This window comes from Lytechinus variegatus, chromosome 6, assembly GCF_018143015.1.
Source record: "Lytechinus variegatus isolate NC3 chromosome 6, Lvar_3.0, whole genome shotgun sequence".
Classification (NCBI taxonomy): Eukaryota; Metazoa; Echinodermata; class Echinoidea; order Temnopleuroida; family Toxopneustidae; genus Lytechinus; species Lytechinus variegatus.
This window is the reverse complement of record NC_054745.1, coordinates 2,819,859-2,876,794: the sequence shown is the minus strand read 5'-3', so window position 1 is coordinate 2,876,794 and position 56,936 is coordinate 2,819,859. Positions and strand designations below refer to the sequence as shown.

At 35.3% G+C, this 56,936-nt stretch overlaps 1 protein-coding gene across 1 annotated transcript; it reads left to right on the top strand.

Annotated features, from left to right (window-relative positions):
- Nucleotides 1-2,439: 2,439 nt before the first annotated feature.
- Nucleotides 2,440-7,988, top strand: LOC121416446. Its single transcript, XM_041609941.1, has 4 exons — nucleotides 2,440-2,497; nucleotides 4,389-4,459; nucleotides 4,849-4,915; nucleotides 5,730-7,988. The coding sequence occupies exons 1-4, from the start codon at nucleotides 2,477-2,479 to the stop codon at nucleotides 6,654-6,656; spliced, it is 1,086 nt and encodes a 361-aa protein (XP_041465875.1). The 5' UTR covers nucleotides 2,440-2,476; the 3' UTR covers nucleotides 6,657-7,988.
- The last annotated feature ends 48,948 nt before the right edge of the window (nucleotides 7,989-56,936 follow it).

Below are 56,936 nucleotides of genomic sequence, written 5' to 3'. Positions count from 1 at the left end.
TCCTGAAATATCAGATCGGAATATCAAATATTTTAAGCTCGCGCTTCGCTCGCTTTTATTTTCATGATAAAAGATTGTTTAGAATGCCTAGATTCTAGGTCTAAATCTGAAACACACGCGCGCATTTTCATTCAGTTATCCACATTCAGATCACAATATCAAAAAACTCTGCTCGCCCTTTGTGCTCTTATTATTAATGTAGGATGATCCTCTTTCTCATCCCGTTCATGATTTACAAAACATGAATAGAGTTTCCCATTCAAGGTCGAAATCTGGATTTTTTACGCTCGCGCTTCGCGCTCGCATAATTTGATTGTGAAATAAGTAATGTCTTCATGGCTAAATGCAAGCAGTCCTTAAAAGGCACTTTTCGATCAGTTCAACACGTACATGTATATAAACATTTTTTGCCCGCGCATTGCGCTCTCATTATTAATGTAGGAAGATCCCCTCTTAATCATCTTTTTCATGATTTAGTAAACATGAATAGAATGTCCCGTTCTAGGTCTAAAACTAGAATTTTTCCGCTCGCACTTCGCGCTCGCATCAATTGTTTAGTTATATAGCTATCCTGTTCATGATTATAAAAACTGATTAAAGTTTTCCATTCTTTATGTGGAAATGTCAAAAATTTTCAGCTCGCGCTTCGCGCTCGTATTTATTTGATTGTGAAATATGTAATGTCTTTATGGCTAAATGCAAGAAGTCCTTAAAAGGCACTTTTCGATTAGTTCAAAACGTGTACAAATATTTTCTGCTCGCGCTTTGCGCTCGCATTATTAATGTAGGAAGATCCCCTCTATGATTTAGGAAACATGAATAGAGTGTCCCGTTCTAGGTCTCAATCTATAATTTTTCTAGATGAAGGTAGATGGGAGCATGTTATTTACGTACTTAAACATAAGTAGTAAACTTTGCAGTGTATTTATGTCAAATACTGTTACAGTCTTTAGTTTATGGAATAATGGATTTTTTGTGAAATTGTATTAAAGTTTTCCATTCTTTATGTAGAAATGTCAAAAATTTTCAGCTCGCGCTTCGCGCTCGCATTATTTAATTGATGAAATATGTAATGTCTTCATGGCTAAATGCAAGCAGTCCTTAAAAGGCACTTTTCATTCAGTTCAAAACGTATACAAACATTTTCTGCTCGCGCTTTGCGCTCGCATTATTAATGTAGGAAGATCCCCTCTTACTCATCTTTTTCATGATTTAGGAAACGTGAATAGAGTGTCCCGTTCTAGGTCTAGAACTAGAAATGTCGACAATTTTCAGCTCGCGCTTCGCGCTCGCATTATTTGATTGATGAAATATGTAATGTCTTCATGGTTAAATGCAAGCAGTCCTTAAAAGGCACTTTTCGATCAGTTCAAAACGTATACAAACATTTTTTGCTCGCGCTTTGCGCTCGCATTATTAATGTAGGAAGATCCCCTCTTACTCATCTTTTTCATGATTTAGGAAACATGAATAGAGTGTCCCGTTCTAGATCTAAATCTAGAATTTTTCCGCTCGCACTTCGCGCTCGCATCAATTGTTTAGTTATACTGTATAGCTATCCTGTTCATGATTACAGAAACTGATTAAAGTTTTCCATTCTTTATGTAGAAATGTCAAAAATTTTCAGCTCGCGCTTCGCGCTCGCATTATTTGATTGTCTGAATATATAACGTCTTCATGGCTAACTGTATGCAGTCTTTAACAGGACTGGTAGGCCTACCTTTCCGATCAGTTCAAAACGTTTAGCAAAAAAGTCTACTCGCGTTCGTAGTATTGCAGGCACATCTTTTTTTCAGAATGTTCAAATTTTAGAAAAATACATACAATTTAAAAAAAAATGCTCGCGCTTCGCGCAGGCATTATAAAATAAGGATTGTGAAATTACACATTTATTTTGATTTAAAGAATAAAGCTATAAGAAGTGACTTATAGGACTATACCTCCTTCAAAGAAACAAACGAAAAAAAAAACATCTTCGAGCGGCCGATCGGGGAAAATATGGCAGAAAAAATATTTCCGGGCCCCTTTATTGGCGAAGACTGGATCCACCCCTGATTCATGTGTCTATGAAATAAGATAATTTAACATGCATTTAAGGCACTTATGATTGCCTGGGGGAGGTAGGGGCCGTTTTTTTACGAAAAGTACACAGGGGCGCCAAAATCAGGTCGAATTTGGGCCCCCCTCCCTACGAAATCCTGGATCCGCGCCTGGTAGTGGTCCACCTGTATTCCCCCTATCACTTATATCGGGAGGAGAGACCTGCGGGTCATAGTGATTCAGTTCGCTTTTCGTCTCAAAGGCACAGGAGACACCAAAACAAATGATGATGATAATAATGATAATAATAGAATGGTATACACTGAAATATTCCATTTTTTTATATTGGAAAGCTTGATTTACTTTTTTTAACATCTGAATTTATTATTGGATAGATGGCGTTTTGCAGCTGTTCGTTCGAAACGCAAAAAGGTCAATGGAGTGTTATGAGACCAAGGTAATGCAAATGAAACAATTATTCTTGATAAAATACTATTTTTATTTTCCACTTTTTCATCACATTTTTAATTTCACTTTAATATATATATATATATATATATATATGTACATACATACACTGTTAAAAATGAAATGCTAATTTAGCACTAACAGTGCTTGTATAGTGACTGCACTACGAGTGCTGATTTTTTAGTTGAAATTTGAACTAGAAAATCAGCACTCGTAGTGCAGTCACTATACAAGCACTTTAAGTGCTATAACAACACTCCATATTTTACAGTGTATATATATATATATATATATATATATATATATATATATATATATATATATATATATATATATATATACATGTATATAAAACAGTTGAAGCCAAACGTTTGCATGCACCCATGGAATTCAGTGAAATTTGTTCGCTTACCAAACATCGTAAAATTTACTATATCTTCATAAATATAAATACTACCATGATGAATTTGGTAAATGAGTGAGCATATTCAGCTCTTTGACATGATTAGAATGCCGTTGGTATTGAATTATATTTTTGGTGGAATTTTCTTTGAAAAAAAAGTAATATTCGTGGCAAATTTATTCATTGTTTGTAATTATAATTCAAACATCGTTTCATAGATGTACATGTATAAATAAATTTCAAATCTACAATTTATATTAAGTGTTCTATCATGATACTGTATGTCACCACTAAACAAAAAAATGTAATCTGAAATGCTTGTGCAGAGAAGTAATCTGCATAAATATTAAATGTTTGTGTCCTCTTTCTATTATTAATGTGTATAAAACATGAAGATATGGGGGGGGGGTGGCATATAAATATTGTTCAGCTCCTAATGGCAAAATAATGTGATGAAGAGACATGACATACTCATTTGTTTGATATCAAATTTGTCATGATAGCACAAATATGTACAAGATACAGTAAATGTTATGATGTTTGTCAAGTGTCAACATTTTTTTTATTTCCTCAGTGTATGTAAACTTCTGGCCTCAACTGTAGCTATCATGGGCATTGACGAATAGGATGATTGTGCCTTACATTGTTTGGGAGCTATACGCTCCATTTAAATACCTACAATTTTTTTTCTACGGCATTTAATAAAGCCTTATATATATATGCATAATATATATATATATATTTATATATGCATATCATATATTGTATGTGTATATGAGAACGTTGGCCCACAAAGGATTATTAGATTTATTTTTTAACTTGCAAATGTTTATGAATGAAAATTGCTGCTCTATACCTTCCACTTTCAAAAAAAAATGAAATTGCTTTTCTCCAAAATTTTAAAGGTCAAGTCCGCTCCAAAAAAATGTTGATTTGAATCAATAGAGAAAAATCAAAGAGGCATAACGCTGAAAATTTAAGCAAAATCGGATGTAAAAATAAGAAAGTTATGAAATTTTAAATTTTGCCGATTTTTCGAAAAACAGTTATCTGCCGAACTCAATGATATGGAGATGAGAGAGTCGATGATGTCCCTCACTATTTTTTTTTTTCAATTTTACAATATATCAATTTCTACCGATGTGACTTTAACTTTTACATGTTGAGAGGAATAAAAGTCAGTTTCACATGACAGCAAAAAGAAAATTACACTATTTCATATTTCATACAGAGATATACAGAATGAATATGAGTGAGTGATGTAATCAGTCCCCTCATTTGCATACCGACCAGGATGTGCATATAACTGCTTTGTGAAACGAACTTTGGAATATCATAACTTTCTTATTTTACATCCGATTTTGATGAGATTTTCAATGTTATACTTGTTGGATCGTTCCCCTTTATTCAATTTAACCCTTTCTTGGGTGAACTTGTCCTTTAAGTATTTACCAATGTTAATCTATTTGAATTACAGATAATGAACCCTACCACCAACTCTTCGGTATTAGTAGGTGAATCAAGCTCATCAGATACCAAAGAATATAGGTAAACCCAAATGGCATGTATTTGAATTGTTTGGTTGATCTTCCTCACATGAACTCAATGCTTATCTGAATGATGAGGAAAGTTTTAATTGCAGAAAATACCAAGGGCTCATATAGAATATTATATTACATGGATAACATACAAATTACAAGTATACGAAATGGGAAATGATTTCATATGATAAGGGAGAATTATACCATGATGTTGAGTTAATAAAGTGAAAAATATTACTATGAGCCGCTTCCATAATTAGAAATACTAAGAACAAAGTCAGTCAAAGACTATCGACAATGTGCAAATGACAATATTATTACGTTATTTTCACCTTTTATTTAAAAAAAATGTAACAATAATAGGACTGCAGTAAATGTTTAACCTTTTCTCATTAGACCTCCCATCACCGCGGCTAAAGAACAATCTGAGCAGATTTCTGATACACCATTTACACCGAGAATGGTAAGATTGCTAAACTTTACGTGTTCACTAGCAGGCTTACATGTACCTAATTTCCATATCCATGTTATACTTTAAAATAAAATAGTTACAAGCAATTATGAAAAAAATAGCAAAAGACTTTTCGATCTAGCATATTAAAAATGATATGTTCCGTAAACCTCCATTATTATAAAAGAAAGCTTTATATTATTGTTAAAAAATTATATTCGACATACTAAGAATCTTGCTATAGGACTGGTCAGAAGTCGGTTTCCCCAGTAATGGACCTCTTGTTTTAGTGATATTTTAGTTCATAGGTTCATAACGCGTTATATATTAGTTTGAGTAAAAACAAAATGAACAGCTCATTACCACTCGATTGTTTGGCCTTTTTTCTCCATCAACTGACAATCGCGCAAGATATAGATGGGCGCTAGCGGTAAAAAAAAATGTGTGATCAAACTGCATTGCCCCTCCTTTGTTATGCTTTGTTGTGACGGTAATTTGTTTTTGAGGTCACACTAGTTTACAAACTTGCACTCGCTAGCATGAAACAATCATTATCCTCCCGATATATTTCTTCCAAGGATTCTTATTTTTTTTTATATAAAGACGTAATGATATCATTTACTTTGTTCATAGTGGTTCTCGATGCGGAATAAAAATATTTCAGGTGACGAGGCACACCTTCACTTCCTCGGCAATCTAGATGTACTCGCTATCTTTCCTCATCTCCGCTTCGAAAAGATAGCTACATTCATTTTCCTTCGCAAGTGATAGTTTGTCCATCACCTCCCCAACGGTAATTATTTGCTTACGATGTTCTTTTCTTCAGACTTTCCTGGTTTCATGGGTATCGTTATTGGCATGGATATTTCCACTACTCATTTTGGGAGTCATGATTGCACCTGCGACTGCATCAACCCAGTTCCTTGCTACAAACTCGACCCAAACTCTTAACCTGATCGAAGGTACCAATGCAACAATCAACTTCGACCACCTCAAGTGTCCTCCACCAGCTGTTCCATATTACACGTTCAGGTATCTAACCGAGGAGCAGCCATTCTGTTGTAAGTCCCAAGTTTCCCATTCCTTAATGAGTGGAGGTCTCAAGGAACAAGATCAAGAAGCCAGGTTTTCTGTAGAAGGTTTTCACCTGGATGATACTTTCTCTGCTATCCTGAACATACGTAATGTTTCTGTCCAAGATGGGGGATGGATTGAATTGGTTTACTTTTTACTGAACCACAATGACCATGTCTTCTTAAGAAGAACAGCAGAAATCAATGTGCTTAGTCAACCTAAAAAAGTAAAATGCCATTTTCTCAGGGAAGAGGCGAGCAAGCACCATGTTGTGCGATGTCATGCTCCTGCTGAAAATGGCAAGGTGACAATCAGTTGTTACCAAAATTTTTCAAGGACTCCACCGATAGTTGTCTACACGGACAGTGACGATTTGATTAGGGCAACATTTTTGCCTCCACTTGCCGACCAAGTTCATTGTTGTTCCCATCTTACCACAAAAAATGTAACACAGGAGACATGCGACCATTCAATCTTTCGCTATCCTGAACAAATCCTCTCACCTATCTCTAGCACTGTTCTTCCCCCAGTGATCGATGATTCATTGAACATTGATCATGATCTGTCAACTGAAGGTTTTATGCCTTCTAGCTCAGCAGATCAAGCTAAATTGTCAGGTCTGACGACACTGTGTCTACAAATATTGATTGCAGTGTGCAGCAGCCTTTTCTTGACATAGATTTTAACATTCGAATAGGTGATAGATAGAAACGAGGATCAGAATAATCATTGATAGCAGTGTAACGTATGTTCTTCTGCAAGACTAAAACAAATACATTAGTGATTATTAGTGTCTTCAACTTAATTTGAGTGCTGAGTTAACATAAAAAACGTTACGATAAATAATACGATCAGGGCTAGCAACGCAACACATTGACCTGCCTTTTTGCGCCGTTTTGCTTTAATCCCCACCAAATGAATCATTATCTACGTAAATTGTATATTATCAATAACCGAGGATTAATGGTTAAATCATGCCTCTTGTCAGCTGATGAGCCTACATAATTCTAATGACATTTGTAAAGGAAAATTATGTAATCTCGAATATTCACAAAAAAGAAATAACACTAATACTGTTTTCGTTCCTTTCTCAAAAGTAGATAGTGTCCACCAATGGTAGGAGTGGTGAACTAAAATCCAGAACACGTGTGTATTAGAAATGAAATTGAAGGGATCACTTTTTGGACGATTGCTTTTTAATGAAAATTTCCATATGCACGTCACAACTAGTTCTGCACAAGATCTTTCTTTCGGATGTTGTTATTATTCAGATTCTATGAATTTGTTCTTCTTCTTTTCTTTTGGAAAGGGGGGGGGTATAAACATAAAATCATTCAAGTGGGGATCATAGATATTACTGTCGTATAAAGCTATTACACTCTCTCGGTTTTCATTATTTCAATGAAAAGGTCAATTGTCATTATTTAGGAATATAGTGATAACGTACAGAAAGCTATAACCAAAGAATATTACGTCAAAATCTATTTTCAAAATGTGTTTTGTATTAATAAAGTCACAAATTTTCCTCGATACGCCAATCTGGCCTTGAAAATCTTTGACTCATTACGCCAGTGACATGTACGTACTTAATGAAATTTTCTCTGTTTCTAACTGCAGCTACTTACTTCATTGTGTTACCTTATGTTTTTGCACTAGTTGGAACTTTTCTCCATATTTTAATGTAACATTACTAAAATGGAATATGGTATATTCCATATCAAGAGAAGTAAAGGAGGATCGACTATCAGAAATTGATCGTAAGTAGTTTTATTTTGATTTTGTTTGTAATTACAGGTTTCCTCATATAAATAACTAAATATACGTATATAGGTTTCGTTTTCCTATCATATTGCTCTATATTTTAGCGTGTAGTAGGCAAAAATGTATCTCATTTTTGTGTTGCATATTTTAGTGTATATAAAATACTTGTTTGAGGAAGTTGGAAGCGGTACGTATGAGTTATATTTTACTTGTCAGCTAACTAGATAAAGTGTATTGTATAGTGATTATTTGCAAAATAAATACCGCCATCATGAAAAAAATAATGTGCTTTATAAAAATGAAAAATGAATACCACATAATGATGAATGTCATGTTGCACAAAACAAAATTAAATGCATTTTTCCATCAATTATGAATCTGAGAGATTTTTTAAGCATTTTCATGATTTGGGTTTGCTACTTTTGAAGAACCTTTTCTTTTGCCCATCTAAGCAGTGTGAAATATGCATAGGTTACAAAAATGAACAATAGGTTTACACGTATGTTTGAAATGTTGAATGATAGTTGTTTTATTTCATTAGACATGTGTATATTTAGAAATCCATTCGAATGAATTGAAATATTCATGTGATTTGTATTTGCATATATTTTATTTTATTTACAACTGTTATATTTGCACGTATACCTGAAAGATAGATCTAGGGTTACCACTCCACAGGGTAAGAGAGTGTTAAAAAAAAGATATACTCGTTTATAAGTCTATAATCATGACAACATTTTGGAAAGTTATTTGAATTTGTTCGATGTTTATAGTTCAATGTGCTTCCTTTTACTGTTGTATTGTTTATTCATTTTTGTCTATTGCTCATGAGCATTCTACAGAGATAATTGTCGTCCATGCGTCATCCGATATTTTAGTTTAGGTTAGCAATTTCTAGTTTTATGTTTGTTTCATCAACACTAAGGAAATGTACTCCCCCTCTTGAGTTCATAGATTTTCAATTTATTTTCCACTGATTTATTCACAATGCCGTGATTAACAAAATCATTCCATTTAAATCAATTTTAACGTTATCAAACATGTAGAAAGATTTAGTAAATTAATGTTAAATAAATCCATGTATCAGTGAATATGATAATCTTACACAAAAAACGACAATATTGACTTTACCATTCTTTATTTGTAAATATTTAATGTTGCTTTTGTACATAGCTATTACACTCTCTCGGTTAAAACTCTTTCAATGCAAAGGTCGATTTTCATTATTTAGGAATATAGTGGTACATGTGCCATCTCAAAAAGTTATAAACAAATAATATTACGTCAATATCTATCACAAAATATGTTGTTTGTATTATCAAGGTCTTAATTTCTGCTTGATATGTCATTTTGGAAGATCTTTGAAATATTACCCCCACTGATATATACAAACTTAATGAGATTTTGTGTTTCTTAATTCATCTTCCTACTTTATTGAGTTAAGTAATGTAAATAAAAATGTACTAATTTTTTCACTAGTTGACATTTTATTCATAATTCAATTTTGCACAAGTAAGGATTTTTTTTACATCTTACAGTAACATTACTTATCTGTAAATATATTTCGCATCAAGACCAGTCGAGGAACGACTACTAGAAAATGATAGTAAATGATTTTTTGTTTTAAATACAGGTTTGCTCATATAGATTTATATATATATTTTTTTCTTTTACTTATCATTTTGTTCTATTTTTTAACGTGTTGTAAACAAAAATATGTATCTAATTTTTGCGTTGCATATTTTAGTGTAAAATATTTGTTTGAGGAAGTTTGAAGCGGTAAGTATGAATTACAGTTTATTTGTCAGTTAACTAGAAAAAGTGTATTGTATAATGATTAATTGCAAAATAAATGCCGCCATCATGAGAAAATAATTTGCTTTATAGAAATGAAAAGTGAATACCACATAATGGTGAATGTCATGTTGTACAAAACAAAATTCAATGCAATTCTTTCCATCAATATCTGAGAGAGTTTTTCAAGATTTTCATGATTTCGGTTTGTTACTTTTGCAGAACATTTGTTTTGCCCATCTAAGCAATGTGAAATATGCATAGGTTACAAAAAAGAAAACAGAAAGGTTTACTCGTATGTTTCAAATGCTAAATGATGGTTGTTTTATTTCATTGCACATGTGTATATTTAGAAATCCATTCGAATGAATTGAAAGTATCCGGGCAAAATATTCATGTGATTTGTATTTGCATATATTTCATTTTATTTACAACGGTTATATTGCACGTATACCTGAAAGATAGATCTAGGGTTACCACTCCACTGGGAAAGGGAGTGTTAACATAAGATACTCGTTAATAAGTCTATAATCATGACAATATTTTGGAAAGTTATTTGAATTTGTTCGATGTTTATAGTTCAATGTGCTTCTTTTTACTGTTGTATTGTTTATTCATTTTTGTCTATTGCTCATGAGCATTCTACAGAGATAATTATCGTCCATGCGTCATCCGATATTTTAGTTTAGGTTAGCAATTTCTAGTTTTATGTTTGTTTCATCAACACTAAGGAAATGTACTCCCCCTCTTGAGTTCATAGATTTTCAATTTATTTTCACTGATGTATCCACATTGCCGTGATTAAGGAAATCATTCCATTTAATTCAATTTCAATGTGAATTTAATTGATGTATCAGTGAATATGATAATCTTACAACAAAACAAAAATATTTTGCATACCATTCTTTATTTGTAAACATTGATGTTGCTTTTGTATATAGCTATCGCACTCTTTTGGTTATCATTCTGTCAACGCAAAAGACAATTGAAATTCCTAAGAATTGCCATAACATAGTGTGAATTACAATGATGCATTAGTACACGTGCAAATCTTACAAAAACAATGTTTTCCATATCCTTCTTTATTTGTAGATAATTCGATGTTGCTTTTGTATATAGCCATCACACCTCGGTTTTGATTTTTTTAACGCAAAAGTCAATTCATATTCCTTAAAAAATTAAGAATTACCATATAAGAAAGTTATACACAAAGAATATTATATTTATAATCGTACCGCAAAAAATATGTTCTTGTTTTAATAAGGTCTAACAATTTTGCTAGATACGCCATTTTGGAAAATCTTTGACCCATTACAGAACATAGTTTAACATATTTAGTGATGTTTTTTTTTCTGTTTCTGACTTCAACTTCGACTTCATTGAGTTCAATAAGGTGACAAAAAATATTAACTCCTTTCCTAGCAATATTTAGGAATTATTTTTGCGCAGTGCACTCTAGTTGGCATATGTGTATTCCGTATCAAGACTAGTCGAGAATCGAAGTCGAAGTGATCTCACTATGATTTTGTTTGTAAATACAGATTTACTCGTAAAGAACTTTGAAAGACCACGAATTTTGGTTGATCTTTTAGAGGTCTCTCAATGAACCTACAATGGTCTATGAGGTCTTACACGAGTCTTGACCAATCTTTCAGTGGTCTTCATGGGCTCCAGATTTTTTTTAAATAATTTAAAACAGTCTTATAACAGTCTTACAGGAACATGGTCTGTCAGCGGTCTTTCGATGAACTTTCAAAAGTCTTAAAAGTCTTTCAATGATCTTCAGGCAGTCTCTCAATTTTTTTTTGCGGAGATCACTGTAAGACTCATGAGAGGCAAAGTCCATGGAAAGAATTTTGTAAGATCACTTGTTGCATAAAAGATCTCTGAAAGACCATTGAAAGATCTCTATAGGACTAGTCTAAGACCAGTAAAACAAGAAATATCCATCAGTCTCTCAGAGTTCTTTGAGGGGTCTTTCTGAGCCATTCCACAGAGATGACAAATTTCAGTGATCTTGAAGACCGCTGTAAGACCTCACCAATTTTATAAATCATGGATGATCTTTGGAATGGACTGTAACACTTTCAATGGCCTTTAAATGGTCTCCGTTCTGTGGAATTTGGGCCTAAGCTTCTCAAATATTTCAGCTTAGAGTGAACATAAGAATATATATTTTCGTTTAATCTTAGTCTTAGATTATTATTTTTTTAGGAAGTTTGAAGCTGTAAGCCTATAAAGTTTAGTATATTTGTCTTCGGTTACCTAGGAAAGGCTTATTATGTACTGTATGATTGCAAAAAAATATTGTCATTACGATCAAATAGTATGCATGACGAAATGATATAAGTTCATGTTGTAGATACGGAATTCTATACAAATCATTCCATCATTTATGAATCTGAGACCATTTCGACTGCTTAGTTTGGAAGATGTCTTGTTTCATCAGTCTTTCTATACGGCATAAGTATTTTTTACATGTAAACAACCATTAAGAGTGTAAAACAAATTACAACTGTTATATATTTGAAAAAAGGGTGTTTGGTTTAATAAAAATCATTTTTCTTTTTTCTGTATTGCACATGTATGTGAAAAGAATTAGGCACAGGTTATAAGGTTTACGTGTGCGTCTAAAATGTTGAATGGTATTATTTTCTTTTAGTTGACACGTGCACATTTTCGAGCACAATCTTATGAACTAAAAGTCCATGTATCTCGGATAAATATGTGATTTGTATTTGCCAATACTCTATTTTATTCAAGATTATCACATTTAAATGTATACTACCTAAAGGAAAGGTTTATTCTTTAAATGTATACTTAGGTGTAATTCCCAAGTTCCGGTTTCCAACTTAGCGTTACCACTTTTCTGGGTAAGGGATTGCGAAAGAAATATATACTCATATTAACTATATAATAAAGACAATATATCGGTGAGTTATATGCATATTTTGTATGTTGTTTAAAGTTCCATATGCTTCCTATTATTGTTTGCCCTCCATTGTTTTCCTTTTTGATTGTTGATTATAATTGTTCATGAGCATTTTACCGAGATGTTAAACTTCAACCATGGTAACAATGGTCAACAATTTCAAGGATTTTGTTTTGTTTGTTTCATCAGCACTTACAAAATGTGCCTCAAGTGGTTCCCTTATGTGCATAGATTTTCAATCTTAAACCCACTGATCGGCCAACATTGCCGTGAATAATTTAATCCTTACATTCAATTCAATCTAAAGCTCATCTAACATGTCAAGGGTTTCCACAAAGTGAATTACATCGATGTATCAGTGAATTGCTCATTTTATTGTAATTTTTTTTCTTTTGTATATAGCTATCGCACTCCCTAGGTTATCATTCTTTTTTAAATGCAAAACTCATTTTATATTCTTAGGAATTCAGTGGTACAATATAAGAGAGCTACAGAGAAATATTATATATCGATATCAGGTTAGTTACAGGTCAGGTTAATTCCACGCTTGAAGAACCTTTTTATATCAGCACGACGAAAAAAATACGAATAAAAAAGGTGCATGACCAAAACATTCCATAGCAAAATACATCTACTGGATCATGCCTTTAGTACATACCATCCACACCATAAGAAAAAAAATGACTTGATAAAAAATAACGAAATACATACTCTGTTTTGGGACGTAGTGTCGTAATATATCATAATTATCCGGTTTACTCATTATAAATGAAGCGGTGTTTAGGTATTCAAATATACTGTGTGTTCTTTCTTGTCAATTTGTATCATTTTTAAATAGTGTACACAGCATGAGAATCTAATGTTAAAAACAAATTTACATTCGGCAATCAAAATCAAATCAATCTGAGTATTCATAATCCCCTTTGAACATATTCTATCGGTATATTAATATGTTCATAAAAGATTCGCGATTTTGAACAGACAAGCTAACAAGAGTGTATGTTTTTGCCCATACATGTCATATTGTCGTTTATCCATTTATCCTACATAATGACGTTCATTCAATCGATATTATATTGATGATAAGGCTATTAATCGACCATATCAAAACTAGCCATGTATAAATTAATAACAAATCAAGTCCTTAGAATTGTGTCGACAAGTACGTTTTAAGTTATTTGGGGAACCGTATCTAAATAAATCATTTTTTTTTAGTTTTGGGGTTACCTTTTCATATCTCTTTTTTAACCTAACAAATCGTTTCACTTGCTTAGTATAAGACTTGTTTGCAGCAGCTTGTAGTTGTATATTTTACTAAGTATGCTCATGGCACTGAGATTAAAGGGGCACTCGGGGTTGAAAATAATAGAATCTAAATAAATAGAGTAAACTTCTCATAGCGAAATGCAGAAAGCCTCATTGAATCTGATAACAAATAACAAATCTATTAAATAACATCATTAAGCACTAACTTGTGAGAACAATTGTATGCACATCTCCATGTTGAAATGTCCTAAATTCCTTATTTCTATTGTTATTACAAGATATTACAATTTTTACAAATTTGTATACATACATTTTATATGCACGTTATGATATGTTTCCTTTGTAATAAGATGGGTTGCAGCAACGACGATTAAATACATTAAAAGGAGAAGTTCACGCTGATGAAAAGTTGATAGTGAAAATGGCGCGAATAGTGATAATATAATGCCCAACGTTTGAGAAAAATCCATCAAATAACATTTGTGACCTCATATGCGAGAAAATCTCCAACATACAGTACGGTCAAAACATTAATGAAATGACATTTCCTCAGAAAATTGAAAGTGTTTGTTATGGGAAATGAGTATAATTATCACTGATAAGCAAATTATTTTACGCCCGTTCCTGAAAAGGAAATATAACATAGTCATCACGAACAATTTATAACTTGAAATTATGCATTCTATAACGCGTGGGGCGGCTGCTCGTTTATGACGTCACAAATCCAACGCTTCAAACTGCAATAACTAGATCGTTAACGGATTTTTTAGTGCTGTTTTTACAACATTTTTACAGCACGAACTTCCCCTTTAAATCTGCTGTCCATCTTTTAGTTTATATCATTGGAGGACAAATTTCAATTAATATTATTTCATAATAATGTCATACAATACAAAAAACAGAGACGATATGACAATATCATTTTGTTCATTGAATATTCATGAAGACGTGCATGGAATTGTTTTACTGAAATGCAAATTTTCAAAATTTAATAAATTTGTTATTTCTTGTACTTTCAATTGATTGATGGCGCATTTTTTTAAGAAGTAGATATGTGTTGCTTGATAATAAACTGCCTATATTCATATAATAAAATCAAGTATGTACAATTTAAGACTCCCGCTTTTATTGCATGTTGTTCTTAACCATGTTTTGTGAATAAGTGACAAGAGGAGAAAAATAGCAGTATGTCAAGCAATGAAATGAGAGCGGTGTGTTTCTTGAAACACAGAAGCATCTGAAAATTCTATTTCAATATGTTCAAGATTACTTACCTCCGCAGCGATCCAGCTGTCACCTTGATTGCCTGACTTATACCTTGATCACATTTGTTCTACGGCGGCCGTACGGCGAGTCGAAAACAGCCGTTTTAACATTATTTGTATCAGCTACATATAGGTGGTTTGAATAAAAATGAATACAACGGCTGTTTTCGACTCACCGTACGACCGCCGTAAAACAAATGTGACCAAGGTATTAGCAAACACTATGGTCTTGTTTTTAGAAACATAATCACGGATGTTCAGAACACTATCCCCATTTATGCAGAATCGAAGACAAGTGGAGTTGGTATGCTCCTGTCTTGAATTGGTTGACTCTAGTCGTTTCGTTGATTGACGATTTGGATGCCATAATGACGTAAACGTCATCTGAAGCATACGGTACACAAATTATATGTACAGCATATTGCTTTGTCGAGTAATGATAAAATGATAAACTATAATGCAGATTGAAATCGAAAAAAGATAGCTAGTGTAGTGTTGACTTTGCATGACAAACTGCTTTCTTAACGTGTATTTTTTACGGAAGGGCAATATTCCAAATAAAAAATAAACATGTTTAATTATTGAAGCCTATTTTTTTTTTTTGGGGGGGGGGACTACCACCGACAAGTAGAAGCGATTAAATAGGGCTTATCTATCAGATCGTGTTCATGAGTCTTTTTGAAGTCGTGTGATCATGTGCGGGAGAGGTGGAGTCATGTAAAGACACATGTGATCCCTGGTGTAGCCAATCAGAATCGTCATCCAAGGAATGTTGCCAGCCATAACGATCGATACCGGGCATAGTAGCTGAGTGGTAGAGCGTGAATAAAATGGAATGGGAGATTGTGGGTTCTATCCTCATCCAAGTCATACCAAAGACTTTCTGCCTTCTTGCTAGACGTTCAGCATTCACAATGGAGAAGGGTAATTGTTACATGGTACGCATATAATTCACAATAAGGACAACAAACACATGGCATTCACGATCTCCATAAATCAAAGTCAATAATTTAATTTCTATTATCCAAATTCACCACTTACATAACGGTGATACGGTCTTTTAAGCTGTTTAGTATCCATTTAACTACTGGCCTGATATATGTGCGCACATTTACAAAAGTCACCGATACAAGTATCAATGTACAATGTGTGATTCAGGGTATAAACAATAGACCGGTTTACTCATGTAGTCAAATTTATGGACGTTTCTTCCTTCGGTGCCTAGTAACGAGTTATCCCATTAACCTGTAACTTACAATGGTATTTCAATAATTGGAATCCACTCTGCATATATTAGTTGTTGCTATGTCGGGCAAACCTCTGGCAAGCTTTCCGGTTGTTAGATACAACTTTTGTTAAACTGGTATGCATAAGATTTGAATATGTTAGTAAACCGGTCTGTTTCCTCAGATTAAGATGAACACATGAGAAGTTACATTTAGTTTCTCACTATTATCCAATTTGTAAATAATAATTATCTTCGGTGGGGGGGGGACGTCGAAGATATTGCTGTATACACGCTTGACCAAAAAAAACGCGTTTAAAGGGAAATGTTTTTTTTTTCAGTTTTGAACGCGCTCCGTGCGTGCACTTGTTAAGAGTATCACAAACACTGATTTTCAAAAAGGGAGTAGTTTTGAAAGACTGGTCAAAAGTCAATCGCATAGTCAAAGGTATTTAGGGTATTTTTTTTCTTTCAAAGGTTTTTTTTAAGACACCAAACGTCAAGCGTGTTTCCTCCAAGTTGTTTTGAATAAAACAAAGAAAAACATCCAACTAGCATAACATTGGAAACTTTATCAAAAATCGGACGTTAAATAGTTGTGTAAAATAAGAAGGGTATGCCATTTTCAAGTTTTGCTGTATTTTTCACAAAATAGTTATATTTGCCATCACTCACTCACTATTTCTTTGTAATTTATTGTTTGAAGTATGAATAATTATATTTTTCTCCTCATTTTTATGTAACCCTATGTTTTTTCCCCTTAAACATGTAGAATTGTCACTGTTTAACAAAGTATGGTTCAGTCAAGGTGGTTCTTGTTGTAAAATCTGTAAAAATTGAAATAATGTTTAATTCAAACTATAAAAAAAAGAAATATTGAATGAGTGACCTCATCGGCCCTCTCATTTATGTTAATTGTACATGACTGAGTTCTGCAGACTGTTTTCTGATAAACAAGCGAAACTTTCAAATGTCATAACTTTCTTATCTTTCATCTAATTTGAACAAACTTTTCAGCATTATAATTGTTTGATCTTTCTTTATTTACTGAAATCTTTATTTTTCTTGGCTGGACTCGACCTTTAACACCTCAATTGTACATACTGTATAGGAAACGCGTATCCATGTTGCTCTAATACTTTTTTTATAGATCGTTATTGTCTAAGGTCTGTCGTGTTCATGTAGGAATATGTCATTAAAAAAAATCCAATCAAATTCACTTCTACAAAAAGCAACTGTGTACAGATTAAAAAGGCTAGGTTTTTTTTATTGTAAATTCAATCGCTCGTTAGCTTAGCTTCTTCGAAAATCGTTTCTATAGAGGACTTCATAAATATATTTATCTCGTCAATTTGTCTGATCTAGCGACTTTTCTTGATTTTGATTTGCTGAGAAGCGTTGTTGCTGTGGTAAATGTAGGACGAAGAATCCTGTCTTTTTTTCATTTGCTCGATATTTTGTTGTTTCCTCTTATACAGCCGATTTCCGTTTACTTCATAAACTTAGAAACAACAAACTTACATAGTGCACATTTCAATTGTAATTTAATGTGAGGATTTATAATGATATCATGATCTATTATATTGTAACATAGGTTGAAATAATGCGGTTTGTTTTACACTAGGAAATATTCCAGCACGAGGGCAATTAGGTGTCCAACCAATTTAGGGCAGTATGTTGCCTTAGCGGAATGTCTATTTTCCATTAAAAAGAGCACCAATTACTTTAGAAGGGCAAGATTTTCATCCCACTGGATAAATAAAATGTCCAAAATAAGTGCCCAATTTTGGTTAAACCATGGTCACATTTGATCTACGGCGGCCGTACGGCGAATCGAAAACAGCCGTTTCAACATTTTTTGTACCAACTACATATAGGTGGTTTAAATTGAAATTAATAAAACGGCTGTTGTCGACTCGCCGTACGGCCGCCGTAGATCAAATATGACCAAGGTATTAGACATATACATTAATTACCCTCATTGACTATTTTAACCCAATATTTCTTAGAGTGTATTGTCCTTTGTTGTGAATTAAAAATACTTGCGGTTGAATAGAACAAAGCCAATGTTTGTGGATGTATAGACATTAATCAAAATGAAATAATTGTAACCTATGTATGACAGCAGAAAGAATGAAAATGAATGTACTTGTGCTTTTCGACAATCCGCTTTTATGAAAAGACATTATTTATTTAAACACCACCTATCAACCATCTGAATAAATGTTTAATATTTTGAATTGATCGGAATCTTTGCAGGGTGTATTTTAAGATCATCATCATGGTGATGAGGAGGGTGTGTTTAATGCACAAATAATTATTTTATTTTGTAATCAAGTAATTTTGTCAGCGTAAATGAATTTAATCTTAAAATTGTAAATAAAAAAGCTTCATATGCAGTTCATTTTTTGATTTGGGAAGGACATGCAGGAATGGTTGAAAGTAATAGAAAGATTCTAAAGATGTTCGTCATCGCGGAGAATTCAATAGAGTTGGTCGATCAGTCTCGCAAAGCGGTTGAAATTGTAAAAGAGTTTACTTTTACTTGGCTGCCGCTCAACTTTGTCAAGTGATGAAAACCTCGGTGCGAGGGCAAAAGTTATAGCGAGTATGCGGACGTCGGAGGGATCTGGCCGAAAGTGCGGGGGGGGGGGGGTGCCGTACGTCGGTGAGTGTGTCGAGAAGCGGACGTGAGTGACGGCTCGGTGTTGGTGTTCATTAAACGTGATGGATGGAGTAATTAGAAATGCATTTGGTACCCGGGGGCACTTACATTGACAAGTAGATACCATGCGCGACCCCCGAAACACGTAAAAAGGATGCCTTTTCAAGATAGTAAGGTAAACGACCGATGTCCATGACATAACAATAAAAATATCGCTGTACTTGTTTAGGGGTCAATTCGGGGAATACTTATCAAGAGTATCGTTTTGTTTCCAATACAGTAGGGTTTTACACTCCAATACTTGTTAAGGGGTGCATTTTCAGAATAAGGAAAATACGTGTTAAGGGTGCTTTCCGAGACCCCGTGGACGCGCATGGTATCCACCCGTCAAGTGCAACATTTTTATCATATTTATCCCAAGTCGCTTCGCATCCTTGGCATGCTTGGTATGAAATCAACGATCACCCCACCCCACCCCTTAAAACAGATAACACCCCCCCCCTTCAAAACGGTATGCAAGGTGCTTATCCCCTATGACGATGTATGCCAATTTCATCCCCCGTTGAATATTCTATTAAATTCAATTAAAATAAATGTTCATTTTTCTTCCATTTGACATTTCATCAATCTTTCATACACATATATATATGCCTAAAGTATACAAACGAATACAATGGCTACGAAGACAATATTTAAAGTATGTGTATGGGTAATGGCGGAATACCCAGAAAGCAGGTCTTTTTGTCAGGATATACGACCCGATAACCATGACAACTAGTGATAAACAGTTAAACAATTAACATACACGGTTTGGTAAGAAAAGGAAAGAGAGAGAAGAAGAACAGAACCAGAGAGGAGAGCAAGTATAAGAATGGTGTATGCTATGTGTATAACTGGAATGATACCGTTCTAATCATCAATACTGTACTTATTAACATCCGCCATATTTTCCACAAAGGCGAAGACGGTATGGCAACTCACATGTATCATGCATAGCATGCAATTCGATGGGAATCCCCGTGGTAAAGCTAATTGCACAAAAGGCTGGTGATTTTCTACAGATACAGGAGTATTCAATTTGGGGGGGGGGGTTCGTTTTGTTTCCAATACAGTAGGGTTTTACACTCTAATGCTTGTTAAGGGGTGCATTTTCAGAATATGGAAAATACGTGTTAAGGGTGTTTTTCGAGACCCCGTGGCCGCGCATGGTATCCACCCGTCAATGGAAGCGCCCCCCCCCCCCCAGATTTGGTATTATTTATGACATATTCTTTGGCCTTACTTTTTAATTTCGAGGACTTATGTTATATATAAAACCATGCAAAACTCCTTAAAGGAAAAGAGAGAAATATAGAGAGAGATACTTCAAGACAGAGAGAGAGAGAGAGGGGGGGGGGGGGGGGGAGAAGAAAGGGTATGAAGAGCGGAATGGGATTGTAGTTCTATAAATAATAGTGAGAGAGAAAGAGAGAGGCTAAAGAAGGGTTATAAAGAGCGAAATTCAGTTATTGTTTTTATAAATAATATTAAGTATAGGCGAATAATATTATTATTGAATGATCATGTATAGATGACATATGTTATCTCGAGAATAAAAAAACAGATACAAGTCCAGATTTACCATTAAAATTATGATAAACTTGTGATTGCTTTTGCATCACAGTCCTAAATCTACGCCTTTTTCCCCTATTTTACACAATATGATCATGCTATTACTTGGTTGCACAGTCTGTCAAATGCAACATTTTTATTATATCTTTTCCAAGTCGCTTCGCACCCTTGGTGTGCTACGTATGAAATCATGTATCATCACAAGCCTTCATCTTAGAAACAGACCTCTGCCCACCCCACCCCTTAAAACAGATCCCCCACCCCCCTTGAACGGTATGCAAGGTGCATATCACTCTGACGGTGTATGCTAATTCATACCCCATTGATAATACTATTAAATTCCAATAAAATAAAAGTGGATTTTTCTTCCATTTGACATTTCATCAATCTTTCAGTAATGATATAGGCCTAAAGTATAGAAATCAATATAGTATAATACAATGAATACGAATACAATATTTAAATATTTGTGTATGGGTAAGGGCGAAAGACCCAGGAAGCAGGTCTTTGTGTCAAGTTACGCCCCTATAACTATGATAACAGTTGATAAAACAGTTAAACAATTAAAAAACACGATTTGGTAAGAAAAGGAAAGAGAAAAGAGAGTAGAACAGAATTGGAGATACAGTTGCAATCATCAGTAATGTACTTAACATCCGCCATATTTTTCACAAAGGCGAAGACGGTACTATGGCAACGCGTCATGTATCATGCACAATTCGATGGGAATCCCCGTGGTATAGCTAATTGTACAAAAGGCTGGTGACTTTCAACAGATACAGGAGAATTCGAATTTATATCACATCGTTCAGAGAGTGCAAACGTAGTTGGGATGTTGCAATTTTTGAAAAGGGAATTTAGTTGGAAATATTCGAGTTCTGAGATCACGTGGTAAGTCTGTCTCAATTGATAATGCAAAATATATATGGCTTTATGTTCAATTTCAACAGAGTTCGTTGTTTTGGGATTCATGATATAAATGGTCGATATTGGCACAATTTATTCAAAAGACTAGTAATCAGAAAGTGAAGGGAAATGTACTTTGGGTGGTAATTCCATATTAACTACACTTTCTCGTGTGATTACGATTAAAGTGTCATATGATCAAATGTTATGTAGGCTGAAATGAATATTTTTAATATTAAAAACAGTACATTATACATGTAGCTGTTAAATAGAAAAATGGGAATGTTTTGGGGTGTAAAGACTGTAATCAAGAGGAAATAAGTCTAATATACTTGAGAGCAAAAAATAGTCATGTGAAAATAGAAAGTAAAAATTTTTACTATGGGTTAAGGTATTTTGTACATATCGAGAAATGTTTGTCAATACACTGTCAGTTGTATACAAATTACTGAACTTAACACCAATTATCAACATATCTGAATAAAATGTTTGATTTTTCAAATTATTCAGAATCTTTGCATGATGCGAGGTCTTAAGTTTGACGAGGGTGTTTCTATATGCACCATAACCATGTGATTTTATAATCAATTAATTGTGTCATCATACTTGAATTAAATGTGAAAAAAAAAATTGTATACATCTCATCTTTTAATGTACAAATGACTCTTATAAGACTGGTTGGAAATAAAAAAAAATGATGTTGAGAGACAAATGAGGGAAATAAGTAGGGAGAGAGAGAGAGGGAGAGAGAGACGAAGAGACACGGAATTAAGAGGGAGATTAATATAATAATAAAGATAAAGAGAATTATAGGAGAAGAGGAGGGGGTGAGAGGGATGCGAGAGAAAGATAGAGAGAGACAGAAAAAGAAAGACATATGGGACATATAAAGGGAGATAAAGATTAAAACGGAAAAAAGAGTGAAAGGAAAAGGGAAAAGAAGGAGGGTGTGTTTTTGTGTGTGTGTGAGAAAGAGAGAGGGAGGGGGAGATGAAGTATTACAGTAATATAGAGAGAAAAGAAAGAATGATATCATAGAAGGGTAGCAGTATTTTCTGTTCTCATAAACAGAGTAATCTAATCATTGTAAAGAGAAATATATCACAAGGCATGTCAATCATAGCAATTCATATCAAAATTAAAGAAAAATTTAATTTGAACTCCGTATATTGAAAATCAAGTAAAAGAAGAAATAACTAGGAGGCTTGGAAAGATTAGCTTAAAGAGATAGAAACATGGGGATAATAGAGAAAGAGGATGGAGATAGCAAGCAAGAGTAAAAGAAGTAGAAAGAGAGGGAGAGAGAGAGAGGGGGGGGGGGGGTAGATCTAAACGCCCTTATGCTTTGTGTATAACCAGGGAATACCAGTACAGTTACATGCTCGTTGGACGGCAAGAATTATTTAATTTCTCTCTTTTGGGAAACTCCTTTCTTATTCTTACCCATTCTACGTCGAAATATGGCGCTCCCTCAATCCTGTGTTACACTCACATTGAAGCACTTCATAAAGAGGTGGTTTCAGACATTAAATCATTTGAAATTAGCTGGTGAGTTTGACAGCAACAAAATCAGAAGTGATAAGGATATAAAGGGAATGTGTGTTGGAGAAAAATCTGAAGAAATAAAGTTATGTCAGCTAGCTGACGACCTGACACTTTTTATGCAAAATAAGTATTCAGGAAATAAGGCCATAGAGCATATAATAGATTTTGTAAAACTTTCAGGTGTTATCTTAAAAAAAAAAAAAACACATGTTATGTGGTTGGGGAAAGACAAACTTTTAGAAATGATAAGTGACATTCCATGACATCCTACGAAGTGAAATTTTGGAGAGTTAAGCAGGGCAAAATTAACAAAGATAAAATTAAAGCAAGAATTTCAGCTTACTGGTATACAGAGATACTATGATAATATAGATTACAAATGTAACATAAAAGTGCGGCACGATTTATCACATTTAAAAAAAAGAAATATTGACAATATTTTTTCTATATTGTTTGAATATACATGTATATGGAATGACAAAAATGCGATATGGAATATTCTTTAGCATTTAAATATCGGGATATTTTGATATAACGTAATATCGTGCGGCCTAATACCATTTTTGTACTGAATGGTCTCTTCAGTAGAATCTATTGTTATACTCATCACATGTTGAATTTAGAACCTCTATTTTGTTCTTGGATAAAACATACATGTATGATGCATAATACTAAAAAGGTTCATCACTGCAGGTAGACATAAAATTGCTGGAAATTTTCATTTGTCTCATTTGTAAGCCAGTAAATATTTTTGCAATAGTATTCACAAATTTCCTTGTTGACCACAATACATTGCGAGAGAAATGACTAATTTCCAGCAATTTTAACATAAATGTAGTTGTGAAGCTATTTTCCCCCTCAACATAGTGGTCTAGATTAATTCCCAGAGTCCACATGAGTTCAGCTCTTTAAAAGTATTCTAACATACACAATGTACCTTTTCTTGTACATCTTCTATGACAATTTCATTTGTTTTCATAGTGCCTTCTTTGGTCTGTTGTTCCTCACTTGGTTTGCATTTCGATGTCTTCCTCATTTTCTCACCAGTTGCCTGACGAACACTATTTAGTCGACTCTGTATGAATCCTGTTCCGGTTTTAGCAGAATAGATATGTTCCTGTAATGAGCAGTAACAAAAAGAGATCATCACTCAATGCATTACATGTTACAAATGTCTAATTAGACCTTACCAAACAAGCAAAAAAAAATATTTGAATACTGATTGAAAGAGAGGCCCCAAGCTCATTTTAAATGATATTCATTTTACTAACTCTGTGACTTCCATCTTCCAGATTAACGCTATGCCCCCCTCAACATTTTTCAAAACGTGAAAAGCTTCCGCCATGATATTGGTCATTTTGAGACAAACTTTTGACAACCTGGTATGCGGTTCTGACGCTGCATGTATGCCTGCCTGAAAAAAATTGCCAAGCCCAAAATGGCACAAAAACATGACTTCATGTACAAAATCAATGAAAATTCTGTTTTAGTTGATATTCATAAATCTTTATCTATTTTGAATTCGACTAGCTGAAATGAAAAAAAAAAAATTTTTTAAATTCTAATAATGTCTCAACACCAATAAGGAGATTTGAAAACAAAGAAATACATAAGAAATTAATAAAAACGATAAAATACATAAGACATTAATTTTGATACCAATATTTTCTTGTAAATATATTTGAAACATTACTAAGAGTATATACACAAAAAATTGGAGTGCTTAGAACTTTAATTGAATGATTTATAATTTATATCCATCGTTTTCATTGTCTTTTACGGATATATTATATATATTATATAATTTCAATTATACTTATATTCTCGACTAAGCAGAATGTGCCCAACCCCCCCCCCCCAATAACCAAAGTGATCGAAAAGCCCAATGGGAGTAGTGTTAAATGCAGGATAATTAGTAGGGCCATTGCTACTCTTACTATTGTACTCATCCTGCCTGTATGAGTATGATATGCCAGCTGTTATTGCGAACAAAGAACTTACATGCCCTGCCATCATCGGTGTGGTATCCTTTGTCACGGGCCACGTATCGACAATATTCTTCGCCAACATCATTTTTTGCTCAGAGGATGGCCACCTGCATGAAATTTCAGAATTGTAAAGATGTGAATTGTGGACATTGGGGAAAATATATATATATATTTTTTTTTTTAATTTTTAGCCCCAAAACCCATCAGTTCTGTGATTTTTCATCCTATAGTGTTGCCAACACCATATCCACTAAACAATTTTCTGCAAAATACTTCTCGTCTACTAAATCTTCAGTGTTTTGTGTAATAAAGTGTTGGTCAATCTACACTATAGAGTCTGCCTGAACTCCCCCTTTTAGCATGATGAAGGTACTACCCTAAACTTTTGGCCAACAATCGCATTACAGTCAAAGTTCCTTTTTCTTTAGAATAGATAATCAGACACTGGTTTAAAACCTCGAACATGTCAGCTTGAAAGTGAGAAAGGGAGGACAGGTCAAGACTTGAGAACCTGATTTAATTGAGATCCGTGCTTCCCTAAAAAGCATCCTACAGCCTTCTGCACAAGAATGGTGGGTCATTTAGTGAAAGCATTAAACCGTGGGTCATTCAGTGAGAGCAGGGGGGGGGGGGGTCATTGGGTGAAAATGATGTTGAAAAAATGGGGTGCGGTCTGAGACCCAATACTCATCACCTCCAGAACACGAGTAATCTCCCCCTTGTTTAGACATAACTATTTGCATTCTAGGTAAACTTTATCATGAATCCATGCCCAGTCGTATGATGAAAGTCTAGAGTAAAATCCAGTTTATAGTTTTTACACTTTCACATAGGTATTTTATGCAATCTTAATTAACAGGTGTTGTGCCAGATAATGCTAGGAAACATAGGATTTTGGTAACAAAAATATAACAATTCAAATTGCAAACACATCTCTCTAATTTACAGAACTATAGCCTTTTAGAGGAAAAAAAGCCTTGCAGATACTTACAGTCCGTGCTTGTCCACAAGGCATGCTACAGCCTTCTGCACAAGCAAGATGCGCTGTTTTGACATCGGTTTCCCCTGGGAGAGGTGTTGGCAGATCTCCTGTCCGTCTCCCGTTTTCCCAAGTGCTTCTTTAAGATCCTTAAGCAGTTTATGCTGATTATTATACAATTCCATTAATTATCATTCAATACCAATCCTGCCATGCTAACTGAACTGGATGACCACCAAATTAAATTGTTGCACATGGTCAGGGTTAGTCAATGGTCAGGTCCATAAAAAGTGTGTTCTTGACCTGATGAAAAGGTGCTCCATATGTTTACAGAAACTAGAATCTTTCAGCTTTTATATGTTGTACAATTTACTTTGGCTAAAAAGGTTTTGCATTGATTAATAGTATCCACAGGTCGGATGGCGGCATACATTGATATACCAAAAAGATACGGTTTATAGCAAGGAGATTGTCTGATTATGCTATAGACTTCAATAACACATGAATCGAAGAGGGCAAACATCAGGTCCAATGAGGAAAATAGGAATCCTATCTCCTTGGTTATAAATACTTGGTGGATGAGTGGTGTTATGGCCATGCTAAGCAGGACGTCTTGGTTCAACAACTTCAACGACTCTGTCAGCATTTCTTTTTAACCCAAACCTATGAAAATTTGGTAGAATACTATGTACAGGGCTCTGTATATGTATTTGTGTACAAGATAATAGAGAACGGATCGTTAAGATGCGAGTCTGCAACCTTTATAAAGGCCCCTCAAGTTTTTAAAAATGTCTTTAGTTAAAATGTTTGAGATTATTAAACATAAACTATGACTCTTCTCCTAGAATACAAAATTCAAGAAAAAGAATTGGCATTTAAGACTGCAAATTTGTGCCACAAAGAAAATATCACAAACCAAGAAATTCCCAATGACTAGAGAACTTGAATGAAATGTGCCATTAAACAACACTTACTAGATCACATTTCCTCTTTTTCAATACACCTGGTATGGCATCCTCAGGATCCGCTGACAATGGAACCTGTACAAAGAGAACCAGATCAGAGCTCAAAGTCAAAGTGAAATAAATAAAAAATACAAGCAAAACACATCTTCAAAAAAATGACAGCAGGTACTGTTAATAAAATAACTGGGAATAATTTTCTATTCAAAATTTGATGTTGAACCCGTAACTACAGTTATATTTTGAAAAATTGCTAAAAGAAGAAAAAAAAACACACAAAACATAGAAAAATGTAAGAAATACACAGGAAATAAAGAAAGCAGTAAAAACAATAGGATGTTATTTATGTCACCAGAATTTTCATGCAAAATTGGAAGTAGAGTAATTAGGAATATTTGTACCCAAACTCAGTATTCTAGAATAAGTACAGCTCTTCAACCTTGTGTAAAAACCAACCGAGAATTTACCTAGGAGATTATTTGGGTGTGAAAACGACCCACAACGAACAACAACAACAACTTGTGCAGCTCGAAATTAGGATCGGAGAAAAACGCTCGTTACTTAGTCTACTGTATGCATACGCAATTCTCTAGACCTAGATCTAGATGAGGAAAAATGACCAATTGTTTGCATATCTCGGCACAATCACAAAACTTTAAAAGTGACAAAATCTGACAAAATGTGAAGTTTTCTTTCACTACAGTTAGATCTAGGTCCTAGACTGTTACTAGTGTAGTGTTAGTGAGTGTTACACATCAATCTAAATGAGAGCTGAAGTGTCCGAAGTTCGGACACCCCATATTTTGAAAGTGATGAGTTTCTAATTCCAGAAAAAAACTGAAGATCTGTCATCAATGTCAATGATCATGAAGCAAAATAATTTTTTTTTTCTTCAGACACCCAGGACCCTAATGCTACTTTCACAGTTTCACACAGACCGTTATCGGTGCGGCGCCCGCGGCGGTGCTCGTGTTGCATGCTTCCAACTTCTGGACTCCGGCAAGATGGCATGGCTAACGTTAATCCGTAGTGCGCGTTTATGAAAACATTGCCTCGGCCGAACTGTTAGTTCGATTTGAAGTAGAAATCCACACATTTAAACAAATATATTTCAGCCAACAAACTACCTCTTTATCTTATGTCAAGTTGTTTGCTTAACCTACTGAGTGGAAGAAACTTATTAGAAACGAAAATGACTTTGGTCCCAAAAGGGGTACAGTTTAGAACTCTACCACAGCTAGTTTGGGAAATCTAAAAATATCGCCGCCCCGCTGCCATTTATGCATAAGGACGGCTGCTTTTTTTCGGAGGCGGGCTCATCAGAACATACAGCAGAATTTCAAGTGAAAATCTACTCTAAATCACCGACAAAAAAAATTAAAATAGTCCTAGATATAAACTGAAATGTAAAATACCTTTCAATGTCTCCAATACAGTTTCATCCAGCCCATTTTCCTTAAAAAGTTCTCCATCATGTCCTTCGGTGACGCAACTCCAAGTCAGAGACAGGAACGGAAAAAAATGGCTGCGGGATGCGACGCGAGCGCTAGGTTCTGCCACGTGTACGCGCATCCTCATTACCTGATTGGTTTAAAGTTTAAGTCTTTCGAAAGGTTTAACATTTTGGCGGTTTGTCAAAGTAATACTAATCGTAGTTAGCGTAATAAGTAAGTCTTCAAAGGCTTAAATTTCCTAAGTCTGTCTTAGGACTTACCGTAGCTCGTGTTAAAATAAGTCCATAAGACTTAAATTACTTTAAGTCCTTCCTAAGACTTACATAATTTAAGTCTTTTAAATTTAGAGTGAAGATTCTATTAACTTCAATTAAAATAAATGCTCATTTTTCTTCCATTTGACATTTCATCAATCTTTCATACACATATATATACTGCTAAAGTATACAAATGAATACAATGACTACGAATACAATATTCAAATTGTGTGTATGGGTAAGGGCGAAAGACCCAGAAATCGGGTCTTTGTGTCAAGATACGCCCCTATAACCATGATAACTATGACAACTGTTGATAAACAGTTAAACAATTAAAAAACACGATTTGGTAAGAAAAGGAAAGAGAAAAGAGAGAAGAAGAAGAACAGAACCAGAGAGAAGAGCAAGTATAAGAATGGTGTATGCTAGGTGTATAACTGGAATGATACAGTTGCAATCATCAGTAATGTACTAATTAACATCCGCCATATTTTTCACAAAGGCGAGTATGGTACTATGGCAATGCGTCATATGTCATGTATAGCATACAATTCGATGGGAATCCCCGTGGTAAAGCTAATTGCACAAAAGGCTGGTGACTTTCTACAGATACAGATTACAGGAGAATTCGTGTTCATATCACATCGTTCAGAGAGTTCAAACGTAGTTGGGATATTGCGATTTTTGAAAAGGGAATTTAGTTGGAAATATTCGAGTTCTGAGATCACGTGGTAAGTCTGTTTCAATTAATATTGCATGTTCATGGCTTTATGTTCAATTTCAACAGAGTTCGTTGTTTGGGGATTTATGATATAAATGGTCGATGTCGGCACAATTCATTCAAAATACCAGTAATCAGAAAGGGAAGGGAAAATGTACATTGGGTGGTAATTCCATATTTACTACACTTTCTCGTGTGATAACGATTAAAGTATCATATGATCAAATGTTATGTAGGCTGAAATGAATATCTTTAATAATAAAAACCATACATTATATTCACTAGTAGGTGAATTGAGAAGAAAGATTTTTTTTTAATCTGTTCCTCAATTTTTTTTTATTTTGTCCATCTACACTATATTACTGATGTAAATAGAACACTTTAATAAGTTGGATACCTTTTCAGATATACAGGACTGGACAAATCCCTAGAAAATGGAAAGAAGAAATGAAAAGACATACTTCAGTTTTGGTTGGTGTTCATGCAAAAAAAAGGTGGTTAGTTGCTTTCGTTTTAAACACGTTTTTACACGATTGGAAAAAAAATAGGGGAGGCAGTTCTGCAACCCTTGCTTTGGAAAAAAAATCTATACCAGGCATGCATACAAGATGGCTAAACAGTTACTTTTTATAATTTAGCATGATCATAGTTGGGAAATATCTTTCTTTACTGTGGGTTAGTGTATTTAGTTCATTTCGAGAAAGGTTTGGCAAAACAAAAATTAGTTAGTGGGAAACAATTACTTATCAAAACACCAATCAACCGATCTAAACCAAAAACACCATCTTGAGTCCTCAACTACTCATACCTGGCTAGTTTCCTGATCCAAAATGCTAGTGTAGTCCAGTAATATAGACCCACTTGAATGTTAATATGCTCATTAACTACTCAATACATTTATAACGTAATAATTATGTCACCAAGTAGCAAAAAATAATTTTCCCTCAGAACATTTTGGTTTCTCTATATTTAGATATCGTCAGTTTCCCCATGTCTGCGCGGTCTCCCAAGTCTGCGCACCCGCGTATCTGCACGATTCTAGTAAAAGAAGATACGCAAAGAGCACGAACTTTACACATGCCATACATGCACAGGTATTCATAAAAAATCCGACTCAAAATGGTGGAAAAAAGATTAATTCAGGGTATTACATGTGACAGAATCAAAATGCAGCCTTTGTCTTCAAAATACCCGAATCATGTGCAAAGTGAATGAGTGCGCAGACATGGGGTACCATTTTTTTTAATCTGAAATTGGCTGACCGAGGTTTTTTCAAGAAAATCCTATACTTTCTTCCATTTTTAATTGAGAAATTTCGTACACTTACTCTTAATAATATAACAAATATTATTAACCTATAAACTGTGTTTGAAAAAAAAAAGATATTCATGATAAATCTTATCTCAAATTGCTAGGTGCGCAGACTTGGGGCCCACCATATGTCAATTTATTCTCTAGTATTAGTAAATAAATCTACTTTTTGCAGGATATTTTGCATTTATTGGTCTAGTATACAAAACACATTTACGATGCGTGAGACATAATCATGATATAGAAGTACGTAACCAAGTGACAATCTTATACTCCTGGTGTGTTGTGTTAATGCAAAATCATACTTTTTCCTCTAACTCCCTAAGTATAGCTGCTGCTCCAAATATTCTAAAATTTGGTATAGAAACTCTTTGTGGTGTTCCTATCAAATGTACATGAAAAAAATTGCGATATCAAATCATTTTCATATATATAATATTGTTGTTTGCAATTACTTATGTATTTCTTTGTTGTTGTTTTTTTTACTTTCTTTCATTGTTTTTTTTTTTCAATTGAATCTGTTGGGGACTCTTCAGAGATCGTAAAAAGCATTAAATGAATACATTTAGATCAGCAAAACTAAAAAAATAATCATACATTTATGAATTTTGGTTAAAAACACAATTTGCATTGACTTTGCACACACAACGACGTTTTTTGAGCAATTTTCGGTCTTACATGCAATGTTGCATAATTTCGGAACCACATTGCCCGGTCACGCAAAATATGTCTCAAAAGTTGCGCAAGACTTAAAAATAAGTAAGTCAGCGAGCGGCGCGGTCAAAAAATCGCGCAGCGAAAATATCGTGCAATTCGTTGGGGTGGGGGGGGGGGGGCGTCAGAGTCCACCCCCGGCCTAAATAGGATTATATTGATGGGAATCTTTGTAGGGTGTATTTTGAGGTCATCATCATGGTGAAGAGGAGGGTGTCTATTGATGCACAAATAATTATGCAATCTCATAGGAAAGTAATTTTTTCAGCATTAACGAAATGAAATGTAAAAAAATCACCACTCGATATGCAGTTCATATTTCTCATTTACAAATGAGTATATTGGACCTGATAAGACTGATTAAAAGTAATATATAGAACGATGGTGACAGACGAAGGGGGGGAATAAAGAGAAAGGGGGGTTGGCAAAGTGGAGGGAAGTGAGAGAACAAAAATGGGGAGAGACGAGGAAAATAAAGACGGAGAAAGAGAGAGAGAGGAAAGATGAAAATAAAAGGATAAGAAGAAGGGATAGTAAAGATGAGAGAGGGAGAGAGAGTGAGAGAAAAATGTAAGGATAAGAAGAAGGGATAGAAAATATAAAAGAGAGAGAGAGAAGTGGAGGAGTGAGAGGGAGAATACAATATTTTTCTCGCTCTAATGGAGGGGGGGGGCAGTGTTCTATCAAGCAAAAGACGTAGGCTTATATGTGCATAAGTTCATATCATTGATGTAATGATAAAGAACCTGATGAATTCTGTTTTTGTATATCGACGTTATTATAAAGTTAAAGGGAATATTTAACTTTGTGAGCAATTTAAAAAATTATCATATTGCTCTTTGAAAATGGTATGAACATTCGACTAACAGCTCAAAAATACCCATGTGAAAGTTTGGGATCATAACATATTCGGGAAGTGTTTTTAAAAACTGAAAATCTGAGGCAATGTTTGAAGAGAAAAATGCACTTCTCGACGGTTGATTCACGATTCTGTTTCCAATTTAAATCGATATTATATAGCGCCACCTTGTGATGTATGTAAGAAAGTAGGCAGAGCTTACCACGGCGGAATTCAGTTCTCCGTGATCTGTTGTGTTCGAAGTTTGTTGGGGGGGGGGGGGGGAAGGGGGTCTGTGTTCTCTCGGTGTCCGCTCTATGTGTGTGATAAGCGCATGTGCCTTGAAGTCTGTAATGCTATGGTGAAAGGGTTTAGTTGTGTGTGTATCGCTTGCATTTCATTGGGGAATCTAATGTACTGTCAGGTGTCGAACTCGTGAGTGTCCATTCCGCCTTTGGTCTGTACATTTGTATATGCTATAGCCTGGGTCAAGCCACATGTATGCCTCATTATATAGACCATGGGATTTTGATAAATTTATATTTTGGCGACATAAATTAGTAGCAAATAAAACAACAGAAAATAACGCTAAATAACGGCCAGGTATACAAATACATGTACAATCCCAGAGCTGCGACAGAGTAGAGTAGGTTTTTTTTTTGGTTATGTGGATCATATGGATGGCCATTTTCCAGAAGCTATATTGTGCCCCTCCCCCAAAATTACCTTTCTGTTCTTTTCTTTACCTTTGCATAAACTACAATACGTCCTTGTGGTTGTTGATTATTCTCTTTTACCTGGCCACGATATAGCAAACGTCCGTCGACTGGTTCGATTGAGATAAACTGTTATGGACGAGAAAAGAGGCGAATGCACTGAATATAGCTCCATGTAATATAATGGAGCTGTAATATGTATCCGAGCACAACTCTTGTCATGATATGTCGATGTGCATGTTTACATGCACGGAACATAGCTGGGAATAAGTAAAAAGGCAGCCCGAATGGCAGTGACCTCCGGCTCCTCCACCCCCCTGACATGGAAACTGCACCATCCACCAACGTGCGTGTTTACGTTCTCCACGAGCCAAAATATTCCCATCTATTGGCGGTGGAAGCCAAAAAATTTAGGGGGTGTCCACCTGAATTTTCATGGACACAGGTAAAAAAATTGACAAGCGCCCACAAAAAAGGGTTATCAACCTAAATTTTAGGAGTTAACCTAACCTAAAATTTTTGACAAGGAAGAAAAAAAGGTCATCAACCTAAATTTGAGGGGGGGGGCAACACACGTTTCAGGGGGGTCCACGTGAATTTATGGGGGACGCAGAAAAAAATTGACAAGCAAAAAAAAAAAGATTATCAACAAAAAAATTTAGGGGGGGGCCGTCCCCCCCCCCTTCCGCCGCCTTTGTTCCCATCAACAATCTTCGGTAGGCATATCTTCACGTAAGATACTTATGAGAACCCCCCCCCCCTCCGATCGATCGGGGCCTATCCGTTTTAGACTATTTTGGAACGTGTTAGATATAGGGTAGTAATTTGCAAACCCAAACATCTCAACTCCCGAGACCCTGGAATATCATGACTGTATAAGACCTACAAATTATTATGCATAAGTTTGTTTGTTTTGTGTATTTGATTTGCATGTGTGACAGTGTGTTTTTTTTTTGAAGGGGTAGCCGTATTTAATTTAATCCATGATTGGGGTCAATAATTCTTTACATTTCTCCTCCATATAATCCGCTCGTGACACCTTTCAAATCATATCACATTTCGTTTTCAATTTCCATTTCTTTCCCGCTATTTTATTCTCTTCTGCTTCCCTTCGCTCTTCCTTCCGTAAATTCTTTACAATATAAAGACGCAATCTGATTTTTGTTACACAACCCTGATTATACCTATGAACCTTACGTGAAGATAGTTTTTTGTGTTCTTTTCTAGCTCGTAATACCTGAAAACCTGTAAATTGGTTATTGATTTTCTTTATACAATTTTTTTATAAACCCCTCATTATTTCAGCGTACATGAAGCATCCTTTACCTTAAATCTGGCATTGTTTATATCCTCATATCATGTTCATTTTAGGAAAATAATGAAAAATGAAACAATGTAAAAATCTTAGTTTGAGTCAGAATTTTAAACAAAACTAGTCACACGTTGTCAATCACGAAAGTTCCCGTTTCTGCTCGATCCAATCACTGTAATTTTTAGATTCCATGGAATAATTAGTCCATCATCACCACAACCATCAAGTAACAGTACACTTGAATTAGTTAACAAATGCTTGTGAATGAGCATAATTGTATTTCCGTCAATATTGAAAGGCCATCTCTAACAGGGTAAGACCCCCAGGGGCGTAGATAGCGGGGGGATGGGGGGATGCATCCCCCCAGAATTTTAGGTGGGGGGATGGTGTGTACAATCATCCCCCCAGGTTTCTGTGGGGGAAGAAGCAAAACTATACAGTAATAAAGCAATGGATGCTAGTTAAAATCAATCAATAATAATAGCAGTAATAATCATAACGTACAGCAATGACAAACATGATCAAAATTGGACTTTTATTCAGAGTCAATCATCTTATATGCATTTACACATTGCAAGTTTTAAGTAATAACAACTGTCTTGCGTTGTCATATACATTTAAGGATCGTTATTCAGAGTTTCACCAAGTACATTTCCTTATAATAATTATGTATTTGCAAAGGAGATAAGTTCAAAATATTTCATTACAGATTTAAGAAAGTGTCGCTTAATCACTCCCTTTCAGAGCAATTGCTTTCATAACACATTAACACTGTTCAAACGAATTAATAAGAAATTACCTATACACATACACTGACCCTTTTCCCTACTGGCCATGTCCTCAACCCCTACTTTGCAAAGGAAAGGTGAAAATTTTCAGTCTCTAAGGAGCGAATTAGTAAATGAATGATTTTGGAATGAAATAATCCTTTACTGTTAAGGACTGTTTTGCATAACTATATTGGGTGAAAATAAACGTCTTCCAGTTTCAAGAAGAAGTAAGTCGAGGCGCAATGTATTTTGGAATTACTTATACCAGTGATTTCTGTACGTGCGCAGTCTTCTAGGTTTGAAGGTTATAAACTGTTACATTTCCTTACCTATGTTTTTATCATGATCATCATAACAAGGTACATAATAAGAAATGAATCGAAATTATAACAACTTACTATCTATACAGTTTACTTCCGACAACCCGGTGAGGTTTATTTCATTTCCATACTTAATTCAATCAAGCCTTTGTAATCATGGTAATTTTAAACAGAGTGTGCTTATCATTTTAGTGTCCGCATATCTGCACGTGGATAAGAAATATAATGTTGAGCTTTTTTTTTATTTTACCCCTATTACTATAATTGTAATTGATATTTTTTTAGTTATTTGGCTGTTTATTTGTTTATTCCTTTAGTTGTTGATTCATTCGTTTGATCATTAACAATATCGCTACTTTTAAAAGAGTATACTACTATACTAGTAAAATAAGGAATACTAGTTATTCCAGATCATGTTTAGCAGGACTGTCATGACCAAGATGATAACTAGACATCCGACAAATGACATTTCTCTTATGATCATCTTTACTCATTGTCATTAATCAAACAAAAGATTACTGCCATGAAAAATGTGCAAGGAAGTTTGTTTATTACTGGGTGCCCTGTTTATTGCTGAAAGCAAAGTGATTAAAAGACACACGAGATAATCCATGAGGCAGATCGTGTTATTTTGTTATCTTTAACTCGTCTGCTTTGGCCCATGATATTTTGTTTTTATCGAGTACGTTATCTCCTTCATTCTTTATATCTATATATATATCTATATATATATATATATATATATATATATATATATATATATATATATATATATATATATATGTACATATAAATATATAATATATATATATATATATGAATATCCCCCATGTCAACAGTGACGTATCTAGAACAAACGAATCCCAGGCAAGTGCTAAAATCGCACCCCTTTCAAATTGTAGGTCTATTATATATATACTCGGCAGTTGACCAGTCAAAACAAAACAATAGTTTAGTCCGTTTCTTTTAATCATGAAAATGATGCGTATCTAGCGTAAACAATGTATGTTAGCGCTAAGCACGTGCCTATTAAGATCGTATAAAGGAATATTCTAAGCAATTTTTGTAATGATTAACATAATGCATATCCAGACAATGAAAGCAAGCGCGAAGCGCGAAGCGCGAGCCGAAAATTGATATTGAGACCTACAATCGGGAATTTTTAATGATTCTTAACGATGCGTATCTATAATTAAGCAACTCATGCAAGCACGAGGGCGAGCTGAAAAAAATAATATTGAGGGGAAATTTTAATAATAATAATAATTATAATACTAACAATAATAATAATAATTCATAATAATAATAATAATAATGGTGGCTTATATAGCTCACAGGTCCACCTTTCGGTGCTCATGGCGCTACAAAAAAAATAAATACAGCACACAGCAACAATATAAAACGAAAAGGTATAGTTTGAATTCTCCTGAATGTTAGTGGGAGATCAAAATTCAGTTTTCAACTGGGACTTGAATGTTTCTGTTGATTAAAATTTGACAATTGATTCCATAGCTTTGGTCCTATAACAGAGAATGCATGGTCCCCCATTTGTGTTTTGTTCTAGGTGTCGGGAGCAATAGAGCATCAGGTGATGATCAGAGCTACATGAATGCTAATATTTTGAGATAGAGCTTCGGAGATATATGGGGAAGAGAGAATAAATTGAATGATGTATAAGTAAAAGAATTTTGAAGGTGATTCGTTTATCAACAGGCAGCCAATGTAAGGACTGAAGGATTGAGTCATACGTTTCAGTGTACGTTAGGAGACGGGCAGCAGAGTTTTGTAGACGTTATAGTTTCGTCGAATCTTTTTTGTGGGAGGTTACAGAACAATGAGTTTGATAAATCTAAACTAATGGAAATCAAAGCATCGATAATTTTTAGGAGTTTTCTGGGAATTCATAAAAGGATACGTATCTCATTGCGGTAGGCCCTAATGTGAGCGCAAAGCGCGAGCTGATTATTTTTTTACACAAACATGTATATCCTCACCTAAAAATGTCCTTTTAATGATCGTATGTAAAACTAATGGAGAGTTTTTATCTCCCTTTTGACAAACCAGAAAACATATATTTCCGAACTGTTTACAAGAATTAATGAAAAGGTATAAAAGAAATTATGCAAACTCGTAGCTATAGATTAAAAGTTATGACATTTGCGTTTGAAAATGGATTTTATTGTTATAAGGAGTGTTTGTTAGAATTCAAGGAGAGAATATAAGTAGATCACTAATCAAAAGTTGTCACGAATATTCATCTCTGGGTAAGGACATGCAAGATCATTAAAGGTGCATAGGACGGGGGTATTAATCACACCGTCAGCGGTATTCCTTTTCTGCGTCTTAATTCTCTTGTCTTTTCTCTTCATTTTTTGTTTTCCTTTTTTTTTCTTTGCATCCCTCTTTCCATTTTGCACCACTGAAAGTGGCTCCCGGGGCACGTGCCTCCCTTGCCGCCCCTGCTAGATACGCCATGTAAGAAAGTCCACTTTTCATGTCGGAAAAAATATCAGCTTGCGCTCTGCGCTCGCATCGATTGTTGAGTTACATATATATAGGGGAAAAATCAGCTCGCGCTTCGCGCTCACATTGATTGATTGCTTACTCATCCTATTTATGACTTCAAAAAACGTGGTTAATATGTTAAGTTCTCAATAATACTCATAAAAAATTATTGTACATAACAGAAAAAGTGCTTAGAATGTCCGAGTTTGGGCGAAAAATTAGAATTTCAGTTCGCGCTTCACGCTCGCATCATAAAGTTATGCTTATAATATATCCATCCAATTTTTGGTTGAAAATGTGATTCGATAATTTTTTATGTCTGAGGTTTTTAAAATGTACAACTCGCGCTCGCATTTTATTGATTGGTGAGATTTGTATGACATATTTATTCATGAGTCACTGCAAAATGGATATTTTTGTTGGTATGTTAAAAATTACTTCTGTGTTTCGCGCTCGCATGCATGAATCATAGATACGCATCTTGTTCATGACTACAATGACTGCCCAGAATATTCAACTCTCAGTTCTAAATAAAAAGTATACAATAAAATTAGCTGAAATGTGATATATTTAGACCTTATGAGATATGGTAAGATAAGACTGTATTAGAACTTCGATCCTTAGTAGTACGTCAAGCCCTCCAATATATAACAGATAAATAAATGAAATGAATAATGAATAATGCCAAAATTGATTTTGGCGGCCTATCGGGGAAAGTGTGAATAAAAGTAATTCACACCCCTACATTATTTTAACTGATGAAAGCTGGTAATGCCCCTTGGGCCTGGGTATGGCGAAAGAAAATGTGACTGAGAGTGTTGAACACTTCCAAGACTCATGGTCGTCTGACGTCGGTACCGGTAGTATACGTTTGTAGAATCAAGGGCTATACCGACAAACATTTTGAACATTTACGATGGAGTGTAGCTCGTAAGCAAAAATATAAATGAATAAAGAAATAAAATAAAATAATCACTTTTGAAAATGAACACCACTCCCTCCCCCCCCCCTCCCCCTCTCTCTATTGCATGGTTGTGGAAATTCGTATAGTGTTTTTCGTTTGCGCGGGCGAGGGGCTCAAATAAAGGATTATAAGTATGTTCGTTTTGATCACACGAATCAAGCAGTAAAAATTATACATTGGCACCTTGAGCACCTAACAAGATGGACACGTGTGTTATATAAATCTGATATTATTTTATTACTATCATTATCATTATTTAGAACAAATACGCTACTTGCCCCTTCCAATTCCCTCGTCTCCATTTTTTTTCAGGGGGCCGCGGGTTGGCTTAATCTGTAGCGTTCCTTTCCCGCTACCCCTTTCAATAATTTTAATTTTTTTCATCGACCATTCTGGAGATATACGATTTCATCTCTCCGATCCGCTTCGTCAGTGTGTAAATGTGCTGGCGTGAAGAGAACCAACCTCGGACAAGACAAGAAATTGAAGGAGAAAAAATAAAGCACATTTTGATTTTAGAAACGAAAATGTCTGCTATTTCTTGTGTGTCTTTTCCCCCTGTTTATATCCCATAATGATGTAATGATATTCATTTCAAGATTTCAAAAATCACGACATGTTCAGACCCCCCCCCCCCATTCCTCCATGTCCAGGGTTGCACTTTGTGAATAATTAGAGAATTCAACCACGTCACACTATCGTTTTTGTCCTTTCATTTTACGTCTCTCTCCCAATTTTCTCTCTTTCATGTGTTGTATAATAGTGTACACTTTGACGTCGAAATAAGATTTGCAGACCAACGAAGGGAATGGGAAAGGTATCGATAAATGGAAGCGAGGGGGGGGGACGCCCTCCTGAATTTTAGATAAGTGGGGGCAGTTCCCCCTTAAAAAGGAAGAGGGAAAGAAAGAAAAAAAAAGAAAAGAAAGAATAAATATGGAAATAAAATAAGAAAAAGTTGAATATTACGATTTACTAATGATACCAAACTAGCAGTTTTGACAAGGGAAAACAATTAAAATTTAAAGCAAAATAATCATACAATCAAAAATATAAAAAAAAAATCCCCTCCGAAATGAAGGTGTTTGGATCAAACCAGTACATTATAGCATTGTACCCCCATATAAATCTTGGAGGTGATTTAGCACCACCGCTTCCCAGGGTCATGTGCATCGGTGTTTCCACAGATCCAAAACAAACTTCTCGAATTTATGGACATTTCCTGGAATTTCTAGTTTGATATTTAAAAAAAATTGTACAAATATGTAGCCAGCCGAAACAAAATTAAGGACTTAAAACCCGTTTATTCATGCCCTTTTTTGAAAGATTAACACAATTACGAAATCCGTGAGCGCGAACAGAAAATTTTCAGCAAACAATTAAAAAATATAACATGAATATTGATAGTTGCTATGTTTAATTATTGTTTACTTGTAATCTTCGGATTTCCCGAAATTTCATGGATTTGTTTCATTCAGAACCCTTCCTGGAAAAGGTAAAATCTCCCGAAATTCCGAAAATTCGGGAGATTTGAAACCGTGCATCCCGGGAATAGCTTTATACATGTATAACCTTTTATAATGCAATTTTATATAAGAAATTTCACGAAAATGCTATTGAAATAAAAATATAGGGTTTGAATATAAGATCGAGGAACTTTTAAAACTCAACTCTCTGCGTTTACTAGCATTTCTTTATTATATTCTTTAACTTTATATGCCCTGTCGCCGAACACTATGTGTCTTTCCACATTTTTTTTTAAATCGGATTGAATTGATATTTTTAGGTTGGTGCATGACTTTATTTTTTTTTGGTACAAAATACCATCTTGACGTCTCAGGATTCTGGAGTTTCTTGGGCTTTTCTACCTATGCCTATATAGAGTAAGGGGAAACGGAGAGGATCAATAAAAAAGGATATAAGAAGAAGAAGAATAAATGTGAATGAAATAAGGAAAGAGGAACGATTTGAAAAACAGAAAAATAGAAATCATTATACAAAAAAATTCAATTGCGAATATATAAAAAAAAAATCAGCTTGCGTTTTACATGCGCTCTTATCATTATTTAGGAAAATATGCAATATTACAGAACAGTTTATCCAATGTTCAGCAAATTTCAGCTCGCTTAGCGTATAATCTTTACACTTACCATAAGACCGTATTTTAGAATGACCCGATTCAGCTCTTCATGTCAAAATATTAACAATTTTCAACTTGTGCATCGTGGTCCGCGCTCGCACCATTCTGTTGTATAATCAATGCAATTTAGTAAGTTTGAATCTCGGCTTTCAGTCATTTTTTTAAAGCAATATGCTTATAATGACAATCCTCGATCTTGCTAATTTTTAATTTATCGTAATAGTTGGGTATGGATAATTTGGTGTGTGTGTGTGGGTTGAATCATAATGTTTAATTACACTCTATGATTCATGCCAAAATTTATACGCGAGAACATAAATCAAATCAAATCAAAATGTTTAAGATATCCATACCCTGCTTTATTACCAAGAGTAGAATGACCCGTTCAAGATGTACATGTACATAAAACAGTTCGCGCTCCTATATTTCCTTTCAAATCGAAATATAAGAGTGAACATTAACTTGCGCTTCGCGCTCGCATCATTAATTTAGGCCATAGTAGGTCCATGATTATAAGAATAAAGCTACGATGTACTTAAAAAATCAGACTTTAGTTGCATGGGACATCCCTCCTAAATGATAATAAGTATTGTATCTGCTGATGTGAAACGTGGATGGAAATATTCTTACCATCCCCGAAAGACCTAAAAATATACATTCTGGCACTGGCGGCGGAAGATTATGCTTCAACGCTGCCAATCCAGAATCTAATATTTTTATACTTTCGCCGCCGGCCGCAGAATGCAATTATTTTTATGTCCTTTTTTATGCCCAAGATATACCAATATGCTGCACGAACTCTTTTTACTAACTCTTTTTAGGAATCACATTACATGGGTTGTTTGCCTGTGTGCAGTTAATAGTATGTGTTGGGGGGGGGGGGGGAGATAAACAGCTTTATGTTGTGCAGGGGTGGATCCAGGACTTTCTAAAGGGAGGGGGCACCATTTCCTAAGAAAATTTTGACACGGCAAAAAAATAAAAAGGTTTTCATCTAAAAGGTATTTCGCCAAAAATTTGTCAAGCAAAAAAAAAAAAGAAGAAAGGACCTCGCGTTCAAGGGGGGGGGGGGGGGGGTGGTGCACACGTGGCTAAAATATATGGCATATTTACCTCACAAGTTTTGATTACTGCTCTCAAAAAGGGGGTGCGAGTCGGATTTGCCCCCCCCCCCCCTGCTTGACCCGCCAGCGCAGTTGTGCTCGGCCCATCAGAGAAACAGTCTTAAATATATGAAATATTATAATCATATGACTGCACATATTTAGAAACATTATGTCCTGCATTAATTATGTTCATTTTTCGAGCGATATGAGAAGAGTCTTACGTAATACCAAGTAATTTGCATACCCATATCAACTATGAAACGTTCATGCATGGGATGAAGGCATTCTCCCCCGCATTCTCCCCTCAGTTCACGACATACTACACAGAGCTCGAGAGACCACATGTCCTTATTCCATTCGCAAGTACATGTATGATATGTTTTGGATCGCACATATTCTTATGCTACACTTTCGATTTATCTTCAAGTAATACATCGACTCAAATTTGCCACGTTACTATCATCCCGGCGAGGAATCAGTAAGTCCCCATTTTTTCTTATCTAAAATGGTCTGTACGTATCTTGTATTGCGCTCAGATTCTGTTTCTCTTCTTTGAAAGTGAATTTCTCTGCTTCGACAAGAACCGGCAAGGCGCTACATAACACGGCACGGGCCAGCGGAACATGCGCTGCATGTAATGTTTACAATTCTCACTGCAGCCGACACCGGCCGTAGCGGCCCTCCCCCCCCCCCCTATTTACTGTTGGTTGATGGACAGTTCTCGCTTGCGTAGCCGTTAATACGAGTACGATCTCAACGGCAGAGGGAGGCGTACAATTTATTTCAAATTGGCGAAGTCTCAGTGATTTGGAAAATCGTCTAGTAGACGCGATCCAATATAATCACATATTCCCACATATTAACAACTTTTCATCCGAAATAAAGATGATTTCTAGGGTTTCTTAGAACAAATACATAAACTCATAAACATATTTCATCTTAGTTTGAGAATTTTTTAAATCAGCTTCTCACAAAGTTAAACGATCCCTTTAATACAAATGACAATCAATATGATTCAGAAGTGCACCGCTTTAACTGATATAACATGCATCCAGAAATCGAAATATCCGATGAATTCAAAACGTACGTAGCAGGAATGGCATGCAGTTCGGATGTTACAGCACTCTAAAATTAGAATAATCTTGTATTACAAAATGTCAATTTTGCTAAAAATGCACACAAACTCATAACTTGATAGACTCTGGGGGATGATATCGTTGATATAAAAATCGCATCGACCTCGATATGCAATCATTTTTCATAATGCAACGGACTTGACATCCCACAAAATCTTATCCATAATTAGATGGTCATCCATTCTCTTTCTTTTTAATCTAAATATAATCTATGTCTGTCAGGATCATGATATGAAAACCCTTTTATAACACATTATTAATGAAAAACGCGTCTCAAGTTATACATGGTTGTAGGATCTTATTCAAAATTAGATAACCCTTTTGTTAAAGTCCATGTTTTGTTAAACTCTTTTGTTAAACTCCATGTACAGATGTGGACTGCATACCTTAGTAACTAAACTGTAGGCATGATAGGTTGTCTGGTATTTTAACAGTCTGGGTTGTCATAATAAGTAGACTATAGTTTAACAGGTGTATAGGATTACAGACTCTTTGTGTTTCATATTTCTGTTTGGTGTGCTGGCAAGAAAAGCCAAGCCAGCTCACTCTCACTTTTGATTTCGGAGAAGAAGGTCCAATTTGGGGTGTTTCCTAACCAAGGAAAAGGGCGTGTGCCACCCTACCCAGTGCGGGGAGGTTCCTTTCTACTCGATGCCGAATTACGGCTGTCAACCTAGGGTCAGCCCAGAGTCAATGTGGAGTCAATGTAGGTCAGGGTAGCACCTACCCTCTACGTCCAGGTCATGAGTCAAAATGTCATTCGAGGGGAATGACTCACTTCAGTCAGCCGAAGCTATTGTTCGTCGGACTCGACCATAATTCTTCCAAGTTAGAGCTTCAACTCAACTCTTGTTCTTCGTTCTTCAAGGACACGTGTCTTCTTCGCTGATGACGTCAGTCGTGTTCTTCGTCGTCGTCGTCGATCATCGGCATACTTGTTCCTCGTCATAATCGTCCAATTTTCGTAGTCGTCGTGGTTTGTCGATCTCTTCTGTTTTCGAACTCCGCATTTACCCGACTGAAGGTTTGATCAAGCAATCGATAAACTTTCCAAGATTTTCGGTAACATAAATTAAAGGCCTATTTCCAGATCAATCTCTTCCCATAAACTTGGGACAGTCAATGATGATTGTACTCCTTCTCTATATGAAATGATTTATTGAATATCTGTTTGCAATTATACTTATGTTCTCAACGATTCAATGTAAACGACTAATTATATTTTGTGACATTAAATTGATCACTTCATTTATATCTTGAATATCCTTTGGTCTTTTATTCAGGGTGGTTAAGTAGCCTGTAGATTAATAAGTTAATTAGAGCAGTTTCGCTCGTGACAATGGTTCATTGCCGCAAATATACCAATCATCTTCGTTTGATAATGTTTAATCATCAACATTATCACTGATATTAATTATTCGTATTATCATGTCCATTAATATCACTTCAAAGTTTTAATTATCATCATGATCATCACTGTTATCATCATCATTCATTCATTATCTATTTCCAATCGTTCTCCAGTATCAATTTTAGAGTTTATATAATTAAAAATATAGTACCATTATGTCGATAATAATATACCGATATCCACCGGGGAAACGGTAACAAAAAAAGCGAAACAATAATAAAAGAGAATAAAATCGATTTTATTCATATTATTGGGTGTTTTATAAAGCTGTTCGTATAAAGCCCCTTTCACATTCGGTGGTACGACTGCTTACAACCGTTGCGATTATGTGCAAAGTACATTGTGACCAAACGATCGCACGAGCAATTGTGAAAGCCCCTGAAGGTACGAATAATTTTACATGTTTTCATCAACCTGTATATTATCTGTTCCGTTTCAGCAGGGGCAGATCCAGGATTTTCCAATAATTGGGGGGGGCAAATTTTCTGGACAATCAACAAAAAAAATTGTTCAACCAGTATACAAGGATATTTCGTTCTCGAAAAAAAATTGACAAACAAACAAAGGAACACATCTTTTTTTACATTAGAAATATTAATTTTGCTTCTCAAGAAAGGAGGCACGTGTCCCCTGCCCCCCCCCCCCCCGTCCATGATGTGGAAAATCCCCAATATGTTTTAATAACCACTGTCTAACACATGTTGTACATTGCATTCATTCACACAGTGTGCAGAGATTGTTAGCTGAAAGAACGTGTACACTTGAACTTATCGGTGAGTATGTAGCTTTAAAAATATATTGTCTGGAGAAATAGTAAAAAACATGAATTTGATATTTTACATTAGATACTTTTGTTCTACTCTACTTTAAATTGGCTATTGTTTTGGAAATGACTGTGTTTAAAAAATATGTCATACCGAGCCTTTCTGATAAAATCCCTTTCAATGACGTCATCCCCACAACACGTACGTGGAGCTCGTCTAATTAGTCAGGTCCAGATTTGAGAAAAGTAGACTGTCTTAGGCAAATCGTGTTAATGCTGACTTTAGAAGTGTTTTAGCATACTTTGAGGGCGCTGAATCCAAATTTGCTGTTTGCCAACCTTGATTTTGATGACAAAATCCTCAAATTGGCAAAAACAATATGGCCGCCATTCTACACCCATTTTTACTCTATTCTGACCCCCAAAACGTGGAACAAAAATGTTTGTCAACGATTTTTGGTATTATTTGATCTCAGTTTTAACATACTAAACATTCCCCAAAATCCGGATCCGGGAAAGTGGTTATTTTCAAGATGGCGTCTAAAATGGCCGCCATTAGCTGAAAATTAAAATAACCGGCACTTTCTCTACCCTAGAATTTTTTTCGGTGCATACATGCATTCAATGGAGTAGGGGATAAAATAAAAGAGTAAACATAAGCTTCTCAGGGTACCTGAAAATCAAAGATTGCGCCGGTAAAAATGGCTGCCATATCCTAAAAATTCACAATTCATCTATTACCTATGTTAGGGTCATTTATTTGGGTTTTATTCATTGGTGATATGCAAGGGTCAAGAAGTAAACCGGGACAAGTTACAAGGACAGTCAACGGTCCACTATGTCCAAAAAATCCAAGATGGCTTTCAAAATAGGAGTCTGAAATAGCTGTTTTTATCTAAAAACCCTAAAATCCGACATAGTTTGTTTAATATGTGCTTTGGGGATATGATGTTGGTGTCTAACCCGTTGTTTAATTGGTCAAGAAATACTTTGGGACAAGTAACAAAGATAATATGGTCCTCCATGTCTAAAAATCCAAGATGGTGTGCAAAAATGGAAAATAAAATGTCTATCGTTAATTACAAACCGACATAGTTTGTTTGATAACCGCGTGGATAATATGATTTTTTAGTATAACACATGGTTTACATGGTCAATCATTAGCTTGGGACAAGTTACAAGGACAGTTACTGGTTCCATTATGGCTTTCAAAAATGGAGTCTATGTAGGCCGTTCTGACCGAAAAACTGATATAGTTTGTTTAATATCAGCCTGGGGTATATGATTTTGGTGTTCAACCCCGCCATGGTTTAAAGGGTCTTGTAATAAATTACGATAAGTTACATGGACAGTAGAGGTCCAGCATGTCCAGGAATTCAAAAAGGCTTCCGAAATTGGAGTATAAAAGGGCTATTGTTACCTAAAAAACTGACATATTCTGTTTAATGTCAGCCTGGGGTGTATGATTATGTTGTCTAAACCTCGATTTAAATGGTCAAGTAATACATTAAGATAAGTTACTAGGGTAATCAATGGTCCCGTATGTCTAAAAATCCAAGAAGGCTTCCAATTAAGGAGTCTAAAATGGCTGCTGATACTTAAAAATTGGCATAATTTATTTAGAATCCATCTGGGAGATGTGATTTTGAGTCTACACAAGGTTTAAATATTATTTTTTTTTATTAGTTTCAATGGTATGAAGCTGCCCATTTTACCTATTATTTAAAGATCGCTTTCAAAATGAGTCTAAAAAGACTTCCATCCACTAAACATAGTCAAAATTAGTTGAACAAAATCTGCATTTTGTGGTTTGAAGGCTGCAATAATAAATCGGGAAAAATAAAAAGGATGGTCAGTCGTAAAAAATTGTAAAATGACTGATGTCCCGTAATCTTGAAACCATAGGTTAGTCCTATGAATGACATGTCTTGAAATTATGAGTGAATTATGGAACTTTTTAGGTGAAAGTGTACGTTAGTTTTTACAGTTTTTTTTTTACTTATTGTTGCATCACCATCTAATAAAGTCACAAATTCTTGTAAAACGTATTTTCACGAGTATTCAACAGACACACCAAAATAGTGGCACTAGATGAGATATGAAGTATTGTCGTTTTTGTATCAATGGCGGCCAATTGGAATGTAACTTTTGGAGCGTTCTTTAATTTTTTACAAAATGGACAATGGTGTATCCATGTAAATCGTCTTGAAATCGTAAGAAAGACACAAAAATGTTTATAGGTAGATAGTGCTTTTCCGATGCAGCCAGATTTTTTTTTAAATAACTATTTTTAGGTCATCATTTTTTTTGTGCAAAACTGCACAACTGATAAACCTTGACATTTTTCCAATATAATTTGTTCCCTTTGGAAGCATGATTTTTTTATTTATTCTCTGTAGACCCCAAAGGTATTTCTACTAGGTGTATATATAATGAAGTTGGACCATTTCAAAGTTACAACGTCCTGACGTCCATTATTGACGTCATTTCTCCGACTCTGGATTCTCTGACACACTCACGGACTATCTTGTAAACCTGTCCTGATTCATAAGTTTGCCTTGAAAGCCTTTTGATGAATTTGATTTCGATTTTGAGGATTTACTTTGGAGTTGATGGTACAACGGCTGCCGTGGTGGACGCCATGCTGGATTTCCATGTAACTTTGACGACCTTCTGCAACTATATAACTCCTCTCAATATATTTTGTTTAATCCTAACATGCCTAAGTTTCATGAAATAGACAACTATACCCTAAAAGTTATGACATTTCAAAAAATTAACCTCAGTTAAGATTTGATGTTGATTTCGCCACCGCCATGGTCATCGCCGCCATCGGAAAAGCGACGTTCATGTCTTGCTTCTACTATGCAGGCAAGGTAAAATGACGGACACGTTAAAGATATCACAATGTAAATATGCTGGCATCGCCCAAAATTATCAAACATTTGGCCAAATTATTTAATATCAATCAGCAGCTGTGAATCATGGCAGCCATCTTGGAATTAACGATTCCAACTATCTGGGTATCAAAAATAACGCATAGATCCAAATTTCTGAAATATAATCACCCATAAAATTCGTTTAATATCGGAAACTGCATTAAATATGCCGCCATTTTGTTTTTTTGCCGATTTTAGGGTGAAAACGTCGGAATCAAGTTTGGCAAACAGCATTTTTGGATTCAGCACCCCTGAATTACCTTAAAACAAGTGATAAATCAGCATTAACACAAAATGCCTAAAGCACTTTTTCTGAGCACATTTTTTTTAAAATCTGGACCTGACTTTCCATTTAGCACTGACAAGAACAAACGTTATAAAAAAGCAAAATCCAATGCTTGGGGGTATTTTTTTCCTGATAATGAATGAAATCTTCTTTTATAGCTTGCAATTCTGGGACATCTGTACTAAATACTTTGTAGTGGCCTGCCCTGGATTTCTCCTGTAGTGTGATTTTTTTTCGTCATAACGTATCTCATGGATGGATTTATATCAAACCTTCGGCAAATATTTTGTTATTAGGCCTATTTCTTTGCTCAGTTATCATGGTTTTGTAGAATAGAAATCCCAAGAATATTTGTGATATAACTGACCTTTGAACTTCGGTTGCCTTTTTTTAGAAATAATATCAATATAATAAAAATTCTCCCTACTGTTTTTTTTTCTCTGCTTCTTTTGTCTCTTTTTCTCCCGTTTTTGCCAGTGGATAAGGGGAGGGGGGGGGGTACGTGTCCCGTTGTTACGCCACTAACATAAGGTAAAATATGAAAATACAGTTTTTGTCATTAAGGTCAAAATGCCAGTTCTATGAGATAACTACATGATTTTTTTTTCATCTTGTATAAGATTCTGACATAATTGTTAACATGGCAAAAGAAAAAAAAATAGTAGTACCATCAGAGTTCAAGCTTTTCAAAAACCTGAATTTGTTGACGTTCTGACCTAAAAAAATGAATTCTAAGCACCTTTTTGCATTCAAGAATAGGATAGATAAATAACTGAACTATTGATGTGAAGCGCGAGCGGGAAAAAAATGAGACTTAGCCCTGGGAACGGGACACTCTATTCATGTAAATGGGCAATATGATATTTTTCTACATGCGTAATGCGAACGCGAAGCGCGAGCAGAAAACCGTTGTTATTCCGATCTGAAAAAGTTCAATTTAAATACTATTTCAAGCACTTTATTTTTACTGTCGGGAGAATTAGGGTCATTTTACTCTCTCAAGTGATGAATTTGGTCCCGTCGGGTGTAGGCTGATTTTCTTTTTCGAGGTACACTTTCCTGTCAGATATGGAATGTCAGACATTTATCATATCCTCTGGTAGTAAACATTCAACCCTCGAATTTTCTCCTTATTTTTTATAAATTCTTTTTAAGTGCCACTTTAACACAAGAGTCTATGGAAAATGAATTAGGCCTGTGAGCCCTCATATTTATCCTTCGCTTACCGTTCGTTGATAAAATTTGATAATAGTTACTGATCGCATGACTTGACAGAATTTTCATTTGAATTCGTTGAATTCGCTTGCATTCGTTAATTTTTCCATTCGTCACCCTTCCCCCTCCGTGTGAGGGGGCTTTAAGATAGAGGAGATGGACTTACGGCCATGTTTAACTCTTGTTGGTCTGGATTGGTTTTGACTGTACCAATATCATGAATATGTTTGGCTTTTATTTGTTTCCTTCCCCAGGTAACCCAGATCAAATTAAAACATGACGGAGTTTGATGATCTCTTGATCACAGTTGCCAAACGAGTCCAACAAAACTCGGACATCGACTCATTGGGAAAACAACTTGAGTTTACCCCAGAAGATGTTCAACGTTACATAGCAACTAATCACAAAACACAAAACGTTACTTGGGATGGCACTCTTCAAATGCTCCGGGATTGGCGTAAAGGTCAAGAAATTGCGACAGAAAGAGATAATTTGAAGACTGCTCTGAAGAAAGCAGGTCAAATTCGCCTTGCTGATGAGCTCTTTCCTTCAAGTAAGATAAAAAAATCGAATGGAAACTTTAAAATCTCATTTATTACATATAGAAAGAAGCATCAAAGTTTTTTTTTTCTGGCAATGCATTCCATGTTATGTTCCATAGGTTTTCCCGTCCAATTTCGTCGAAATTTCAACCGATTTGATGATGTAATAATTCAATATGAAACAAATTTGAATGACTTATTAGATCAGCATTTAAATAGCCAAATACTGAATTCAATTTACTTCCATCGGTACGCAATTTTATGGTTGTCTCATTGAAACATGTATGAAGAATGATCAAATTAAAATAGCTGAAGAAGCGTTTTCAAATTTGCACCGGTACCCTCCTTGCGAACGTTTAGGAATTCAAAATCATAAATATGCAATCACGCATAGGATATGGACAGTGTTTGTCGTTGCTGTTGTTTATTCTTCATTTAAAAATAATTATGGAAATGGGTTTCACTTTTAAAATGGATGGTTACAATTGTGCAGAAATGTATCATCCATCTGACAAACCATCATTGGAACAACCTTTTTTTTTGTTTCATTGTCATAACTATAGACTGTGGTCATACCATTCTTCTTATCCCTTCCCCAAAACGATATAACTTACCATTATGTAAAATAAAAAAGAACAAGATGATAAAGAAAAAATACCTACCACTGGCATAGTCCATCCACCCACTCACTGGCAGGTCAAGGGGAGGGGCACTTCCGAGGTCAGGGGCGACGCATCCCCTCACTTTTTTGGAAGGGGGGGCATTTGATATCAAATGCCCCCCCCCCTCCCCAATATTTGGAACGAGTAAAAAAGGAAAAAAAATGGAAATAGAGGGAAAAGAAGCAGAAGGGAAAAGAGAAGAGAAAACGAAGAGGAAAAACAAGAGGAGAAAGACGAGTGAATTATATAAGAGGGGGGGGATTTCATGTCACTATGTTAAATTTTCGCTCACGCTTTGTGCTCGCATTGCCTAATCTATGACATGTAAAACTTGCACAATAGACTTATATTAAGCTTAAAATATCAAGTTTGAAGTAAATATGCAAAACATTTCTCGGACATTAAGTTTTCAATTTGTTTGATTTACAAATATGTTTCATATTTTTCTGTAAAATGAATATTTTATGGTCTAAATATGAACATTTTCCGCTCGCGCTGTGCGCTAGCATTATTTGATTTGTCAAATAACTATTCTCTTCGTGTATTCCATAATTAAAAAACAACAACACTTTTTAGGATGGCATGATTGTGAATAGTATCAGCTGAAGCTGCTCGCTTGCATTTTGATTTTGGAGTTATGTATACCTGTATCAATTGTAACAAATTATTTTAAATTCCTCTTTTATGACAGTTTATTAAAATTTTCGGCTCACAGTTTGTTAAAAATATATCAACCCATGCATCCTATTCATGATTACAAAATGTCCAGTTATCTGACATTAATATCAATTTCGCGCCCTCAAGTAATGTAACAATATTTTCATGATTTCCTAATATTCATTGTCCGTTTTTTTTCCAGAATGAAATATCGACAAGTTTCATCTCTCGCTTAGGAAGATAGTCATCATAGTCATATGAAGACAAAAAAGTCCTTAAAATGTCCCGGTCGCAACTCAAAATATATGTAATGATAAAAATATAAACTTGAGCTTCGCACTCGCATCATTTATTAAGCGAGATCAATATCCAATTCGTAACTGCGCTTAAATTCTTTTTTTTAGATCTGAAAATCAAATATCTTTAGCTCGCTCATCGCGCTCTTATTATTGATATTATAATAAAGAATGTAATTAAAATGTCCAGATTCTAGGTCTGGATCTAACCACACGCATGCATGTTTATTTAGATACGAATCTTGTGCCAGTTTCAGATCAGATTACCAAATATTATTATTAATGTAGGAATATTATCCATCTATCAAATTATCCATCCTTTTCCTGATTTACAAAACGTGATATGTCGAATTTCGTTTCGGCTCGCGCTTCGCGCTCACATCAAGTGTACAGTCATACCCCTTTCCTGTCCATGCTTTTAAAGGGTGCTTAGAATGCCCAGTATTTAGGTCGGAATGTAAAAAAAAATTCAGCTCGCGCTTCGCGCTCGCATTATTTGATAGTTGAAATATGTAGGATAAAGGAAAGTGTGTTAGCGGTGTAATGTAGTATTCACTTTTTGAAAACACATTTTGTACATAACAATAAATTATCTCGGATCTTGATTTTTTTTCAACTAAGGTAACTTTAAAAAGACTGCGTATGTTCATAGTAAAGTCGGGGCTCTCTTTATAATATTACTTTCTTATAATTTTTCTACAAATTGATACATATATTACAAAAGAGAAAGAAAACACTAAGTTAGGATGCAAATTGCATTCGACAGGCACATGCGGATCAAGGGGTGAGGTGGTCTTGCTCCCCCCTTTAAAAAGTACAAACAGAAGAAAAATAAGTGAAATGGAAAGGGAAACTTAAAAAATGATATGGTGGAAAAGAAAAAGGGGTGCCGTGCTGATACGGCCCTCCTCTCCCTGCTGCTGGCTTACCCCTCCCAGTATTAAAGAGATATACAAACAGCACAAAAGAAATAGGAATAAACAAAGGAGATGAATGAAATAAGGTGAAATAGAATCAAGGAGGGAAAAAAGTCGCGATAATGAACAGAAAATAATTGGTAGAGATTATGATTGTGTAAGATTAGAAATATCAGTTTTAATTTTTGGACGAAAATGTGAATCCAGTGTCTAATCGCCTTTGCCTCCTCTTGTACCAATTGAAATAGACTAAGAAAGAAAATGAAAATGGGCAATTCCAGGAGGCCGAATGCGATCGCTACACCCTATTGACTGCGTAAAATAGGAAAAAATGGAGTAAAGAGAGAAAAATGAGAAACATGCTCTGTGCACGACTTTTTTCAGCAAGGCCTATTTTTTGTAAAGAGTCGTGGTGTAGTGGTTCTGACTCCCGCCTTGTAAACGGAGAGTCGTGTGTTCGATTCTCACCGCGGTCTAAACCGTCTTTTGGCAAGACGTATTGCATACCTTGCCACTCTCCACCCAGGTGCTAAATGGGTACCCGGTTGGAAGCGAAAGTCATTGTATGCTTGAATTTGCCGGCGCCATTTTGAGGCTGGGATGAATGCAAGGAATGCTTCCCAGGGTGTGGAAATTGTGCACTTTCATTGAAATGAATCCTGGGGTAAATCTTTTTGCCCCTGCTGTAAATCGTTTTGAGCCGTTCTGAGAAAAGCGATATTTATAAACTTGCTCTCATTCATTATTATTATATCTTATTAATGACACCTCATTAATGATCAAAAAAGTGTTTAAAATGTAATAGGAATATAAACTTGAATTTCAGTTTTACACAAATCTACACCTGTATTATTAATTTTGTTATGATATTTTTTCTATTTGTAAAGTCAAGCGCTGCCTATACGGTCTTTTCAGTTACATTAAAATAATATAGTTCATAATCAAACGTTGCATGAAACATCTCTTTATGAGAACAAAATAATCTGCTCGCATAATTGCCAGCTTATCTATTGCAAGAAATGTTTGAAAAGTCCACTTTTCAGATCAGTATAAAATGCTTGAAATATATTCCTCCTTCAAGTCTGTAACCCCCCCAAAAAAAATCGACTCGTGTTTCGCGCTCGCGTAATATGTATAAAACACTGCTTGAAATATTAGGTTCTCAGGTTTGTTTAGTGATATACAAATTAGTCCCTTGACTCTGTACTTCTTTACTTTTTGTAATTTTCTTGTCTTGTATTATCCCGTTGCCCCTTCTAGTGCACTGAACACAAATGGCTTTTTCTACTTGTGTACTCGTTCCATACATAATAGCATTGGATCCACCCCGGAGGGGCCACTTACATTGACGAGTGGATACCAAGCGCGACCCAAAAAACACGTAAAAAGGATGTCTTTTTCACGATAGGGCACGTTACGTACGTAACGTGATAAGGGTGTCAAAAACACAAAATAATGAAAAAGGGTATCTATTTCGCTAGGAAAATTACGTGTTTAGGGTCGAATTTGCGGGGATGATAAAACAAAATTCAAATGTTTTATAAAGGATCTCATTTTTTGCCCCAACACTTCGTGTTTAGAGTCCGATTTACGCGAGGTGTAGAAGATGGGGTCGTACTAAACCAAAATAATAAGGTAAAGCCGACGACCGAAGGACCCGTAACAATAAAACATTCCTGTACTTGTTTAGGGGTTCATTTCAGGGAATATTTGCCAAGAGTGTCGTTTTGTTTCCAATACTTGTTAAGGGTAGGGTTTCACACGCCAATACTTGTTAAGGGGTGCATTTTCAGAATACGGAAATTACGTGTTTAGGGTGCTTTTCGAGACCCCATGGTCGCGCATGGTATCCACGCGTAAATGGAAGTGCCCCCCCCCCCGGGGGGATCCACACATTCCTGAATCACTCCTCTTGCCTTCCTATAACAGTCCGAACGTTCATGAAACAGTCCACTTGCCTTCTTATTCCAATCCGCATGTTCCTGAAACATTCCGCATGGCTTCTTCTTTCCTTCTTGAAGCTGACCTGATTGCGGATGGTTTCCGGAAGACGCGGAAGGGTTTAGGAAGGGCAGGACATCATCAGGACACCGGGGGGCCACTTACATTGAGGAGTGGATACCATGCGCGACCAAAAAAAAACACGTAAAAAGGATGTCTTTTTCACGATAGGGCACGTTACGTACGTAACGTGATAAGGGTGTCAAAAACACAAAAATAATGAAAAAGGGGTATTTATTTCGCCAGGAAAATTACGTGTTTAGGGTCGAATTTGCGGGGATGATAAAACAAAAATAAAATGTTTTATAAAGGATGTCCTTTTTTGCCCGGGTTTTTACGTGTTTAGAGTCCGATTTGTGCGAGGTGTAGAAGGTGGGGTCGTACTAAACCAAATAAGGTAAAACTGACGACCGAAGGAACCGTAACAATAAAACATTCCTGTACTTGTTTAGGGGTTCATTTCAGGGAATATTTCCCAAGAGTATCGTTTTGTTTCGAATACTCGTTAAGGCGGTTTTCCACTAGGGTGCGGACAAGACCAGGAAGGGTTGCGGAAGCTTCTTTTGTCATTTCGGCACGCTGTCTGCAACCAAATTCCGTAAAAGATTATTCAAATGATCTTGACCTAGGACACGACCAGGGCTGTCAGCGTATTGTCGTAGGACTTTCCTGGGACTGTCCTAGGACAAGATTATTTTGCCGGCGTTCGATGCGGACAGCATCCAGATCGTATTAGGACAGAACCGAGGACATTCAGGACAACGTCACGAGTGGTGTATTCAAGGTCAAGGACAATCGGACAACTTGAGAATACTCCATAAGAATTATCGTTCATATATTTTTTAAATGAATTTAGGGGTGTTATTTGGGTTTTTTCGACTACAAAGACTATGTAGGTTTTTGTTTTATTTCAAATCAAATTGCATACATCGGTGGCCAAGGGGACAGGGACGACGCGTCCCCTCACTTTTTTGGAAAGGGGGGGGGGGGCATTTGATATCAAATGCCCCCCCCCCCCTTTCAAAAAACTTTTTGGAACGAGCAAAAATGAAAAAGTGGAAAGAGAGGGACAAGAACAAGAAGGGAAAAGAAGAGAAAATAAAGAGGAAAAACAAGAGGAGAAAGACGAGTGAATTAAATTATATGAGGGGGTGATTTTCATGTCACTATGTTAAATTTTCGCTCATGCTTTGTGCTCGCATTGCCTAATCTATGAGAGACATACCTTGCTCAATAGACTTATACTGAGCTTCAAATATCAAGTTTTTAAGCCACTATGGATTTACAATTATCCAACATGATTATATATACCACTAGGCACTTACTACTAAGACACCATATTGGGTATATGGTATACCATTGATACCAATCATACCATTATAGAGGCACATACTACTGAGACACCATTGAATACCACAATGGTATACCATTGATACCAATCATACCATTATAGAGGCACATACTACTGAGACACTATTGAATACCACTGAGACACCATTGTGTACCACTGAGACACCATTTGGGTATATGGTATACCATTCACCATACTAATCATACCATACTAATCATACCATTATACATGTTATAGAGGCACATACTACTGAGACACCATTGAATACCACTGAGACACCATTGTATACCACTGAGACACCATTGGTGTATGGTATATCATTCATGATACCAGTCATACCATTAGAGGCATATACTACTGAGACACAATTGAATACCACTGAGACACCATTGTATACCACTGAGACACCATTGGTGTATGGTATACCATTGATCATACCAATCATACCATTACAGGCACATACTACTGAGACACCATTGAATACCACTGAGACACCATTGTATACCACTGAGACACCATTGGATGTATGGTATTCATCATACCAATCATACCATTACAAGCACATACCACTGAGACACCATTGAATACCACTGAGACACCATTGGGTAAATGGTATACCATTCATCATACCAATCATATCATTAGTCACATACCGCTGAGACACCATTGGGTATATGGTATACCATTTACCATTAAATAAACTACCAATTACCATTAAGAACTTACCATTGAAACACCAGTTAAATACCATTCGCG

What these genes read in the sequence shown, in the direction of transcription:
- LOC121416446 (XM_041609941.1), top strand. Translation starts at nt 2,477, where the DNA reads ATGGAGTGTTATGAGACCAAG. An exon ending in TGGAGTGTTATGAGACCAAG is followed by an intron (nt 2,498 to 4,388) that starts GTAATGCAAATG and finishes TTTGAATTACAG; the next exon opens with ATAATGAACCCTACCACCAA. An exon ending in CACCATTTACACCGAGAATG is followed by an intron (nt 4,916 to 5,729) that starts GTAAGATTGCTA and finishes TCTTTTCTTCAG; the next exon opens with ACTTTCCTGGTTTCATGGGT.